We start from the raw sequence: 72,089 nt of genomic DNA on the forward strand, positions 1-72,089 counted from the left end.
CCAGCAGGAGGATGCTGCATATTGTCAGCAAAGTGGGAACACTGCCAGAGTAATATGCATGACAAGTAATACTTCAACTGATATTCTTAATGGGATAAAAATTTTGGAGGCATTATTTTCTGGTACACCCTTGTAATAAATTAATGCATTGAATGTTGCAGTATGGTTCCCTTGGCATTGACTAACATCCATTTGGAAGTCATGATACTAAATCCATATACACATCAGCCAAAACATTATAACCAACAATCTGCTATCAATATAAACTCATCCAGGCAATAGCTCCTTGCCTTGTCTGCTGGTCAGACACACGTACAGTGCATGGATTAGCAGTGAGCATGCTGTCCGTGTATAGAATGGGGAATGCACACAATCTGTTGAGTTTCGCCGAGAGCAGATTTTGATGGTCTGAAGGCTTGGCATGAGCATTTTGGAAGCTGCACAGCTTGTTGGGTGGTCGAGGAGTGCTGTGGCTGTTGTCTTCAACACTTGGCAATACAAAGCTAAAACCATGTCCAGACATTATGGGGGTGGCCAAGCACCCCTCATGACAGATGGTAGACATCATAGGCTGGGCAGAATGGTAAAATAAGACAGGCAGCAAACATCATATATTAATGCTGGGCAGATAACAAGTGTGTCTGAATGCACAATGCTCCAAACACTCCTAATGATTAGTCTGTGTAGCTGGTGACCCACGAGTGTGCCAGTGTTAACGCCATGACATTGTCAACTACAACTGAAATAGGCATGTAACTATTGGCACTGGATTTTGGCGCAATGGCAGAGCACTGCATGGTCTGATGAATCTTGATACCTTCATCATGCCTTTGGGAGGGTGCATTTCCATCACCCACAAGGGGAGCAGCTCCTTGACTCCTGTACTGGCGGGGCCTCCATTATACTCCGGGAAACATCCATGTGGCTACCCATGGGTCTAATAGAGCTTGTGCGAGGCACTATCTCATAGAAGGAGTATTGAAAACTGGTGGTAAACCACATCCACCCCTTGGGTTGTTGTGATCTTCAGTTCTCAGACTGGTTTGATGCAGCTCTCCATGCTACTCTATCCTGTGCTAGCTTCTTCAACTCTGACCATCCTCCAGAATCTGTTCCATGTCTTCATGTGTTGGTCTCCATTTACTATTTTTACCTTCCATGCTTCCCTCCAATACTAAACTGATGTTCTCTTGATGCCTCCGAACATGTACTGCCAAGTGATCCCTTCTTCTTGTCAAGTTCTGCCACAAATTTCTCTTCTCCTCTACTCTATTCTATTCAGTACCTCATGAGATACATGATCTAACCTCTAATCTTCAGCATTCTTCTATGGCATCACATTTCGAAAGCTTATGATCTCTGCTCATCTAAACTATTTATCGTCCATGTTTCACTTCCATACTCCGTACAAATACTTTCAGAAAATACTTTCTGACATTTTAAATTTATAGTTTATGTTAACAAATTTCTCTTCTTAAACACTTCCCTTGCCATTGCCAGTCCACATTTTAAATCTGCACTACTTTGACCATGATCAGTTATTTTGCTCCCCAAATAGCAAAACTCATCTACTACCTTAAGGGTCTCATTTCCTAATCTAATTCTGTCAGCATCACCTGATTTGACTACATTCCATTATCTTTGTTTGGCTTTCGGTGATGGTTATCTTACACCCCCCCCCCCCTTTTGAAGGCACTGTCCATTCTGTCCAACTGCACTTCCAGCTCCTTTGCTGTCTCTGACAGAATTACAATGTCATCAGCAAACCTCAAAGTTTTTATTTCTTCTCCCTGGATTTTAATTCCTACTCATAATTTTTCTTTTGTTTCCTTTATTGATTGCGCAATATACAGATTGAGCAACACCAGGGATAGGCTAAAACCCTGTCTCACTACCTTCCAAATCACTGCTTCCCTTTCATGCTCCTTGACTTTTATAACTGCCATCTGGTTTCTGCACAAATTGTGAATAGCCTTTCACTCCTGTATTTGACAACTGCCACACTTAGAATTTGAAAGAGAGTATTCCAGTCAACATTGTTAAAAGCATTCTGTAATTCTACAAATGCTAGAAATGTAGGTTTGCCTTTCCTTAATCCATCTTCTACAAAAAATTGTAGGGTCAGTATTGCCTCATGTGTTCCAACATTTCTACGGAATCCAAACTAATCTTTCCCAAGGTCGGCTTGTACCAGTTTTCCAATCGTCTGCAAAGAATTCATGTTGGTATTTAGCAACTGTGACTTATTAAACTGATAGTTTGGTAATTTTCACGCCTGTCAAGACTTGCTTTCTTTGGGATCACAGTTATAATATTCTTCTTGAAGTCTGAGGGTAATTTGCCTGTCTCATACATCTTGCCCGCCAGATGGTCGAGTTTTGTCAAGGCTGGCTCTCCCAAGGCTATCAGTAGTTCCAATGGATGTTGTCTGCTCGCAGGGCCTTATTTCAACTAAGGTCTTTGAGTGCTCTGTCAAACTCTTCGTGCATTATCATATCTCCCATTTCATCCTCATTTACACCATCTTCCATTTCCATTATATTGCCTGCAAGTACATCGTCCTTGTATATACCCTCTATATACTTTCACTTTTTAGCCTTCCCTTCTTTGCTTGGAACCAGTTTTCCATCTGGGCACTTGATATTCTTACAGGTGGTTCTCTTTTCTCCAAATATCTCTTCAGTTTTCCTGTAGGCAGTATCTATCTTGCCCCTAGTCACATGTGCCTCTACATCCTTAAATTTGTCCTGTAGCCATCCCTGCTTAGCCATTCAGCACTTCCTATCGATCTTGTTTGATATGTTTGTATTCCTTTTTGCCTGCTTCATTTACTGCGTTTTATATTTTTTCCTTTCAGCTATTAAATTCAATCTCTCTTCTGTTACCCAAGGATTTCTACTAGCCCTCATCTTTTTACCGACTTGATACTCTACTGCCTTCACTATTTCATCTCTCAAAGCTACCCTTTTGTCTTCTACTTCCCATGTTCTTCCCAGTGTTAACCTAATGCTCTCTGAAACACTCTGCAGCCTATGATTCTTTCAGTTTATCCAGAGCCCATCTCTTAAAATTCCTAGCTTTTTGCAGTTCCTTCAGTTTCAATATACAGTTCACAACCAATAAATTGTGGTCAGAGTCCACATCTGGCCCTGGAAGTGTCTTACAGTTTAAAACCTGGTTCCTAAATCTCTGTCTTACCATTATATAATCTATCTGAATCCTTCTAGTTTCTCTAGGCCTCTTCCACATGTACAACCTTCTGTCATGATTTTTAAACCAAGTGTTAGCTACACTGTGAGATAAAAAGTATCTGTACACCTGGCTGAAAATGACTCAAAATTCATAGCACCCTCCATCAGTGGTGCTGGAATTCGATAGGGTGTTGGCCCACCCGTAGCTTTGATGACAGCTTCCACTCTCGCAGTCATACGTTCAGTCAGGTGCTGGAAGGTTTCTTGGGGAATGGCAGCACATTTTTCACAGAGGGCTGCACTGAGGGGAAGCATCAAGTTGGCATTCCAAAACACCCCAAAGGTGTTTTATAGGCTTCAGTTCAGGACTCTGTGCAGGGAAGTCCATTTCAGGGATGTTACTGTCATGTAACCACTCCACCACATGACCTGTATCATTGAACAGGTCATGTTGAAAGGTGCAATCACCATCTCCGAATTGCTCTTCCACAATGGGAAACAAGAAGATGCTGTGATAGTGCCACACAAAACTGCAAGCGGTGCAAAAACATGACCACAACATAATTTTACTGTTGGCACTACACATACTGGCAGATAACATTCACCAGGCGTTCACTATGCCCACATTCTGCCGTCAGACTGCCACATTGTGTAACATGATTTGTCACTCCACACAGTGTTTACCACTGTTCAATTATCCAATGTTTATGCTCCTTACACTAAGCAAGGTGTCATTTGGCATTTACTGGTGTGATGTGTGGCTTGTGAGCAGCTGCTCAACCATGGAATGAAAGTTTTCTCACCTCTCACCTAACTGTTATAGTACTTGGAGTGGATCCTGATGCGGTTTGGAATTCCTGTTCAATGGTCTGGATAGATGCCCATTACACATTATGACCTCTTCAACTGTCGGCAGTATCTGCTAGTTAAGAGACGAGATAAGGTTGTATGCTTTTGTGCTGTATGTGTCCCTTCATGTTCCCACTTCACTATCATATTGGAAACAGTGTACCTAGGGGTGTTCAGGAGTGTGGAAATATTTGTACAGACGTATGACACAAGTGACCACATTCGAAGTCCATGAGTTCCACAGTGTGTCCCATTCTGCTCTCTCACGATGTGTAATGACCACTGACATCGCTGATATGGAGTACCCAGCAGTAGATGGCAGCACAGTGCACCTAGTATGAAAAACATGTTTTTGGGGGTGTCCGGATACTTTTGAACACATAGTGTATGATGATCTGCTCTGTGCAAAATTCTATCAGATGGCTTTCTTTCATTCCTTTCCCACATTCTATAATCATCTACCACTTTTCCTTCTCTTGCTTTTCCTAATATGGAATTCCACTCCCCTATGACTATTAAATTTTCGTATCCCTTCACTATCTGAACAATTTCTTGTATCTCATCATACATTTCTTCAATCTCTTTATAATCTGCGGAGCTGGTTGCCATATAAACTTGTATTACTGTGGTAGACATGGGCTGCATGTCTATCTTGGCTACAATAATGCATTCATTATGCTGTTTGTAGTAGTTCATCTCCATTCCTATTTTTTATTCATTATTAAACCTACTCCTCCATTACCCCTATTTGATTTGGTATTTATAATCCTGTATAATTCTGTCTTGTTCTTTTTGCCATCGAGCTTCACTAATTCCCACTATATCTAGTTTTAAACTATCCATATCCATTTTTAAATTTTCTAACCTCTCAACCCGATTAAGGGATCTGACACTCCATGCTCTGTAGAACGCCAGTTTTCTTTCTCCTGGTAATGTCGTCATCCTGAGTTACACCACCCAGAGATCTGAATGGGGGATTATTTTACTTCCAGAATATTTTACCCAAGAGGACGCCATCATCATTTAACTACACAGTAATGCTGCATCCCCTTGGGAAAAATTACAGTTGTAGTTTCCCCTTAACATCATCTGTTTGCAGTACCAGCACAGCAAGGCTGTTTCGGTTAATGTTACAGGGCCAGATCAGTCATTCATCCCAACGGTTGCCCCTGCAACTACTGAAAATGCTGCTGCCCCTCTTCAGGAACCACACGTTTGTCTGGCCTCTCAACAGATACCCCTCCATTGTGGTTGAATCTATGGTACGGCTATCTGTATCGCTGAGGCACGCAATCCTCCCTACCAGTGGCAAGGTCAGTGGTTTGTGGTTAGGTCCACCTTTCATGACGATTGTGTTTCCCACTGGCAGTGGCAATTTTCATCAAAATAATGCACCATTTCACAATGCCATGAGTGTGGTAGAATGGTTTGAGGAACACAGTGGTGAGCTCCAATTGATGTGATGGCCACCCAACTCAGCAGCTCTGAACCTTGTGGAACACATCTGGGGTGTGATTTAACACAACATCAGAGATCATCCCCCCTTCCAGGATTTATGGGAATGAGATGACCTGAGTGTACAGATATGGTGCCAACTTCCTCCAGTGATCTACCAAGGAATCATTGCTTCCATGCCACAATGTCTCCCTGCTGTTATCAGTACCAGAGGTGGACATACCAGCTTTTAGATGGGTGATAATTATGTTGGGGCTGATTAGAGAATGGCAGTAACCATTATTGAAAGAAGATTGTTTTACTGTAGTGATAGTGATGGTGATAATGATAATGGCATATAAAGTTCGGTCAAACACCACATGCTGCCTACTAGTCCTGTATGGCTCATCCTCCAGTCCAGCTTCAAGACACCGACTGCCCGTGAGATCCATAGCCATTCCTTGCTACCCATTGTGGCTCCACAATACCCAATGGTGCCACGAGCTCTGAGCTGTGAGAAGTGACATCTGCCAGGCACATGAGGCTGGAATTCAAAGAGGGAGCCCACCATGGCTCAACCTCCCCCACCAAACCAAAATCCCCCTTCCCCACTATTAAGGACCCCTTTACATCTGAATCTCCTTCACCTTGGTAATGTGCATGCATGACACTTTACTTGTGTGTAAATTCAAAATCAGGTGATTTGTGGGCCTACCACCCTGACAATCTCACAGGGTCCCAAGAACTGAGGAGCCAGTTTGCTAGCGAACCCTAACTCCCATAGCTCCCCTTTTTGAGCAATATTAGGGTTTTGGACTAACACTCTGTCCCCAGCCTTTGCACTGCACCATTTAGCCCCTGATACTAGCAGATGGCTAGCCTGTGATGGGCAGTTTTGGTATTATGCCTAGCCTGGCTCCAATTGTGCTGTGTTACTGCTAGGGTGACTTGTTCTAGAAGCAAATCATTGATTGACCACAGGTTGACAAGAGGAGAATTTACTGTATGTGCTACCACAAGGGATACTGGAGCAGCCTCCAGGGTTTTGGGCTGTGCAGTGTTAAAGACAAACTTGAGCCATGGTACTGACATGTCAGACTTCATCTGAGCCTTGTGAAAGATGAGCACAACCTTCAACTTGCAGTTCACCTGGTCAGCAAAGCAGAACCTCATGAATAGCTGGGAAACAAAAGCTAACAAGCATCATGGGTGGCCTATAAACAGAAAGAATTCATAATAATTGCTGGATAGCTACCAGGATGGTCACTCCTGTGCTTGGAATGAGTAAAGAAAAACGAGAAAAGTCATCCATGATAACTAATAGGTGCCCAATACCCACACACACAGTGGAAGCAGACCTATATAACCAAAAAGAAATTTATGCATCAGGCATTTCTCATGGGTAAACTCTAAAAGACCCTTGAGGGAACTTTGGTAGGGCTCAGCTCCCTTACAGCACTCCCACTCCCCCACCAACCTGTGGACATCCTTATACAGGGAGGACCAGGTGATGTGTTGTATGATTTTGACAACAGTTTTATAAATGCACAAATGACTGCCTAGGAGGGTGTTACGGAAATAACGAGCCATAACCTAAGACCTCGATTGTCACTCTCTAAACAGAATTCCCAGTGTTGAAAATAAAATCTGAATTTCACAAGGGCAAACAGAGTTGCCAAGGCTTCCCATTCATACGTAGAATGTTTCATCTCTGCAGGTGAAAGTTTCCAAGGTGCATAGGCTATAGTGCATCAACCTGCCACACACTCCCTCCCATTCTGCTCCTGCAGGAGGACAGCTGCCACTTTCTACTCCAGACGAATTAGAGGTGTCAGTCTGCAAGAACAGGAGCTCAAAATTGGGTGTGGCTAATACTAGTGGGTTACTTTCATCCCATTTGAAATTTTTTAAGGCACCCCACTAATTTAGTAAAATTGGGCACAACTTGCGAAAAAAATTTGCCATGCCTAAGAACCAGGCCACACCTTCCTTATTTCTAGGAGCTGGTAATTTTCGCAAATCACTAGTATGCTCCTGGTCAATTCTAATGCAATTGGTGGAACTAAGATGTCCCAAGAATGAAACCTGTGTGCCAGTGTGATTTTAGAGAGTTTCACAGTAAGTCCTGCCTCCCTCTGGTAAACCAGGACTGCCTCATAATGTTGCAGATGTTCAGACAGACCAGCACTGTAAACAACCTAAACAACCATGTCATCTAGGTAATTCTAGACACACTTGAACTTGAAATCACCCAAAATACAATCTAGAAGGCAAAACAGAATGGCAGCTCCCACTGACAAACCGAACCCTGTTAAAATCTTAGAAGTTCCAGTCTGTACAGAAGGCAGTAATATTGTTGGAATCCTCTGTTAACATTATGTGATAATATGCCTGATTGAGATCCAGGACAGTAAAACACTGAGCCCAACTGAAGCAAGTAAAAGAATTATGTAGATTGGCAAGTTTCACAGATTCCAAAACTACCTTCTCATTAACTGCATGATAACCCACAACTGGATGAAACAACCCACTGCTGCCCATAGATACTGAGTTATGGGAGATGCAAAGGCTGAGGTTCAGGGCCTGATTACCCTATCGAACAATGTATTAGTAATCAAAGCATGGATACATTTCATCTTTGATGGAGAAAGCCTGTAAAGGTCCTGCCTCTCTGGAATGTCATTTGTTAGATGAATCTTGTACTGGATGTTACTGATGACATCCAATTTGTTAGTTAAGATCTGCGGTAAACAATCAAGAACTTCTAGTACCTGCTTCACTTCTACTGGACCAAGGTGACTGAGCTCAAATGGCGAACATTGCAGTAACACACTATGAATTCCTGTGGCAACCTGACAGGAGAAAAACATGAATTTTTCAGCTGAGTTAAGTTTAAAATAAACAACCCTGCCCTGGCTATATAACACCAACCACTACCATTTACAAAAACACACCCCAAAATTAAATTCACTGAAAGATTTTTAATTAGTATTCATTTCACAGGCCAAGAAAATTTTCCAGTACTCAGTTACGCAAACCAGAGGCAACGTCTGCCCAGTGAGAGCTCGACGTTGCGAGGATGGATGCAAACAAGGCTATTCACAGGTATGGCAGAACTTCAACTATCACAGATAATCTAAACGAGAAACTCAACTACCAGAGTTGAGGAGGGTGCACACTGGTTCCTAGTTAAGTTGTTTCCAAAGGCAAGGCAGGAGTTTCCCTACCTTGGACTTGACACGGAGACAGCACTTGTACAGTAGAACACTACTGTGCCTCTTACGTTCCTTATGACATCAGCTGTTTGACTCTCTTTCCAAGGAACCGAACATTACCATACAGAATTCCCTTCTTTGTTACACCGGAAGCACATCCTACGCTTGTTCCTTATGGGTTGTTCACTTTTAAATTTCCTGGAACCTTGATCCCCATCTTGATAATGACACTTAAACCCCCATCACCAGTGGTCTGTGAAACTGAGGCTTAAATAGTGTACACAAAAGCCTCTAATTCAGTAAAAGATGTGCATTTATTAGCAAAGGTAATCCATGAACGGTGTTGTGGCTGCATTTTCTCTAATATATTATTGAGTATTTATATCTCTGTCACTTGGAATTCCAAGGCTAGAATGACCATACACATTCATATATGTACCTAGGAAAAGGTTCATGAGGAAACAGCACTCACCAAAAATGTTCATACTTGAGCAGCCTCTTAATACAAAGTGACACTTTCAGCACACAATTGATTTTCACAACTCCCTTGATGTTGCACTTTCATGTAAAATTCGACTTAAAGCACTGATTAACACAGTGGGTACAATGCCTGAACAACAACAATATTGGAGATAGGAAGACCATTGGCATGAAACATAAATTTGACCATAAGCCACAAGATGGATTTCACCTTTCTTAAACTCTCAATTGAAAGTTCCATTATAGCTTGAAGCAGTAATAGTATTTGGTGAGGTAATTTCCCAGATGGATTACCATGTGGTCCTTAAAGGTGTCTGTAGCATTGCTAATACTTCCAGCAGTTGTCTGTTGGTGGGAGAACCTTGTTCACAAACTATTGATCCTAATTTGTCTAAATAAGGCAGATGACACCACTTGGCAAGTCAATCACCTGCCCCTGTAACTGCAGAGGTTATGTAACATGCTCAGAATAGCGATTACATTGTGGAATACCCCACAAGCGATTATCCCAATGGATAAAAATTGTGCCTGAATTGTATGTATTTGCTTATGGTGGGGCTGACTACATTCTAAACACTCTACATTCTGAGACAAGGTTGTCATGGGTGGAGCTCAGTCAGCTAGTGCAACATATACCTTCCCAGTGCAGTTTGTACTAATCACCAAGGCATTGTCCACACCAGCATGCAGATGAGCCACAAGTTTGGCAACACTGCCCTTACGTAGAAGCTGACACACTTTTAATTCATTGATTAACTGTTGCTTCTTCAATAAGGACAAACTGTGACAGTCACGGGACCCCATGTTCAACATTGGATACCTGCAAGCACACACCTTATGGTGAATGACAGTATGAGGATACCTCCCCCCTTTACTTCCAGGAAAATAACACTCTGAACTTTTTAAAATTTAAGACATTACACACCTTAGTTTAGTGACAATTTAAATAAGGCAATATTGTGTCTGACACCAGTCGTTAGCTTTTATATTCAAAATCTCCACCTTTACAAACTGCAACTCAGAAAATGCTTCAATAAATGAACAAATAATTATTTGGAAACAGGTGGCTCTGTAAGACAACACAGTAGCAGAACTCATCTCAAAGGTTAAAACTGAATAGCGATACTGGAACACAGAGCAATTTACAGCTGCATCGAGACCACTATAAAAAGCAAATTCTTAAAATACACCTCCAAGAGCATCTAGATCATTTAATAAAGTAAATAGGTGCACTGATTTCTAGAGCTGCTTTCAGGCATACAGAGCAAGTATCTTTAAATCTTGCTCCCAATGAGCAGTTAAGTAATTAATAGAGAATTAGTGTGCACAGATTGATATAACCGGCTTCAGACACAGTGAAAATTCTATTAAGATGTACTGTAGAAGAAGCATAAATGATTTAGTAAGTGAATGTGCATGCATAGCAGCTTAGAAATGCTATTTAAAAAGGAAAACCTGTAATAAGTATTCAGAATGAACTTGTAGCAATAATGAATAAAAGGTGAGGAAAGATCACCCCATGTCAACTTCAGAAAACCAAACAGTTGAACAGTAACACTAGATGGTTTTACACACTTTTGCTTGTTCCAGCCTGTGAACCTCGAATGTGCCAGTTAGTTACCAACAGGCCATATTTGCACGAGTCTGGATGAAATCTGAATACGATATGTTGGTTCACATAGAGCTGATCAGCATGTGCTGATGCTAACAGGCCTCGACACTATGTATAAGACGAGCACTCACCCAACAAATCCCCAAACATCAAAATGTACAAAATTTTAGTACAAATTTCAAACAGTAATTTACATAACTTCAGTGAAGGCAGCCCAGGGGTAGCTGGCAGTGGTGCATTCCATGAAGCTGATGTACAGAGGCAATGTTAACACCTACAGTATAATGAGCATTCAGAGTACAGGTCCAAGACAACCAAAGTGTGCCACAGCAGTTGAAAATTGGAACGGACTAAGGGAGCATCTAAATTCCACTGTTATTCTTAATACAACCACATGACCACAGCACATGTACAGATCAATGGACTCTTCAGATGATTCTCATCAAAAACTTGGTCTAAGGCTAAACATGGTCACACTTAAAACTGTGTTCAGGATTACGAAATGATCGAATCCACTGCTAAATGTGGGAAATTGAATAGCAATAACAAGCTTGTTTGGTTGCTAGGCATAACCCTAACCCCTTCCAAGGCAACGCCACAAGGTATTAAGTCGTGCAACACAACTCAAATCGCACAGTTTTTCAGATGAGAAAGCTCCTTGCATAATTTGACTTCCATAGAGAAGAACCAACAGCAAATACAGATAGTGAAGACCCCTTCAATGTCCTGTCTTCTGGTAACACCTGTGCCTGCAACTATTAACTCGGTAGAACCTTTAAAGGGCTACCAGTAACTCCATTCTGTCAATTTTGGCTGAATGGCAAATACTTTCTACATACCCTGCGCAGCTCTGCTATGCCCGATGATGCCACAAGTTCCAAGCAAAAGAAGTGAAATACACCAGGTGTCGGCAGGATTTTAGAGAGGAGGCCTTCCATAGCTCACATAATAATAATAATAATAATAATAATAATAATAATAATAAGCAAATTTCTGGTTAAAGAAGTTCACCTCAACACATTCACATCTAACTAAATTATTTAACAGTTACATTGCAGACCCATACACATTCCCTGATACACTTACACACGGAATAACATATCTGAAACCTAAAGATCAAGCAGACACAGCGAACCCAGCTAAATATCGCCCCATAACATGCCTACCAACAATATACAAAATATTAACTTCAGTCATTAAACAGAAATTAATGACACAAACAACACAGAACAAAATTATAAATGAAGAATAAAAAGGCTGTTGCAAAGGAGCACGAGGATGTAAAGAGCAACTGATAATAGATGCAGAGGTGACATATCAAGCTAAAACTAAACAAAGGCCACTACACTATGCATACATTGATTACCAAAAAGCTTTTGATAGTGTACCCCACTCATTGTTACTACAAATATTGGAAATATACAAAGTAGATCCTAAATTGATACAGTTCCTAAACATAGTAATGAAAAATTGGAAAACCACACTTAATATCCAAACAAATTCAAATAATATCACATCACAGCCAATACAGATTAAGCGTGGAATATACCAAGGAGACTCATTAAGTCCTTTCTGGTTCTGCCTTGCTCTGAACCCACTATCCAACATGCTAAATAATACAAATTATGGATACAATATTACTGGAACATACCCACACAAAATCACACATTTGCTATACATGGATGATCTAAAACTACTGGCAGCAACAAATCAACAACTCAACCAATTACTAAAGATAACAGAAGGATTCAGCAATGATATAAGTATGGCTTTTGGAACAGACAAATGTAAGAAAAATAGCATAGTCAAGGGAAAACATACTAAACAAGAAGATTACATATTGGATAACCGCAGCGACTGCATAGAAGCGATGGAAAAAACGGATGCCTATAAATATCTAGGATACAGGCAAAAAATAGGAATAGATAATACAAATATCAAAGAAGAACTAAAAGAAAAATATAGACAAAGACTAACAAAAATACTGAAAACAGAATTGACAGCAAGAAACAAGACAAAAGCTATAAATACCTATGCCATACCAATATTGACCTACTCATTTGGAGTAGTGAAATGGAGTAACACAGACCTAGAAGCACTCAATACACTTACACGATCACAATGCCACAAACATAGAATACATCACATACATTCAGCAACAGAAAGATTCACATTAAGCAGAAAGGAAGGAGGAAGGGGATTTATCGACATAAAAAACCTACATTATGGACAGGTAGACAATTTAAGAAAATTCTTTCTAGAACGAGCAGAAACTAGCAAAATACACAAGGCAATCACTCATATAAATACATCGGCTACACCACTGCAATTTCATAACCACTTCTACAACCCTTTAGATCACATAACATCAACAGACATGAAGAAAGTAAATTGGAAAAAGAAAACACTACATGGCAAGCACCCGTATCATCTAACACAGCCACACATCGATAAAGACGCATCCAACACATGGCTAAGAAAAGGCAATATATACAGTGAGACAGAAGGATTCATGATTGCAATACAGGATCAAACAATAAACACCAGGTATTACAGCAAGCATATTATTAAAGATCCCAATATCACAACAGATAAATGCAGACTTTGTAAACAACAAATAGAAACAGTAAATCACATCACAAGCGGATGTACAATACTAGCAAATACAGAATACCCCGGAAGACATGACAATGTTGCAAAAATAATGCATCAACAGCTTGCCTTACAACATAAACTTTTAAAACAACACGTTCCTACATACAAGTATACACCACAAAATGTACTGGAGAATGATGAATACAAATGATACTGGAACAGAACCATTATAACAGATAAAACAACGCCACATAACAAACCTGACATCATACTCACCAATAAAAAGAAGAAATTAACACAACTAATCGAAATATCTATACCCAATACAACAAATATACAAAAGAAAACAGGTGAAAAAATTGAAAAGTACATCCAACTGGCTGAGGAAGTCAAAGACATGTGGCATCAGGATAAAGTTGACATCATACCAATTATACTATCAACTACAGGAGTCATACCACACAATATCCACCAGTACATCAATGCAATACAACTACATCCAAACATATATATACAGCTACAGAAATCCGTAATTATTGATACATGTTCAATTACCCGAAAGTTCCTAAATGCAATATAACACATACCGTACAGTTAAAAGGAAGTGACGCTTGATCAAGGTCCGTGTCACTCCATTTTTAACCGGACTTAACGTCTGAGAAGGTGAAGGAAATAATAATAATTAATAATAATAATAATAATAATAATAATAATAATAATAATAATATAAAATCATTATCATTATTTGTACTAGTATATTAGCATTATTGTAGGCAGGTAATTAATACAAAGATCAATTAATAATGTGCTGTATTCTTTGTCTCCTCTGCCCAGCATCTCTCTTAAAGCATTCTTTTTGCTTCATTTGCTTCATTATTTCCTTGCTACACTCTTTCTGTAAGTTCAGTGGTCTACTTTGTTTCTGTCAGTAAGGTGATTTTTAATCAACAACTGTTGTCTGGCTACTAATTACGTAACATTCTCAACAGATGCCTATACTAATTTAATAATTTTTTTTCTATGCTATGACTGTTTCATTTGTTCTCATTTCAGAACTTACTTCAACATTATGGGTTTTTCTGTCTTGATATGCTGGTTGTGCTCCATAAATAGCGTTTCCAGGACCTTTTCTCCTTTTGAGATCATAGTACAGGTCCATGGAATAGGACTGTTGTAGCCTGTAGCCTACGCTCAATTTTTGTGCTGTTAGAAATGTGCTTGTCTCACCAAAAGGAATTCATGAAGTTATAGTAGTAGTAGTAGTAGTAGGTAGTGTGCCAAGGTAGGATGTGTGTGTTTTTTAGTAACTTTTACATAAATAAGTGATCAGTGTAACAAAAGGTTTTGATGTAACTGTCATAGACATTTTATGATTCTGATCTACATCTACGTGATTACTCTGCTATTCACAATAAAGTACCTGGCAGAGGGCTCCATGAACCAGCTTCAAGCTGTCTCTCTCTCTCTCGAATGGAACGCGGGAAAAATGAGCACTTAAATTTTTCCGTGTGAGCCCCGATTTCTCTTATTTGATCGTGATAATTATTTCTCCCTTTGCATGTGGGTGCCAACAGAATGTTTTCACAATTGGAGGAGAAGACTGGTGATTGAAATTTCATGAGAAGCTCTCGTTGCAATGAAAAACACCTTTGTTTTAATGATTGCCACTCCAATTCACATATCATGCCTGTGACACTATCTCCCTTATTTCGCGATAATACAAAACGAGCTGCCCTTCTTTGTACTTTTTCGATGTCATCCATCAGTCTCACCTGATGCGGATCCCACATGCACAGAGGTACTCCAGAATAGGGCGGACAAGCGTAGTGTAACCAGTCTCTTTGGTAGACCTGTTGCACCTTCTAAGTGTTCTTCCAGTGAATTGCAGTCTTTAGTTTGCTCTACCCACAATATTATCTATGTGATCGTTCCAGTTTAGGTTATTTTTAATTGTAATCTGTAAGTATTTGCTTGAGTTTACAGCCCTCAGTTTTGTGTGACTTATCATGTAACAGAAATTTAGCTGATTTCTATTAGTACTCATGTCAATAACTTCGCACTTTTCTTTATTCAGGGTCAATTGCCACTTTTCTCGCCATACAGATATATCTTATCTAAATCATTTTGCAAGTAGTTTTGATCATCTGATGACTTTACAAGACAGTAAATGACAGCATCATCAGCAAAGAATCTAAGACAGCTACTCAGATTGTCTCCAATGTCGCTAATATAGACCAGGAACAATAGGGGGCCATGTAACACTTTCTTGAGGAATGCTGGATATTGCTTCTGTTTTACTCGATGACTTTCTGTCTATTACTATGAACTGTGACCTTTCTGACAGGAAATAATGAATCAAGTCGCACAGGCAATAATCCATAGGCATGCAGTTTGATTAGAAGATGCTTGTGAGGAACGGTGTTGAAAGTCTTCTGGAAATCTAAAAATATGGAATCAATTTGACGTCCCCTGTCGATAGCACTTATTACTTCATGAGTATAAAGAGCTAGTTGTGTTTCACAAGAACGATATTTCCTGAATCCATGCTTACTGTATGTCGATACATCATTTTCTTCGAGGTGCTTCATAATGTTCGAATACATTATATGTTCTAAAACCCTACTGCAAATCGATGTTAGTGATATAGGCCTGTGATTCAGCTTATTACTCCTACTTCCCTTTTTGAGTATTGGTGTGACTTGAGCAACTTTCCAGTCTTCAGGTACGAAACTTTCTGTGAGCATGTGGTTGTATATAATTGCTAAATATGGAGCTATTTCATCAGATTACCCTGAGAGGAACCTGACTGATATACAATATGGACCGGAGGCCTTGCCTTTATTAAGTGATTTAAGCTGCTTTGTTACACCAAGGGTATCTATTTCTATGTTTCTCATCTTGGCAGTTGTTCTTGATTGGAATTCAGGAATATTTACTTCGTCTTCTTTGGTGAAGAAGTTTCAGAAAACAATGTTTAATAACTCTACTTCAGTGGCACTGTCATCAGTGACTTCACCATTGTTATCGCGCAGTGAAGGTATTGATTGCGCCTTGCCACTGGTGTGCTTTAGGTATTACCAGAATATTGTTGCAGACATTATTAAAAGCATCTCGCATTGAAGTATGCGCCATATTTCGAACTTCTGTAAAACTTTGCCAAACTTGGTGATTTTGCGTTCTTTTAAATTTGGCATGCTTTTTTCGTTGCTTCTGCAACAACATTCTGATCCATTTTGTGTACCATGGGGGTCAGTACAATCACTTATTAATTTATGTGGTATATATATCTCAATTGCTGTTGATACTATCTCTTTGAAAACATTCCACAACTTTTCTGCACTTACATGATCAGATCGGAAGGCGTGAAGACTGTGTCTCTTAAAAAGGCGTTAAGAGCATTTTCATCAGCTTTTTAAAATAGATATACTATGCGTTTCTTTTTGATGGTTGTAGGTGTTACAGTATTCAGCCTAGCAGCAACTGCCTTGTGGTCGTTAATCCCTGTATTCGTCACAACGCTCACTATTTGTCCAGGATTATTTGTTGCTAAAAGGTAAAGTATGCTTTCACAACCATTTACGCTTTGAGTGGGCTCATGAACTAATTGTTCAAAGTAATTTTCTGAGAAAGCATTCAGTACAATTTCGGATGATGTTTTATGCCTGCCGCTGGCTTTAAACGTATAATTTTTCCAGCATATTGAGGGTAGATTGAAGTCACCACCGACTATAATTGTATGAGCGGGGTACTTATTTGAAATGAGACTCAAGTTTTCTTTGAACTGTTCAGCAACTATGTTTTCTCAGTCGGGGGGGGGGGGGAGGGGGGGGGGTCGGTGAAACGATCCAATTAATAGATTAATAGTTTAGTCCGATTGTCAGGTATAACCTCTACCCATACTATTTCACATGAACTATCTACTTCAATTTCGCTACAAGGCAAACTACCTCTGACAGTAATAAATACTCCACCACCACCTGTATTTAATCTATCCTTTCTGAACACTGTTAGATCGTTTGAAAAATTTTTGGCTGAACTTATTTCCGGCTTTTGCTAGCTCTCTGTACCTACAACTATTTGAGATTCAGTGCTTTCTGTTAGGGTTTGAAGCTCTGGTTCTTTCCCAACACAGCTATGACAATTTGCAACTACAATACCAATCGTTTCTACAACTACCTTACTGTGTTTTACCTGCCCACTTTCTGACGGATGCCCCTTCTGTGGTTCCCTGGGACCCTCTAACCTGAAAAACCGCCCAGTCACTTCCACACAGCCCCCGCAACCCTTGAAGCTGCCTCCTGTGTGTAGTGGACTCCTGACCTTTTAAGCGGAACCCGGAAACCCACCACCCAATGGCGCAAGTCAAGGAATCTGCAGCCTACATGGTCACAGAACCACCTGAGCCTCTGATTCAGACCCTAAACTCGGCTCTGCACCAAAGGACCACAGTCAGTTCTATCGACAATGCTGCAGATGGTGAGCTCCGCCTTAATCTTGGAAGCAAGACTGGCAGTCTTTGCCATTTCTGTTAGCCGGGGAGGTCACAGCAGTGAAGCGTTCAGAGGACACATAAGACGTGCTCAACGTCCCTCACATCCCCGCGTCCAATCCCCCACAGTGATGCCCTTTGGCAGCAGCCTCAAGCTGTGTGATGGAAGCCAATGCAGCCTGAAGCTGTGAGTGAAGGGTTGCCATCTCAGCTCGCATCTGTACACAATGAGAGTTCCTACACTCCTCCTGTTTGAAGCTCATAAAAATATGTAAAAAGCGAACGGTGTACTCGCCTTAGTAGTAGCAGGAACTAGCGATGCGCTCTCTGACGATCTGACACTCATAAAAGTAGTAAGAGTGATGTGGAACTTGACAGTTCAGTTCCTGCTCCCCCACACAGTTGGTGTGCACTGTATTGTCATTTGATATGAACAACATTGATTTTATGAACAACATTGATTTCCGGTAGTAGCTGTAATAGTATTTGATTACACTGCCAGTATATTGTCACATAAGCAGCTGAGTAGCATAGTTGACATAGTGGTTATATTAGACTGTTCCATGGAGGGTCCTGAGTTCAAAACTCACCTGAACTGTAAAATTTTAATTTCTGTGTTTGGTTCGAGTACAATCTAGAAGTATCCACAAATGGCAAGAATGGTTGTACTGGAATGTACTGTATGTGTTCTGGCCAGAGGCAGTTCGCTCCACGCTCCTGTATGTGCAAGTGCTGAATAAACCTTCGATAAGAGAAGTTATGGTTCATGATTCATCTACCTACACCTGTCTCTACGCGACAATATTCTGGTGGAGGTGCTGGGTATGGGAACTTGTGATACCACACATTATCAACACAGTGGCTCGCATCAGGCCACGACAGAGCCGCCGCTTACATGGTGAGAAACCCGAGTTTGAGCCATATTCAACAGATCACAATCGGTTGGAGACGGAAGAAGAAGACGACGACGACGTAGTCGACGACGACGTAGTCGACGACGACGTAGTCGACGACGACGTAGTCGACGACGACGACGTAGTCGACGACGACGACGACGTAGTCGACGACGACGACGACGTAGTCGACGACGACGACGACGTAGTCGACGACGACGACGACGTAGTCGACGACGACGACGACGTAGCCGACGACGACGACGACGTAGCCGACGACGACGACGACGTAGCCGACGACGACGACGACGTAGCCGACGACGACGACGACGTAGCCGACGACGACGACGACGTAGCCGACGACGACGACGACGTAGCCGACGACGACGACGACGTAGCCGACGACGACGACGACGACGTAGCCGACGACGACGACGACGACGTAGCCGACGACGACGACGTAGCCGACGACGACGACGACGACGTAGCCGACGACGACGACGACGACGTAGCCGACGACGACGACGACGACGACGACGTAGCCGACGACGACGACGACGACGATGTAGCCGACGACGACGACGACGACGTAGTCGACGACGACGACGACGACGTAGTCGACGACGACGACGACGACGTAGCCGACGACGACGTAGCCGACGACGACGACGACGACGTAGCCGACGACGACGACGACGACGTAGTCGACGACGACGACGACGACGTAGCCGACGACGACGACGACGACGTAGTCGACGACGACGTAGTCGACGACGACGTAGTCGACGACGACGACGACGACGTAGTCGACGACGACGACGACGACGTAGTCGACGACGACGACGACGACGTAGTCGACGACGACGACGACGACGTAGTCGACGACGACGACGACGACGTAGTCGACGACGACGACGACGTAGTCGACGACGACGACGACGACGACGACGTAGTCGACGACGACGACGACGACGACGTAGTCGACGACGACGACGACGACGACGTAGTCGACGACGACGACGACGACGACGTAGTCGACGACGACGACGACGACGACGTAGTCGACGACGACGACGACGACGTAGTCGACGACGACGACGACGACGACGTAGTCGACGACGACGACGACGACGTAGTCGACGACGACGACGACGACGTAGTCGACGACGACGACGACGACGTAGTCGACGACGACGACGACGACGTAGTCGACGACGACGTAGTCGACGACGACGTAGTCGACGACGACGTAGTCGACGTAGACGACGACGTAGTCGACGTAGTCGACGACGTAGTCGACGTAGTCGACGACGACGTAGTCGACGACGACGTAGTCGACGTAGTCGACGACGACGTAGTCGACGACGACGTAGTCGACGACGACGTAGTCGACGACGACGTAGTCGACGACGACGTAGTCGACGACGACGTAGTCGACGTAGTCGACGACGACGTAGTCGACGACGACGTAGTCGACGACGACGACGACGACGTAGTCGACGACGACGACGACGACGTAGTCGACGACGACGACGACGACGTAGTCGACGACGACGACGACGACGTAGTCGACGACGACGACGACGACGACGACGACGTAGTCGACGACGTAGTCGACGACGACGACGACGACGTAGTCGACGACGTAGTCGACGACGACGACGACGACGTAGTCGACGACGACGACGACGACGTAGTCGACGACGACGACGACGACGTAGTCGACGACGACGACGACGACGACGACGACGTAGTCGACGACGACGACGACGACGACGACGACGTAGTCGACGACGACGACGACGTAGTCGACGACGACGACGACGACGACGTAGACGACGACGACGACGACGACGACGACGACGACGACGACGTAGTCGACGACGTAGTCGACGACGACGACGTAGTCGACGACGTAGTCGACGACGACGACGTAGTCGACGACGTAGTCGACGACGACGACGTAGTCGACGACGTAGTCGACGACGACGACGTAGTCGACGACGTAGTCGACGACGTAGTCGACGACGTAGTCGACGACGTAGTCGACGACGTAGTCGACGACGTAGTCGACGACGTAGTCGACGACGACGACGTAGTCGACGACGACGCAACTGTGTGCCACCACATGAGACATCCTACCGGGTACTCTGGTGGCGATGACCAAGATCGTAACAAGTGGCTGAAGGTATATGAGCATATAGCCAAATATAACAAATGGGATGACACTGTGTGTTTGGTTAACGTATTTTTCTACTTGGAGGGCTCTACCAAGCAATGGTATGAGAACAAGTAGAAGTTCACAAGCTGGGAAGTATTCCAGGTGGAACTGCAAAAGTATTTTGGCGACACACGATGACGAAAGTGCAAGGCTGAAGATAAAGTGCAGGGCACAGTGTCCAGGAGAAACTACAGCATCCTACACTCAAGCTGTCTTGGAGCTGTGTAAAATAGTGGATCCTAGAATGAAAGGGGAAGACGAGGTTGCACATCTCATGAAGGGTGTTGCTGAGGACATGTATCAAGCCCCACCTGAATGAGCTTTCGATAGTAGACTACTTCATAAAATGGTGCCAGTATATCAAGACAGTGCATCAAAAATGAATTACACAAAAGAAGTTTGAACGGCTTCCAAACGTCGTATTGATGTCTGTGATGGAGGAAGCAACTGATTTCACAAGTGTACTTCATCAGATAGTAAGAGAGGAAGTTCAGAAGGCACTTGGATTGCACAGCAAGCAAAAAACCAAGACGCTTCAAGAGGTCATAAGGTAGGAAATGGAACAGACATTGAACCCAATCTCTCGTCCTTCATTTCCCTTTAAAACGGTGAAAAAAAAGGTAGAGACCCAGGCGAAGTTATGTTCCTACAGTGCTGCAAGAGAAACCGGTTTGGGCACCAAGGAAGACTGACGTCTGGTGGACCCAGGATAACCAACCAGTATGTTTCCACTGTGGACGACTGGGACCTGTGGTGTGCTATTGTTGGAAAAGGAGGTGGAAATTTGATGATGCTCACGCCAGAAGACAGCAGACTGATCTTAGCCGACGCCAACTCCGAGACAACGAAGATGAACAAGATGATGTGGGTGCAGGATGATGTAGGTCACAATCGCTGCAAGCTAGCTGCTGGGGAGGACACTCCCCAACACGCTGATCAAGGTCTTCATTGCTGTTCAGAAGCTACAGCTGATCACCTAGCCGCCACAACCTGGAAAACTAAAGAGTGTGACATTACTTGGAGGTGAGGCCTCCAAAAAGAGAAATCCTCCGCTGTCGATCACTACATAAGTGATGGGAAACTATGTCAAAACCCTCACGGATGGCCACCAGCCCAAGCTCTTGTGGACTCTGGAGCATCATATTCACTCATTTTGGAGAAGTACCATCGCCGGTTGCAGAAAGCCATATTCAACAACAAACATCTCTGCTGAAGGTGGCTAATGGGAAATATGTAAAACCTGCAGAAGATGTCATTTGTGTAGGTATAAGTGGCCATACACAGCTCTTAGAATTCGTCGTCTTACGAGAGTATAGTTCAGATATCATTCTTGGATGGGACTATTTAAAAGCTTCTCAGGCAATTGTAGACTGTGGTTGCATGAAGATTATGCTAGACAAGATGAGATGCTGTGGATAGGAAGATGGCCATCCGAGTGTTTGGACACTGTGTGCTGGATGACGTAATCATTACTGCAGTCAATGCTAGAAGGGTAGCTGTCATGTGTTGTGCCATGCATCAACCCATGTATCTTGCAGTGGAATGTAAGAGGAGCTTACCACTGAAGAATAACTTAGTCATACCAGCCTCTGTCGTCTCGTTTAAGAACGGATTCGGTGAATTGTGGATAGTTAACTGTCGCAAAGAACCGCAGATTCTTCCAAGATGCATGTGTGTAGCAAATGCTGGGTTATTAATTGCAGAACAGCTGAGCATCATAAAAACTTCCCATGCCGAGTCTGTGGGCGAAATTAGCGCTACCACTAAGAGACGAGATGTTCTAGCTCGACTGTCACCAGATCTCACTAAGGAACAACAGAAAATGCTACTTGCCATTCTTCAAAGAGTTCTCTGAATGCTTCAATCCACAGGTGAAGAGCAAATTAGACAATTCGACAGTGAAACACCGGATTAGCACTGAAGACCATCAACCAATAAGCCAGAGAGCATACTGTGTGTCAGCAACAGAACGTCGAATAATTCGCGACAAGGTAGAGAAAATGATTAAGAATGACATCATTCAGCCTTCGCAGAGCCCATGGTCATCACCAGTGGTTATCGTCAGGAAGGATGGCAGTTGGCGCTTTTGTGTTGATTACAGGAAGCTTAATAACTCTTCTACGAATGGACGATATGCTAGATTGTTTGAAGGGGGCTGAGTTTTCTCAACCATGGACATGTACTCAGGATACTGGCAAATCGAAGTAGATGAGGCTGATTGTGAGAGAACTGCATTCATCACCCCCCTGAGGGCCTGTATGAGTTTAAGCTAATGCCATTTGGTTTGTATAATGCACAAGCAGCTTTTGAACGAATGATGGATAATATTCTAAGGCACCCAAAGATGACTATGTGTCTTTGTTATTTGACATTATAGTGTTAAGAGACATTTGATGAACACACAAAAAGACTGAAGGCTGCTCTCAAGTGTCTCCAACAAGCTGGACTGAAACTTAATCCAAGAGAGTGTCTCTTTGGAGTAAAATAAATCAAAATACTTTGACACCTTGTGTCAAACTAAGTTGTGTGGCCAGACCCAGGAAAGGTGAGAGCTATAACGAAATTTCCTGTTCCTAAAAGTATTAGAGATGTGAGAAGCTTCCTCAGGTTGTGTTCTTATTACCATTGGTTCATCAAAGACTTTTGTATCAAAGCCAGACCACTCCAAGAGCTGTTAAAACCCGATGCTAAATTTATCTGGGGTGGTGCTTAAGAGACTTTTGATGTGCTGCAAAAATCGTTGATGACTGACCCTGTACTTGGTCTGTATGATGAGAGAGCACCTACATAACTACACACAGATGCTAGTAGGTATAGGAGTGGCGCTGTCCTGGTGCATATTTCAGATGGAAAAGAGGTTATATGCTACACTTCTTGGACACTTAACAAAAGCCAAGAAAAACTATTCAACTACAGAAAAAGAATATCTTGCTGTGACCTGAGCCATGTGAAAATTTCGCCAGTATATCTATGGAAGGCCATTCACAGCTGTTACAGACCATAATTCACTTTGTTGGTTGACAGGTTTTAAGGATCCAACATGATGACTCGCCAGGTGGGCACTACGTCTTCAAGAGCATGACATTACCATAGTGTACAAAAGTGGAAGAAAACACCAAGATGTCGACTGTCACTCATGAAACCCCGTGCAAGACCTTCAAGACTAATGAAGATAGTGACTGTCTCCCTTCACTCCAGGATCTTTGCTGAGCAGAAGGAAGACGTCAAGATATCTCAAATTATGCTTGCCTTAAATCGGTCAGAGGATGTGAAAGGACAATTAAACGTAGTTAATGGATTGCTTTGCAAGAAAAACTTTGATCTGTTTGGAAAGAAGTGGCTACCAGTGATTCCTAAACACGTGCAGTTAAATTCTGTACAGAATGTCCATGACACACGTGAGACCAGACATTTAGAATTTATTAAGACATACGATAGGATCTGCAAGAGATTTTTCTGGCCAGGTTTGTTTAGGAGTGTCCATCACTATGTGTCATGCTGTCAAGAGTGCCAGAGAAGAAAGGCAGTTCCTCAGAAACCACCTGGCCAACTCATACCAATTCCACCAGCCGAAATGCCTTTCCAGCATCATGGGATTGACCTCCTTGGACGATTTCAAATATCTACCAGTGGCAATAGATGGATTATTGTTTGCACTGATTATCTGACACACTATGCCATTACAAAAGCTGTGAAAACAGCTGAAGTTGAAGTAGTCAAATTCATAGTGGAAGTATTTTATTAAAACACGGCACCCCAAGGACGTTAATTACGGATTGAGGGAAAGTTTTTCAATCGAATCTTGTGACAGAGATAAACCGTCAGTGCACCATTACCCATCACATGACAAATGCCTACTATCTGCAAACTAATGGCCTTACTGAACACCTTAATAAGACCTTGGCTGACATGCTATCAGTGTTCATAAATGTTGAGCAGAGCAACTGGGATGAGGTGCTGCCTTCTGTGACATTTGCCTACACCACCACCAAACAAGACACCACAGGTTTACGCCATTTTTCCTTGTGCATGGGCGTGAGGCGACTACGACAATGGACTCTGTGTTTCCATTACATCCTGATGACGTGGATGATGATTACATCGGCCAGGTGTTAACTAGAGCTAAGGAGGCTCGGCAGTCGGCTTGACTCCACATGCTGCAGGCTCAAGAAAACGATCGCCGAGGGTATGATGTAAGCCACCGCCCTGTTGTCTACTGGCCTGGAGACCTCGTCTGGATCTTTACTCATTCTCTCTGAGAAGCTCCTCAGGCGCTACTTTGGACCTTATAAAGTTGTAAGACAGTTGTCTGATGTTACTTACGAAGTTGAAGATTTCGACCCTGGCATAAGACAACGAAAGATCAGAGATATGGTCCATGTCCTTTGAATAAAGCCCTATAAGGATGCTGCAACCCAGGGTAAATTCGAAGCTCCAGCAACAGGCAACAAGCGGAAAGGTGATGAAGAAAGAAGCGGCAAGCGAACTTCTAAGATCATGTCCAGGGCGAACATCGGGAGTTGGAGTATGCAAGACTGACAACTCATTCCCGGACTAGGACGACGCTGTTCTCTTAAGGAGGGAGCAATGTTGCAGAAGCATCTGAGTAGCACAGTCACCGTGGTGTAGTGGTTACAATACTAGACTGTTAGATGGAGAGTCCTGAGTTCAAAACTTACCTGAACTGCAAAATTTTAATTTCTGTGTTTGGTTAGAGTACAATCTAGAAGTATCCACAAATGGCAAGAATCATTGTACTGGGATCTGTAGCTGTATATATACTGTATGTGTTCTGGCCGGAGGTAGTCCGCTCTGTGCTCTAGTATGTACAAATGCTGAATAAACCTTCGTTAAATGATTCATCTACTTACACATTCTTCTACGTGATGACATCCATGTGAAGATAATGAAGCTAGAAAATATGATCGAAAATAATTGCTCAAGGAGAAGGCTGAAGTTGAAGATAATGAATTTTCAAAGGTGTTGTCATTAATCAGTCAATTTTTTGCTCCCACCCACTGAATTATATCATAGTGGACTCGTCACCCAGAATTTCGAACTGAAAAGGGAGCACTTAACCAGAACTACTATTTAGTTGTTGAGACGTATGACGGTTGGGCTTCATATATGTGATAAGTTTTATATAATATGGGAAGACGATAAGTGCTTAAATGCACTTATTACAGATAATTTTTACCACAGACTCAGGTTTACCCATCCAGCATGAAAGTAAGAGTTGGAGGAGGGTGCAAATAAAGAGGTAGTTTTAGAATTTATATGACTGCATGAAATTAATCATTGCTGTGTTGTGCTGAAAAAATGAGATGGTTATCGATTGTGTGTGTATTCACTTCAGCAGTCCTGTTTTTACTTTAGGGTAAGGACGACCAGACTTACAGTATTATAGTATGCCCCATGTTGGAAATGAGGAAATAGGTAAGAGATTATTTTGTTACGCTTTACCCCCATGTGGATTTAAACATCATCTTTGAGCAGGTGAAGTAGTTTAGCTTGTGAGTTTATAGAATTGCTTATTTACACTATAAGCACAGATAAGAAGTAAATGAGATTGCATTGATGAAGTTATATGAAAATTGGTACCAAGTCCGAAGACTCAAGCTGTGATTTCCTGTTTCAATGACCAGTTCCCTTAATGGTTCCGTGTATGTGAACTCCAGCATTGGATGTTTTTATTCACCATGTGATATTGCTATGACAGTTACAGAATCATTGAAGGAAAATATACACAAAGTAGTGCAGAAAAAGTAGGTGATCATAACCTACTGAGTAGAGACTAAGATGTCTGTGCATACTTCAGAAGTGGTGTAGACAGGCAGTCTTATGAAGTGCTTTTGAACAGTTTTCTGAAAGCTGTCATAAGTTGCAACTTTGACAGCCCACACAGAATTGAAATACTTCAGACCTTGTAACTATGAACAGGTGTGTCCTTACAGATGGTATTAGTGCAGAGAGGGGTTAGTGATCATGATGCCAGTACAGCAACAATGTTAAATGAAATTAATGAATCCTTAACGAAGTCTAGGAGAATAATTTGCTAGAAAGAGCAAATAAGTAGTTGTTAGCACCTCATTTAGACAATGGGTGAATGTCATTTACTTCAAATATGGTGTACATAGAGGAATATGGGCAAATGTTAGATGATCTGTAAATCACAAACTGAATAAGTGTATGGTGAGTAACTTGGTTACAGACAGAAAATACCTACTGTGGTTTAATAACAGAATTTGAAAATGCTGAGGAAACTGACTTGTGCACTCAGATCAAAAAAGTATGCATAGTGGTGACAGGCAAGAGTTATTGGAAATATATGTGTCTGTAAAAAGATCAATATGTGAAGCTTACAACTACCACCATTGTACATGAACAACAGATTTTACTGATAAAATGAGACATTTCTGGTTCTACATAAAATCACTGAGTCAAAGACTTCTATCCAGGCAGCCATTGACCAGCCTGGTATGGCTTTGGAGGAAAGCAGAAAATGATCATTAACCCCTCTCTGTACTGAGTTTTAAAGTTTGTGCAGGAGGATCATATAAACATATTGTTTCACTGTCACACAGACTCCTGTATTGGGGACATAGTAATAGGTGCTCTGGAGTAGAGAAGCAACTGGAAGAGTTGAAAACAAAATAGTTGCCATGTCCAAACGGAATCACAAATGATTTGTCCAGAGAATACTCTACAGCATTGGCCTCTTACTTAGCTTGCATTTATTGCAAATCTCTCACCTAGTGCAAAAACCCAGGTAGCTGGGAAAAAGTTCAGGTGGTTTTTGTATGTAAGAATGGTAAAAGAATGTACGTGCAAAATTGCAGACCAATATCATAACACTTACTTGCTCCAGATTTCCTAAACATATCCTCAGTTCAAATATAATTATTTTCTTTGAGACAGATAGGTTTTTCTGCAAATCTGCATGGATATTGTGCAATACTCATTTTTGTCTTCCATCATATTGTATACTGCTAACCATGGATGAAGGGCAACAGACTGGATTCCACATTCCTGCATTTCTGAAAAGCATTTGACACAGTGCTCCATTGCATACTGTTAATGGAGGCATGAGCATATGGAATAGGTTCCATGATTCGTGATTGGCATGAAGACCTCTCAAGTAACAGAGGCCAGTACTTTGACCTCAACAGTGACTGTTTCCCAAAGATGTTTTATAAGATCATTCTTACTATCTGTGTATGAAATGATCTGATGAGCAGCATTCTGTGTCTTTTTGCTGATTGCATTGTATGTGGGAAAGGGTCATCACTGACTTAAAAGGATACAAGATAATTTAGACAAACTTTTTATTTGTTGTGATGAATGGCAGGTATAGAAATATTCAAGTGAATGCAGATGAATAGGATTAACAATCCCATAATGTTATATAACACCAATATCGTTCAGATTGACATAGTCTGGTCAATGAAATGTCTAGGTATGACATAGCAAAATGATATGAAATGGAACAAGCACATAAGGATGGTAGTAGAATAGGGAATGATTAACTTTCTTTGTATTGGGAAAACTGTGGTTCATTTGCAAAGGAGACCAAATATAGCATGATAGAAATGCCTAGTAGTAGTAGTACAAGATACCATCCACCATGCACCATTTGGTGACTTGCAGAGTTTTTATGTAGACATAGATGTACAGCAGCCAAAAAGAAGCTAGTCAAGTTCAGATTCCATGTGGAATGCATTCTCATGCTTCTAAGTTTGGAAAGTCCCTTTGTAAGGCTAATAAGTTGTTAATTGGAGTATGTGACCGAGCCAGGGATCGGTCGTCTGATTGTGGCATGAAGGGAATAGATGAGAGAAAAGTAAACATAAAACTAAACTAGAGGTAAAACTGTTATCAGCCTGGATGTTTTAAACACTGCAGTTCTCTGCTACACACAGTCCTACAGACTACCATATGCTGTTGCCATCTCCACCTCCAAACTGATTTACCCAGTCAGTTACAAAGTACCTGCCGTTCAATGATCTAGATGATCTAGGACATTTGAATTTGTAGCATCAAAATTACCCATTGAGCTACAAGAAAGGGGCAGAAGCAATTGGTAGTGAAGTCCAGAGTTATTTGCATTAGGTAATAATAGCATTGGGGACGTAATACGAAAAAAAAAGAAACTGGAATAAATAGTTACATAGTCTTAGATTCCATATGGAATGCACACCAAAAGTAAATGCTGAGCAGAGGGGAGGCCACATGAATATGAAGTGCAGTTAGTAGATCCAGGCACACGAAAAACAGTACTGAACTGACCCCTCTCTGCCATCAGAATTATTCATTTATGGAACAGTGGTTTGTCACATGGATAGAAAAAAGCAAAGGCCATTCCAGTCTGTAAGAAAAGTCACAGGGAATATGTGCAAAACTGCAGACATGCCTAGTTGGTGTAAAAATCTTGTTAAATGATATTTTAATTCTGTATGAATGCTCTTCTTGAAAAAAATTAAATTCATCTGCAACAATGGAAATGGATCCCATAATTACTGGTCATGTGAAACTGTTTAGGCTGCTTATTCACAGTGCTGCCACAATGTAGTCAGCCTGTAAAATGAGGCCGTAGTTCTGAAGTTGTATATGTGGGAAAGGTAGCTAATTTGATGTGCCTTTCAATGGCTCCGCAGTTCTGCTATGCAGTTAGTTGTTACCTTACACTTTAAATTACATGCAAGCAGTAAGATTCATTTGAACTGAATGGTACAAATGGATGGGTGTGAAGTACCAGCCATTACCACATGTAAACTATACAAATACTTTCTCTTGTGATGATGTCCAACGTTCATAGCTGACACATACAACATATGGACTGAAAATGAATGTTTCCATAACTGCCTACTTATTTGTGACAAAAAGTATTTTAAGTATAATTACACATTGGCAATATATAAATATAATTGAATCTGAGAATCCTACTTTCACAAGTGTTTGATGGGTTACCACCTATAGCATGTGCTTACATTTACTGCACAAATTTCATATTCATTCTTGCCCTTCCCCTCCCCTCCCCTCCCCTCCCCTCCCCTCCCCTCCGCTCTTCTGGCTCTCCCAACCCAGTGGTGTCTCACCTGTCTCTTCAGTGTACATTCCTTGCCTTGCTCAATATTTCAAGGGTTTCTGCTTCAGGTTTCAGCCAGCTTTCAATTCCAAGAGTATTTTGATCATGACAGCTTTCCTGGAGGGCATTAAATTCAGGAACTACAAGTATATCAAGAATTTACTGTTAACATGTTGATGGTAGTATGGTCTTTACTTTGCACGCAGTGTGATTTCTGTATCTCTGCACTGACTAATGTGCATTCATCAGAGGACCTCAAACTACTGCATAGCCTAAAAAAGCTTGCTTTGTGTAGTGCTCACCTAACCCATTAAGTATTCCTACAATTCTCCACTTCATACTGCATGTTCAGCGGTCTGCAATCCAGACAGTCGAGTAATCAACAAAGCCTTTAGTTGAGACCCTCCACTCACTCCAAATCAAAGGACTCGAATCAATTCTGGGAATGCTGCTGCAAACTGTATGTGCTGCATTCACTTCATGTGTGGGTGAAGGGCTCTTTGCCATTAGCACTACTTTTCCATATAAACTTAAGATGGCCTCAGAACCCAAACTACGGGCATCATTGGTGCCACAGCTTGCAGACAGCTGCACGCTACATGTTTGACAGCCACAGGCAGGACGTTCTCCACATCTCAGATTAGGCTCTCTGACAGACATTCAGTAAACATTGGATTCATTTCCCTATGGATCTTCATAATGCATTTGACACTGGAGCTCCTGATTAACTAGAAAATGCGTCTCCATTTGTGGCTGTTTCGACCCTGATGAATGAACACCAGCCAGTCCACTCACAGGGTTAATGGGTGACGCCAGCCTCCACATTCACTCTCTTCCTCAAACAGCGCCATCAGTTACCACCCATCCCTCATCATTTGGTGAGGACAGTTCACCCACACTGGGTACACCACAAGGTATCTTGACAGCAGAGCCAGTAGGCAAAATAGGTGGCATTTTAGGCATCCCATGTGACGATCTAGATTCTTTGCCACCACTAGTACAATAGGCAGCAGTCTGAATGCTGTTGAACATGGCAAAAAGCATCTTCAGCTGTTTGTAAACTGAGGCCAGCTCCATCTGCAAATGGTGTGGACACGTTATATCCATTCTAGTACTACTGTTCAAGAAGTAACTCTAAAACACACAGAGAAAGCAGTATATCTAACTTGCTATTGCTCTGGTGTTTCGCTAATGCGGCCTGCCTGTGGCTAATGCACTATTGTGCTGTGTAGCTGTTCGTTCAAAAGAATTGAGAACTGTGCAACATACTGCAAATACGCTTTAATGTTACTAAAATATGTGATTGCACCTCAAAACATGCATCAGAAACAACACCAATTAAATTATGGTATTGTTAGCAGTTGAATAATGTACCAGCTTAATCTTTTTTTAAAAGAAAACTGTAACGTAATGTGTACATGCTAATTGGTTTTGACTGCTATGGGTATGTTGCAGCCAGAACTGGGCTGCTCAATAATGCTACATTCAAGGAGCAGAGATTTTTAAGTAAACAAGGTCATGAAAGTTAGCCCAAAGTAAAGTTACATATTTTTGCTAAATGTAAATAGGAGTCACCATAACTGCAAAATAAATTTTTATTCATATGTAATCTCTACATAGATCAAATCTGCATCAGTCGTCCATTCTTTTAGACATGTCCAAGGGGACAGACACTATTTTGATCCTGCAGTCACAGTGACTCAGGGCACAAAGGAAGTAGAGACATTAGTTGTCTGTGGGCATTAATTACATCTATGGGGAGGGTTGAAAATTTGTGCTGTACCGGGATTTGAATCAGAGTCTTGTGCTGACTAGGCAGATGCGCTGACGACTATGCCATCTGGACACAGTGGTCATCACATCTGCATGGACTACTCTAGCATTCTTCCTGTCAGACCCGGTACTGATGCAGTGCTCATGCTCATGATCCTCTTTACACATGGTGTCTCAACGGATCCTGTAAGAGTTAGTGTGATGTGCATCTACTCCGAAAGGCTCATTGGTTGACATCACCTTAATTATATATGTGGTGTCCATTCTTTCAGGCATGGCGATGTGCTCTCATCCTGTTCCAACAATCTGAACATTCGCTGCCGGGAGCTAGGTTTTCAACAGATGCTTGTCTAAGTCACATGGCAGTGACAGCTACAGCAGGGTTAAGATGAATGACAAAGTTAGTAAATGAGGGCAGGGCTCTCACATTTCCACAAATAAGGAAAAGCTAAATACAGATAGAGAAAAGCTTACAATATTGGTTTCCACACAGTAAAAGAAAATTATTAACACAAATATGTTTATACACCTACTAATACTGCTACTGCAGAAGTGCTGTATCTGTTCTGCACACATTGTATCACTGAGTTAGCTTTTTTCTTTCTTTCTTTACAGCAAATGCCATGAGAATCTTTCACTTGAGTAGCCCGAAAATTAAATTTGTTGTGCCAGTACTTTTTTAGGGATAAGTTAGTGATATTGGATATGGTGGATGCAGAGAAAGTCCACTTATCAGGTAGGAGATTCCACAAAAATCATTAAAGAACAAATATAAATGTAACAAGAGGGAAATTGCAGTAAAATTTACTTTGGTGGCACACCTAGGCATTCACTGACAGCTATAATTGTACAAAGAATGTGGCTGCATCGTTATACCATTTGACTAGGTGAAGTAGTGGATAGTAAACTGGCTGTGAATTTGTACTCTACTGCACATCAAACAAGTGGTCACTGCTATTTACATCAAAGGCCATTACTTGTGCATGTTCAATATAGTGGAAAATTTGTCTTTGGTTTTGAGGTACTAGGACAAAGACCATGGGTGCCCATATGGCATATACGTGACTTGTTTTCTGTGACTTCTAAAGGATTGCTAGTGGTGCAAGCAAAACAATAATATTTATTTGTACAGATTTAGGACAAATTCACTATTACATTCAAATGTAAAATAATTAAATTTGTAACTTATATAGCATCCTCTCCTCTGGAGAGTAGCAGAAAGTTTTCTAGGTATCTTACATGATTTATATTTTGTACAATAATGATATGGCATTGTTTTTCAGAATGAAGGAACTTTTATTTAAGGAAAAGTAGTAGAGTTCTTGGCTTCACCTGGGTATGCATTTACTCCAGTTCTAACCTCTCACCCCGTGTGCCTCTTCTCCCATCTGTGTCCACTGTGGAAAGCACAATGCTCCCTGGTTACCAGTTTACACTGTTTTCTAGAAAGTGAACAAGATACAAGAATAAAAGACGCAGGACAAACCTACTGACAAAGAGGCCAAAAAGGTAGTTCAAGTAGTTGCTCCATCATGTACAACAATGTCACATGCCACAGCTAAAAAGACATTGCCCCTCTGGCAATGGTACTCCTGTGTTTTATTCTTTTTGTAGTGAGCCCTCAGGGCCACTCAACCATCCCTCCCTCCCTGATGGTTTTGGGGCTCCCCTTTTGCTGCTTTCTCCACACCTGCTTTGGGATTGATAGCTTCCCATCCATCAAGGACATTTGTCCCCACCTCCCAGCCTGAGATGAATAAGCTTCTTCTTGCTTCTCTTCCCAGGAAGGGGTCCTCAGGGACACTTCCTTCCCTGGGTTGCACAGGTCTACAACTAGACACCAGCAAGTGGCTGAAGGAGCCACAGATTGGTTGTTGCACTGCTTCATGATCATCATCTTTACATGAAACTGATTTAGAGAAGCCCTTGCCATCATCAAAATCCTTTAAGGAGAGGAAAGACAAGAAAAATGCTTTGAGGAGGAGGAACTTCCAGCACACAACCTCCCACCTGTTCGACTCCTGTGGCCAAGGCAGAGATTAAAGCAACCCTTGAGGCCCCAGTTTGCATCACACAATGAAACCCATAATAGAGTTCAAACATACGTTCTGGATACATTGTGTAGCAAACTTCTGGCTCTTGAACATCTTTGGAGGCTTTGCCCTTACCTCCCTTCTGAAGATAAAGCATCTCATGACATATTGTTTGCATTGGTTTCTCAGCACCCTCCCCCCCCCCCCCCCCAATCTTTCCTAATCTTGGGCAATTTCAATACACACAATCCTTTGTCGGTTTTAACCATGATGACTGGTGGTTGTAAGGACCTCGTAAACTAAATGGCACAACTTGAACTTTGCCCCTTAAATTCTGATACCCCCCACACTTCAGCATGATACACAGGATTTTCTGTCATTAACATTTTCATTTACAGCCTTTGGCTTGTCCCATCCATCCACTGGGAAGTTAATCATGACTTGTGTGGTAGTGAGCATTCCATAATCTTCCTGTCCCACCCATAATCTTCCTGTCCCCCCCTCAGAATCACTACTCTGTATGTGCACTATCAGCATTGCTGACTGGAGTGCTTTTGCCCTTCATGTCGGCCTCGACTCCCCATTGCATGGAGACATCAACAAGGCTGTCCAGAATATAATTACAGCCATTCATTTGACAGCTGATTTCACAGTCCCCTCTTCCTCGGGCCTGCTCTGACACAAGAGTGTACCTTGGCGATCATCAGTGATTCCAGAGGCCATTAGCGATTGTAGGCTCGCTATCCAGCATCGTTAGTGGCACCAATCGCTGGAGCATCCTGTTGACTTTAATTGGCTTCATACCCAGCTCTACTACCTGATGAATTGACGTAAGCAAGAACTCTGTTACCAGAATGTTTCAACCATTGGCCCACTAACCTCTCCTTTGCAGGTTTGACCTAAGAAGAGACATGTCTACATATACCAAACACTAGCAGGTGTATCTGCTATTACCTTGAAATTGCACTGTCTCCACTGACACAGACACCATTGCCCAAAATTTTGCTCTGCATATGCTAGAGTCTCAGCATATGAGAATTATCAACCTGTCTTTCATATTCTCAAGCAATGGGTGGAGCAAAAGCAATTATCTTTTACTACATGCCATCTGGAGCTGTATAAATCTTCATTCATTAAGTGGAAATTCATCAGTGTCCTAGCCGTCTGCCCTGATACAGCCCCAGGTCCAGGTCACATCCACAACCAAATGATCAGGCACATATCAGTGGATTGTCAGCATCATATACTTGCCATCTGTAACTGGATCTGGATTGAGGGCCAGTTCCCATCACAACAATTAGAAAGCATCATTGTCACAGTGCTGAAACTGGGTAAGCACTTTCTAGAGATGGGCAGTTATTGCTAAGTCAGTTTCACGAATGTTCTCCATAAACTGCTTGTATGCATAATGAGCTGGCAGCTGTGTGGCTCCTTGAGTCTCGTGGTCTTCTGGCTCCATCACAAAGTGGTTTCCGCTGACTGCTTGTGCCTTTTACTATTGCTCCTCTAGTGTGGGTTTTGCTGAATGTAGACTGCAAGGTGCCATACAAAAGATGTGGTCATGGGCACTCACCCATGGCCTTTGGTTTCCAGCTTCCAAGACTCATGTTATGTATTTCTGTCGACATCGTATGGTTCATCCACAACCAGAACTTTATCTTGATGATGAACTACTAATTGTGGCAGTAACTTACCACTTTTTTCTTCGGCAGTGTAAGTGCTTGCTACACCACAATACACTTTGTCCCCTGAGTAACATCAGCATGGATGCAGAGTGCACTACCCTTCTGCAGCTTTACAAAGCCATAATACCACTCTGTCTTGGTTATGGGAGTGTGGCATATGGTTCGTCATCATTGTCATCATTGTGGGTACGGAATCTGATACACCACTGTGGGGTTTGATTTGCAACAGTGGCCTTTTGAACTAGACTTATGGACAGATTATTCATGGAGGCTGGGGTCGATTCATTGTGTATCTGGTGCCAACAACAGCTTCTCAGTTACGCTACCTATGTTTCCAACTCCCCTAAGCATCTAAACTAATGTTCCCTCTTTCCAAACACAGAAACCCATCTTTCACAATGGTGGCCCAAACAGGGATTTTGATCACAGTTCACATGCTGTCCCTCCCCTCTGAACTCCAGTTATTTCTTTCTCCACCTCTCCTCTGGGCCCACTTGTACACCTCTGTGGGGAACCCATCATTAGGTCCGAAAGACACAGTCCCTCTTGAGGCCCTCTGCTACCAATTTTTCTCCATCCTTGGTACATTGTGGAGTTAGCAGTAGTCCATACTGATTGATGGTTGCTGATCACATGGGCTTTTCTGACACAGTTGCAGGTCATGCTGAACTGCCTTCTGTGCCAGGAGCTGTAGTGTTGCTAGCACTCTCTTATTCTCTTGAGCATATCCTTTCCTCCAGTGGTGGGCCCTTCATCTGCAGCAACCTCTTGACCGGTTTTAAAGCTCTCAACCAGCATTACCCTCAGTATCCCATGATCATTGCTAATCAGTATTCACAGTATGCCTTTGAGCAATGTGGATGCTCAGTGGCAATTGTTTGCACTCCGGGTCATGTTGGGATCTTTGGGAATGAACTTGCTGATAGCTTGGCTAAACTGGCTACCAGTAAACTGGTAATCAGTATTCTGGAAACAGACCTCCGATTGGTATTATACCATCAAGTTTTAGGAACCTGAAATATGGAATGGATCAATCTGACTTCAGCCTACCAGTGATAAAGGAGATGATGAATTTGTGGAGGTCCTCCATGCATGTCTCTCACAAGGATTCTACTGTCCTCATCCAGCTCCACATCAGCTGTACCTGGCTGACATACAGTCATCTCCTCCAGTGCCACCCCACAGTCTTCATGCCCATTCAACAGTGGCAGTATCTTAATCTCCCTGACTCGCTACCCCTGGTGTTAGGAGACGATTTGTCAGTGGATGGCTTAGTTTTACATTTTATTAATGAGGAGATCTTTTACCACTCTGTTCAAGGGAGGGCAACTTAACCATATTGGCCCATTGAGGGTGTGGCAGAACACCCTATTGCCTTCTCTGCCCAGACCAAGCTGCGGCTATCTGGGCTTGGTGGACCAGCATGGTTCTCACCCTACCTGCTCTTTAACTCTTCTTCCCCCCTCTTGCATTTGATCTTTTGTCTCTGTACTTCTCTTGCCCTGTCGGTGTTGTTAGTCTTTCCTAGGCAGTTTCTGAGTAGAGTATCTCTGGTAAGTGGTGATGACTGGGGGATGTATGTCCCCTCATTGCATTCTGCTCTGCAGTGCTTCTGGCTGCTCCCTAAATGGGGCACCTTGGCTGTCTTTTGTCCTCTCTCTTCCTTTTTTCTTTTTGTCCCTTATATTGGTTTCACGGACTTTTCATAGCCATTGGGGTTTTCTTCCTCTGGTTGTGTGTGGTGGGCTCTTTTACCAGCAGTCAGGTAGGCCAGCCTGCCTGTTGGAGGAAGAAGAAGGGGTGGATGACCTAGAAGTTTGGTGCCTCCAATTATTCATTCAGCCAACGACCTCTGCCCATCTGCTACCCTCTCTCTGTCCATCTGTTCCTGCCACCTCTCTCTCTCTCTCTCTCTCTTTCTCTCTCTCTCTCTCTCTCTCTCTCTCTCTCTCTCTCTGTAGTTCTTCCCTTTCTCTCTTCACATCAACCTGCCCACCTCCATAGGAGGTTGCTGGTTCTTACCTTGTTAGTATTTTAGTCTACATAGTAAAAACAAAGATGATGTGACTTACCAAATGAAAGTGCTGGCAGGTCGACAGACACACAAACAAACACAAACATACACACAAAATTCAAGCTTTCGCAACAAACTGTTGCCTCATCAGGAAAGAGGGAAGAAGAGGGAAAGACGAAAGGAAGTGGGTTTTAAGGGAGAGGGTAAGGAGTCATTCCAATCCCGGGAGTGGAAAGACTTACCTTAGGGGGAAAAAAGGACGGATATACACTCGTACACACACACGTATCCATCCACACATATACAGACACAAGCAGACATATTTAAAGACAAAGAGTTTGGGCAGAGATGTAAGTCGAGGCAGAAGTGCAGAGGCAAAGAGTTGTTGAATGACAGGTGACGTATGAGTGGCGGCAACTTGAAATTAGCGGAGATTGAGGCCTGGTGGATAACGGGAAGAGAGGATATATTGAAGAGCAAGTTCCCATCTCCGGAGTTCGGATAGGTTGGTGTTAGTGGGAAGTATCCAGATAACCCGTACGGTGTAACACTGTGCCAAGATGTGCTGGCCGTGCACCAAGGCATGTTTAGCCACAGGGTGATCCTCATTACCAACAAACACTGTCTGCCTGTGTCCATTCATGCGAATGGACAGTTTGTTGCTGGTCATTCCCACATAGAATGCGTCACAGTGTAGGCAGGTCAGTTGGTAGATCACGTGGGTGCTTTCACACGTGGCTCTGCCTTTGATCGTGTACACCTTCCGGGTTACAGGACTGTAGTAGGTGGTGGTGGGAGGGTGCATGGGACAGGTTTTACACCGGGGGCGGTTACAAGGGTAGGAGCCAGAGGGTAGGGAAGGTGGTTTGGGGATTTCATAGGGATGAACTAAGAGGTTATGAAGGTTAGGTGGACGGCGGAAAGACACTCTTGGTGGAGTGGAGAGGATTTCATGAAGGATGGATCTCATTTCAGGGCAGGATTTGAGGAAGTCGTATCCCTGCTGGAGAGCCACATTCAGAATCTGATCCAGTCCCGGAAAGTATCCTGTCACAAGTGGGGCACTTTTGTGGTTCTTCTGTGGGAGGTTCTTGGTTTGAGAGGATGAGGAAGTGGCTCTGGTTATTTGCTTCTGTACCAGGTCGGGAGGGTAGTTGCGGGATGCGAAAGCTGTTGTCAGGTTGTTGGTGTAATGCTTCAGGGATTCCGGACTGGAGCAGATTCGTTTGCCACGAAGACCTAGGCTGTAGGGAAGGGACCGTTTGATGTGGAATGGGTGGCAGGTGTCGTAATGGAGATACTGTTGCTTGTTGGTGGGTTTGATGTGGACGGACGTGTGAAGCTGGCCATTGGACAGGTGGAGGTCAACATCAAGGAAAGTGGCATGGGATTTGTAGTAGGACCAGGTGACTCTGATGGAACCAAAGGAGTTGAGGTTGGAGAGGAAATTCTGAAGTTCTTCTTCACAGTGAGTCCAGATCATGAAGATGTCATCAATAAATCTGTACCAAACTTTGGGGAGGCAGGCCTGGGTAACCAAGAAGGCTCCCTCTAAGCGACCCATGAATAGGTTGGCGTACGAAGGGGCCATCCTGGTACCCATGGCTGTTACCTTTAATTGTTGGTATGTCTGGCCTTCAAAAGTGAAGAAGTTGTGGGTCAGGATGATGCTGGCTAAGGTAATGAGGAAAGAGATTTTAGGTAGGGTGGCCGGTGATCGGCGTGAAATGAAGTGCTCCATCGCAGCGAGGCCCTGGACGTGCGGGATATTTGTGTATAAGGAAGTGGCATCAATGGTTAAAAGGATGGTTTCTGGGGGTAACGGATTGGGTAAGGATTCCAGGCGTTCGAGAAAGTGGTTGGTGTCTTTGATGAAGGATGGGAGACTGCACGTAATGGGTTGAAGGTGTTGATCTACGTAGGCAGAGATACGTTCTGTGGGGGCTTGGTAACCAGCTACAATGGGGCGGCTGGGATGATTGGGTTTGTGAATTTTAGGAAGAAGGTAGAAGGTAGGGGTGCGGGGTGTCGGTGGGGTCAGGAGGTTGATGGAGTCAGGTGAAAGGTTTTGTAGGGGGCCTAAGGTTCTGAGGATTCCTTGAAGCTCCGCCTGGACATCAGGAATGGGATTACCTTGGCAAACTTTGTCTGTGGTGTTGCCTGAAAGCTGACGCAGTCCCTCAGCCACATACTCCCGACGATCAAGTACCACGGTCATGGAACCCTTGTCTGCTGGAAGAATGACGATGGACCGGTCAGCCTTCAGATCATGGATAGCCTGGGCTTCAGCAGTGGTGATGTTGGGAGTAGGATTAAGGTTTTTTAAGAAGGATTGAGAGGCAAGGCTGGAAATCAGAAATTCCTGGAAGGTTTGGAGAGGATGATTTTGAGGAAGAGGAGGTGGGTCCCGCTGTGACGGAGGACGGAACTGTTCCAGGCAGGGTTCAATTTGGATAGTGTTTTGGGGAGTTGGATCATTAGGGGTAGGATTAGGATCATTTTTCTTCGTGGCAAAGTGATACTTCCAGCAGAGAGTAAGAGTGTAGGACAGTAAATCCTTGACAAGGGCTGTTTGGTTGAATCTGGGAGTGGGGCTGAAGGTGAGGCCTTTGGATAGGACAGAGGTTTCGGATTGGGAGAGATTCAACAACTCTTTGCCTCTGCACTTCTGCCTCGACTTACGTCTCTGCCCAAACTCTTTGTCTTTAAATATGTCTGCTTGTGTCTGTATATGTGTGGATGGATACGTGTGTGTGTACGAGTGTATACCCGTCCTTTTTTCCCCCCTAAGGTAAGTCTTTCCGCTCCTGGGATTGGAATGATTCCTTACCCTCTCCCTTAAAACCCACTTCCTTTCGTCTTTCCCTCTCCTTCCCTCTTTCCTGATGAGGCAACAGTTTGTTGCGAAAGCTTGAATTTTGTGTGTATGTTTGTGTGTCTGTCGACCTGCCAGCACTTTCATTTGGTAAGTCACATCATCTTTGTTTTTACTACGTAGACTAAAATACTAACAAGGTAAGAACCAGCAACCTCCTATGGAGGTGGGCAGGTTGATGTGAAGAGAGAAAGGGAAGAACTACAGAGAGAGAGAGAGAGAGAGAGAGAGAGAGAGAGAGAGAGAGAGAGAGAGGTGGCAGGAACAGATGGACAGAGAGAGGGTAGCAGATGGACAGAGGTTGTTGGCTGAGGCACCAAACATCTAGGTCATCCACCCCTTCTTCTTCCTCCAACAGGCAGGCTGGCCTACCTGACTACTGGTAAAAGAGGTTGAAGTTGAACCTGTGGTTTAGGAGGTGATGTAAAATGCATCCACTTTCATAATTTGTGTGGTTACTGTGTATGCTGGTTGCTGCTTAGTATGTAAGAAATAATTTTGATTTATATTTCAGGGTCAATCACTTACTGTTGTGCCTGCCTCCAAGAATAAACAAAGCTTTAGTTCAAATATTTGAATTGGGCTCCACATTTTCTTGGTGCCTGTTTCTAATTGATGAATATATGTGATCATTAGCATTATGGCCTTTATAGTTTCTATAGATCTTTTCTCTCTCTCTCTCTCTCTCTCTCTCTCTCTCTCTCTCTCTCTCTCTCTCTCTCTCTCTCTCTCTCTGTCTGTGTGTGTGTGTGTGTGTGTGTGTGTGTGTGAGAGAGAGAGAGAGAGAGAGAGAGAGAGAGAGAGAGAGAGAGAGAGCTATGTAAAAGTAAGACACAGAAACCTTGATCACATCCCTTTTTTTTTTTTTTTTTTTTTTTTTTTTTTTTCAGTTTTTTGTAGACCCATTAAAGATGGAAGGCCCTAGTGTTTGGGTAAAGCAAGATACCGAACTGAAACTACGAACTGATGGATCTGAGCATAATGTAAGTTTTCACACAAGCCCTGTATTGTGCAGGAAGTGTAATAAGAATGTCATGACACAAATATGGGGCATTCAAGCTAAATTATCATGGATGGTGAACAGTTGAAACCTACGATACCAGCTATTTTAAAGAATTTTTTGGTCTTCTAGTTGACTCTAGTTAGATGTGTTATTTGTAGGTTACTACCAATAATATTTTAACAGCACTTGTTACAAGCATATCTTTATTAATCATTAACCTTGCATTAATTTTTTTATTATGATTCTATGTACTGAATGCCTTAAATACATATCTGGTGTCAACAGAGCAAGGAAGACTTCCTCTTGGAAGTAACTGTTAATCTTGTTACATGTCTGTGTGTCACAGTACGCTAACAGATGATGTGGAACTATGATACGTGGGGGGGGGGGGGGGAGTGTATATTCTCGAGTTCCCAGTCACTACTCTTTGTAGTGTTTACATCGTTACTGAAAACCTGCATTGGCTGTATGTAATTCCTTATGATTTTCCTCCAGTAATTACGACAAATTTACATTGTTTCCTAAAAAGCAGGCACTGAGAATACATGGTGGAAGAGCAAAAAGCTGTGTAAATTGTATTAAATTTGCTTAACTCTGCTGATAATGTGTGGAATGCCAAATTCATTTGATTAATGACCAAAGAGTCATTTTCTTTATGGTTTTACAGCTGGAAGATTATTGGCATCCCTATATTATCTGAATTTAATTTTGAAATGTTGCCGGACAGGTTTTTATATGTTAGTGTGACCACCCGATAGAGCAGGTCATAGTGCCTCTAAAATCACAGTGGGTTATGTGACAGGAATAGAAAGTGAAAGTACGCCAAATAAATACTAGACAATGGCTGATAGCAAAATCAGAGGCATTAGAACTGATTTGGATGCATTCTGACATTCACTCTTCTCAAGCAGTAAGAATCTCTGCAAAGTTGTATGACATTCATAACAAAGGAATATTAAGAGCTGTGTCATACACACAGACGTTAGCAAGCAGTTATAATTCACAGATTGTTTTCTTCTTTCAGTCTGTTAAAAATCCATTGGGAATATCTCCATCCACTGATTTTATAAAGGAGGATCCTGAATTAAATTTGGAAATGAATGTAACTGAGAATATTATAAGTATTTACATCTCTGATGTATTGCATGTATTCAAGTAATAAGTCTTTCGTTAAGTGCGTAGAGTAAAAGATGCATTATTGTGGAATTGTCACAGATTGTCAGTTTTCTGGAACTATTTGCTGTTGATGATTGTATTGTTTTACTTGTCCACTTGACTATATTACCTGCTATGTACTGACTGTTTTAAATAGAAGTGGAAGGGGGCTGGTTGCTGGGATAATCCTGTTTTCCATAGCCCTTGTTGATATCAACAATACTGTATAATGGCTGTGTGTGATGGATACAGTAAATTAACGTTTAGATGAAGTGTAAGTTCTAATAGTGTAGGTCATTTGAGAAGTATTCCTCCTTTCAGTAACTTATGATAAATACAATTCAAAAGAACATTGGCTGTTCTTACCTTTTGTGTGAATCATAGTTTTTCTTGAGATTGACCTAAAAAGTTTTTTGTTTTGAAAAGGAGATAAAATTTGTGTGTTGTAAATCAGCCCTGATACTTTGCCCACAACCTGTACATATTGTGGCAGCTTCTGTGGTACTTGTAGTATTAGTTATGAGCTTTTCAGCTGTAGAAAAACTCCATATATGGCTTTTGGTGAATGATTGTGTACAGATGAAGCCATGTATGAGCTCACCATTTGAGTCCTGGTAGATCTAACAAAGGAAGATTAATCTTTTAGACATGCTTCATAACCTTGCTAAGGAAAAGAGATGCTCACATTGATAAACATGTCACAGGAATAAAATTAGACAAAGACTGGGAAACATTCAACACACAGTTGCACAGTCTTGATGTCATCATTCGTAAACAAACTTCCTGTGGTTATTAAGGATTCTGCAGGCACTGAAATGTTGGCTTCTTGAGACACTGAAATGTGTGATGATTATACAAGCGTACAGGTCAAGGAACCAAACTATCATGCTATGGATAGCTCAGAGAGTATGTAAAGGATTGTAGCTGATTCACAGCTAACAGGCCAACACTTAATGCCACAGAGACTCATATTATGCAGTTTTAAGCATATGTGAAAGGGATGCACTGGCATCACAAGTAAACGGGACAGTAAGTGCAACAGTAATAGTGTTGTTCCACAAGAAGGGTTTTACAGAAATGAGAACGCCACACATAGTACTCAAGGATGTGCAAATAAGGAGCTTAGCCAAAAGAACGAACTGTAGGGTTTCCTAGGGCATAGCTGTAGTTGCCAAAGTGGCTGGATTGTAATTAGTGACCATTTACCACAAAAATACTAACGGCCATACTGGCCTTCATATGCAGCCCGAGAGATCACAGGTCATACAAACTGCCTCCATGGCACCAGGGCCAGCAGTGCGGAGATACTGTCCACTGTATGGAGTGATGCTCCCAATGCAAGTGTGCTGAACAGAGTGTTCCTGGTTGTGTGGTCTGGAAAACCATGTCGTGTGGTTGGCACTGAAATCACTGACGTGTACCCTCACTTGTTACTTTGAAAATACATAACCTAGATTAAATAGTGGTAGACACCTGAGCAAATCTACGAATAGGATGTGTGACCATAACAGTGTTCCTGAGTAGCACATGCAGTTGTGCAGTGAACATGTTAGCTCTGTCAGCTAGAATGACATACAGTCTTTGTGGTCTCAGGAGGATAAAATATTAGGATTTAATAATGATGCAAAAAAATAGGGCAGATCATTTTGTTACTGGCACATGGCCAGCAAGATTCTGTATTAATAGTGGATTTGGGAATTTTATTAGGTAATTGAATGAGAAGCTAGATCAAGCTTTGTTACTGTACTCCTACGTATCTTATTTATTTAGAATCCCTATTATGAAACTTCTCTGAAAACCTGTACGAACTGGTTCCTACATCAGACATTTGTTTGTCAGGCTTGATTTTGATGTGCATTCATTGCATATTATTGTTTCCCTGGGTTTAATGATTTTTGTGATTGTAATTTCCATCATATGTGAAGATAGTGTTAGTCAGAAAGATTATTGTAAGAAACTCATCACCTAGAGAATGAAGTCATGAGATTGGATGTTGGGATCAAGAAGTTGCATTGATTTTTTATCACTTGATTGTTGTTGAACAGTAATTATCAGTTGTTTGAATTTTTATGAAGGTTTGGTGTTCTTGAACAATAATATATATGTGCTACCAATTGTAAGCCCATGTCCTGCATTAAGTTTCCAACAGCTAAATATCATGAAGTGCTAATGAGGCAGTGCTTGAGAAATTGTATGTCGAGGTTGGTTTGTAATGGCACATGGTTTTAGAAATTTAAGATATAGTCTCAGAAATACTGTTTTTTTGAAATGCTGGTTGTGTCTGTGTCATCCACATGTTGCATGGTATAGTTAAGGAACTAGACTGCTGATGGTTGATTTTTCTCATGTAGAGAAATTTGTCCAGCTGTAGTGAAGATATGGAAAATTGAGATTCAGAGATGGGGAGAATCATCTTTCTGAACCATGAAGTATTGTAATGGAAAGTGGATGGCACAAATGCAGTTCACATAATTAGCAGTGTGAGTAGATTAGCACTTGTCACAAACAGCTGGTTGTCAGTATACTTCAGAGGTAAATTTCCTGTGGGAGCTTCTACCCTCAGATTTGCAGCCTGGCTCATCCCACTTCCATCCACATCTTCATTTATGGAATGCAATGTGTAAGTAAAGAAATGAACAAATGAATAACATTCACACCCTATCTCTAGCCAGAGCAGAGGTCACAGTGTTGAAAGTAAATTTAATTTTATGAAAAAAATTCTGAAATGTTCAATAATAGATGCAACCCATCAAGACAAATTATCATATTTTACTGAGAGAAGTTATACCTGTATAAGCAATTCTTCAGGATGTTTAAAATCATCAGATTTCAAAAGGCTACAACTTTGTAATAAATAAAGGTTCTGAATTGGGGTCAGAGTTTTCCTGCTATACATGCCTGCAAAGCCTTTATTTACAAAGGAACCATATGATTTTACCCTTGTGTACAATTTATATGTGTGCACATACAACATTAAGGTGCTTTTCACAGCTGTGTTTAGGATCAGATTCGTCATTTACTGATCACAAATATCAAAATTCTTTTCACAACATTTAAACATCCAGGCAATAGACTTGATCCATGCATTTGCAAGCATGTCAATTTAGGAAACTAACTACTGTTCCCATGTTGCATCATAGTCTATCCAAAGGTGTTGGAAGAGTATGCACATAGGTGGAGCTTGTCACAAACTCCCACCAATAAAAAAGATATTATACTGTGTGATGAAGCAACTTACAAGGTCAGATCTGCAGCTTCTTATAGCTGATCAATCTGTCAGGCAGCTTACTGTTCAGAAGTGCTTTCGTGCAGGTTCCAATGCACTGGTACACCATCCAGATGAAAAATTATAATTCTGATCATTTTTAATGCCTTCTGTTTTTCGTCCATCTATGTGAGTCCTAATATTGTCAACTCTCTTCAGTTTGTTACAGAATTACCTGCTCTTCAGATTCAGTTCAGTGTTAATCTCACTTAACTGTTAATCACAGTTCATAAGTTGAATAATAAATCATGATCACTACCAACAAACTTCTTCCCCCATATTGCATGGCACATTACCATTATTAATGTTGCAGCTACCAGTTCAAGTCTTATCCCTAGAGGACTCATTTTTTAAGGTGTAAAGCGATCAGAAATGACCTGCTGCTGGAAGTAGTAGACATTACTGGTCACCCAGTAAGTGAAACATACTGCATACAGTTCATTGGTGTCTGCTTTGATTTCAATTGAAGTGGGGTCAACAAATTGGTAAACTTGTCAAGTTGATCCCCTCAGTTACTCACATAGAGGCAATTATGATGGCTTCTTTTGGATTTTCACTTTTTTTTGGAATTATCTTCTGGGACAGCCAACTAGAAATATATAAAATATTTGTGTTGTTTAATGTAAAAACCAATAGAGAGTTCCATAGTGACATGTAGGTGCAAGATTCCGTAGGTCAATGAAGAGGTTTATGCAAGGTTTTCCCATCACTATCCTACTACAAGGTTGTATAAGTTAAGTACTAATTTTTTCATAGATGCAATGCCCTGTAAGGTTATCATATAGGATAGTACTGAGTGAAAGAAAGTTAGGAAGCATTTCTGCAAGTTGACACTCTGGAGGAACATTTATAATTGCAAGGCAGAGAGATAGGAGCTTTTTGGTTAACTCATTCTCATGCAGGTGCCTCCTTAATCTATTTCTGATCCGAATGCCCAAGAACTTCTCATGGATCCTCATCCAGGGTGTCATTGATATCTCTAAGACATTCGGATTTCTTTGGAATTGCATGATGTGTGTTTTTGCAAGTATAAAGGTTGAATTTTTGTTCTGTTCCCTGTAAACCAGTTGCAAGCCTGTTCCATTATTCTCCTGGCAGTTTCTAGTATGAATTTATTTGCCAGTTATCAGTGCACTTGCCATCAGCAAACATTGCAGATTTTGAAGGCCTCTCAAACAGTTTTAGCACAACAATTATGTAGGTCAGGATAAATCAAATGCTGAATCTTGTGGGACATCCTCTGTATTGTTTCCCCATTTTTATTCAGTTTTCCTCCCAAATATAATTGATTACTATGATCCAATGTTTTGTTCCTAAGCTAAGATTCATGAAGGGTGTAATGGGATGGCAATAAGTTTTCTCCACTTCCACTGCATATTTCAGTCATGCTGTAAGGTCAGCACAATATTTTAGTAATTAGATTGTTACAATCATAAAAAAAGAGTTCCTGCTTCTGTCACCAGATGATTCTTGTGATTGATTTTACCATTCATCTGATGAAACTGATGTCTGGTCAAGTATACACTTCCTGACCCAGTATGATGGATCTAATTTCAATGGCCACTTTTTCTCCCCAGTGTTTTCAGCTACTGTTAAGAAATTATTGTTTTTATTTCCTGATATTTTCAGTTTTTTTTTCTAAATGTTAGGCTGGTGCATAAGTTGATAGTACTTTCGTTTTCATGTTCATATTCCAGTTGCTGAGGGTTTATTTATCAATTGTCATTTTTATTTGTAGTTTGCTGTTTGCTCATTCAGTTCACATATATTTGAGTTTACATATTGTCATTTTGTCATTTGGAGATACTGAGTAGAACAGTAGACACTAGAAAGTGGAGTGCAAAATGGAGAAACAGGAGAACTTTTGACATACTCACCTGTTTGGGTTCTATAGTGGGGTAACAGCAGTGGAGGCAGCTAGAAACATTTGCACCATGTTTGTCTTTAAAGCCATTGGACAGAGTGTGGCAAGAAAATGGTTTTGTCATTCTAAGGATAATTGTTGTGCCATTACTGACTGATGTTTGGGGTTTGATGATCATTTAAGTATATTAATTCACAATTATCCATGTCATTGTACCGGAGAACTAGCAAATTCAATGAACTGTGTTCATGTCATGACCTGAAATTTGCATGCAATGGGGATGACTCAAAAATAGGGCCTATGGATACCACATGCACTAAAACAAAATCACAAAAACAGGTGGCCATATGTGGATCCTTGCTAGCCTGTCATCAGATGCTTCTGAAGAACACTAATCATTTGTGCCCTGTATCATTACGCTGATCAGAAATGATGGCTTTGGGCTAAAATAAGGAAAAGAAAGGAATGGTCGAGCGCAAACAAAACAGCAAGAAGTAGTATCCACAAAAAGCATCCACAAAAGATAATGTTTTACATCCTTTGTGGTTTACTATGAATTGCTTCCTTGAGGTGTAACCACTGATTACTGCTGACATTTGTCAACAACTGCAATGTGTTGTAAACAAAGTTTCTTGAACAATGACCAGGAAGACACTACTCCAGGATAACGCCCGCCTGCAATCTGCTGGACTGACAAAAAGCAGTACACAGGAGTTGGGTTTTGACGTCATTGCACACCCACCTTATTCACCTGATGTAGCACCCTCTGATTTTCTTCTTTCTTGCTCTCTATTGAAAAACCTTCAAGGAACTTCCTTTCCAGATGAAAATGCATTCTGAGCCATGCTCAATGAGTTCTTTGCCTTAAAACCACGTGACTTCCACAGTTACAGAGTGAAAAATTCGTCCCACAATTGGGAGACTGCCGTAAATAGTGAAGAACATTTTGTTGATTATTAAAGGCTCTCTTGCTTGTATCCATTGTGTCCATTAAACTTACGGAAAAATGCCATGAACCATATACCAACCAAATACTTGCTGCAAATGGGTACATATGCATAACTTTTTTTCATTTTGCTGGTAAACTGTGTTTCCTTTCATCTCTAACCAGTATGTATAATGTTCAAAATAACACTTGGTCGGTTAAGCCGAGTGTCCAAGTGCAGACATTGCAAACATGGATTGGTATTGTATGTATCTTTTGCAATGCAATTAACTCGGTTCATGCTAAGTGTTTGATGATGAATCATATTGTCTTTAGTTGTCAAGTTTATAAAGAATTTCATATTTTCTCAAAATAATTCTGATCCCCAAGTGAGGTTATGGCTGAGTAAATGTCAGAGGATTGTTAATTTCTTATCATAAAAGGATTAGATTAGATTAGATCTACTTTCATTCCAATTAATCCATAGTGAGGAGGTCCTCCAGGATGCAAAACATGTCAGAAAAACAATAATATGTGACAAATATTTACAACTGAAATAAATAAGCTAATGTACCTTCCACAGGTCCCAGGTGGAATAATTGCGTTTTTTTTAAATGAACACTATATGAAAGAATCATTTTACAAACACTAATGCACTGAATTTAAAATAAAAATGTTTTTTTATTTATGAGATAATAAACATGTAATAGAACTACTGTAATACTTATTTACAATGAGCACATTACTGCACTGAAATGGTGCAGAAGTTACACAAAGTTAGATTGTACTTATTTTTCACACACACACACACACACACACACACACACACACACACACACACACACACACACAATCAGTTGGTTCTACTCTGAGAAATTAGACGGAATAGAAGGAGCTGGCCACCAATAAATCTTTTAGGCTTCTCTTAAACTGAATTTCATTGCTTGTTAAGCTTTTTGTGGCTGTAGGCAAGTTATTGAAAATGTATGTTCCTGAATAATGCACACCTTTTTGTACAAGAGTAAGTGACTTTAAATACTTGTGGAGATTATTCTTATTTCTAGTATTGAGTCCATGAATTGAGCTGTTGGTTTGAAAAAGTGATATATTTTTAATGACAAATTTCATTAAGGAATAAATATATTGGGAAGCAGTAGTTAGTATCCCTAGTTCCCTAAACAGGCTTCTGCAAGATGTTCTTGAGTTCACACCACATGTAACTCTTAGTGCACATTTCTGTGCCCAGAAAACTTTAGCTTGGCTTGATGAATTACCCCGAAAAATAATCCCATATCACATTATGGAATGTAAGCAATCATAGCAACCAGCTTTTTTATTTTTATATCTCCTATGTCTGACACAATTCGCATTGCAAATAGAGATTTGTTAAGACGCTTAAGCAGTTCTGTAGTGTGCTCCTCCCAGTTGAATTCATTATCAAGCTGTAATCCCAAGAATTTAACACTGTCCACATCTTCTATCTGCTTGTCATCGTATGTTAGGCATATACTTGTGGTACACCCCTTGCAAGTTCTGAACTACATGTAGTGTGTTTTTTCGAAGTTTAGTGACAAAGAATTGGCTAGAAACCAGTGATTAATGTCCACAAATATTTTATTAGCTGATGTTTCTAAGACTACACTTGATTTGCTATTTATTGCAATATTTGTATCATCAGCAAACAGAACGAACCTGACATCTGGTAATGTTACCGATGAAAGGTCATTGATGTACACAAGAAAAGTAAGGGCCCTAAAATGGAACTTTGTGGGACCCCACATGTAATTAGTTCCCAGTTGGATGATGCCTGATAGCTTAATACATGTCTCTTTCCTAATAACACCCTTTGTTTCCTGCAAGATATGTAAGATTTGAACCATTTTGCAACATTTCCTGTTACACCATAATATTCTAATTTACTTAAAAGGATATTGTGATTTACACAGTCGAATGCCTTTGACAGATCACAAAATATACCAGTTGCCTGCAATTTTTTGTCTTATGAATTAAGCACATTTTCACTGTAGGTGTAGATAGCCTTCTCAATATCAGAACCCTTTAGAAATCCAAACTGTGACTTTGACAGTATGTTACTTCAGATAAAATGGTTATAAAGCCAATTGTACATTACTTTTTCTAAAATTTTTAAGAATGCTGGCAAAAGAGAAATTGGACGGAAATTTGATGCTATTTCTTTACATCTCTTCTTAAACAGTGGCTTAACTTCAGCATATTTCAAACATCCAGGAAATATTCCACCATTAACAACTGGTTACACAGATAGTTCGATGTGTTACTTAACTCAGAATTACATTCTTTAATTAACTTTGTTTATATTTCATCATACCCACTAGATGTTTTTGATTTTAAAGAGTTTATGATGGAAATTATTTCTGCTGGGGTATTGAGGGTCAAATTCATATTATGGAAGTTACTTGAAATGTCTGGTTTGAGGTATTCCATAGCAGCATCTACAGAACCTGACAACGCCATCTTTTCAGTAACAGTTACAAAATGTTTGTTAAAAAGTTCTGCAACTCTCTACACATCTGTAACCAATGTATCATTTACTCTTAATGCTATTTGTTCCTCTTCATGTCTGATTCTGCCAGTCTCCTCCTTCACTATATCCCATATTGTCTTTATTTTGTTATCTGATATGACTGTCTTTTCCTCATAATATATTTGTTTTGATGTCCATATAACAGTCTTTAATATTTTGCAGTATTTCTTGTAATGTGCTATAGCATCAACATCAGAACTGTTTCAGATCGACAGATAGCTTTCTTTTTGTTTGAAAATATATCTTTATTCCTTGAGTAATCCATTGCTTCTTTGTAGACTTTGCTCTAACCTTGGTTAGTTTTGGGGGAAAAATAGTGTTCAAATAAGGTAAGCACTTTATTAGCAAAAGTGTTATATTTTTCATTCATTCCATGAGCACTGTAAACATCATTCCAGTGAATGTCTCTGAGGAGTGTCCTAAAAGGATCAGTTTTTGGCTTATTGATTACCCTCTTTAGCTCAGATTTAACAGATTTTATATCCTGTTCAGTATTAACAGTTAACAGAAATAACTGCATGTCATATTCCAAGAGGCCATTAACTATTGGTTTTGTAATATAATTTTGTTCAAATATATTATCAATGGCTGGCTGTGAGCAATGGGCTACCCTAGTGGGAACTTTACAGTGGGAATTAAGTTGAATGATAGTGTTACTAACTCAAATAAGTTCTTATTGGGAGACTCTTTAAGGAAATCTATATTGAAATCACCAGCAACCACTATTTCTTTGTTTTTGGTTGTTAAATGTGCCAGTACTGCTTCAAGGTGGTTTATGAACAGGTTAAAGTTACCTGCAGGTGCTTGATATACACTTAATATTATGAAGGACTTTTTGTGAAATTCTACTTCTGTTGCACATTCTTCCATATGCTGTTCTTGGCAAAATTTATGAATGTCTGTGTTCTTAAATTTGACAGTTTCTTACGAATGTGGCAACTCCTCCTTTCCCCATTTCTGATCTACAAAAGTGAGATGCTAACATAAACCCTGTAACACTTAAAAGTTCTACACCAGTGGTCACATGGTGTTCAGAGAGGCAGATTATGTCAGCTGGGTTTGAAAACTCTAATTCATCTATGCAAATAATTAATTTATTAATTTTATTTATCAGTCCTCAAATATTTTGATGCAATAAAGATAGCTGACATTTCACATTGACTGAGTTAAAATTGGGTAGAGTTGAAATATCTGCTAACTGTTGAAAATCTTAACCAATAGCTGTTTATGCTGATGTAATAAGCTAGAATCCTGTTTTTTTTTTCTTTCTCAAATTGAATGTTTGTCTCAGTCTTAACCTCTCTTAAAATTTAGTTTCTCTCTGTCCTCCCTAACCTAAAAATGAGTCTTTTCTGAACCCTATAATCACTGGTATTTTATCAGTCATGACAGTGCCTCCTCCCTTTAACTTTCCCGCTATTTTCCCAGCCAGTTTACCCTTCCCTTTCCTGTTGAGGTGAAGGCCATGCCTAATATAATCCCACCTATTGAGAGAATCAACAGGATTCACACCAATGTGTGACCCTGCACCTGACATAAGCAGCCGTTCCAACTCCAAGTTAACTCTCTTGACAGAAGAGTTCAAATGAGGTTGGTGATGGCACCCAGGACAGATACAAACTCAAAACTAGTATGCTTTGATGCTGATGCAATCTTTGCCAGGTCACACTTTATACTGTACCCAGGATCTTTGTCAGTACTATTATCTACCCCACCCACTATAACCACAATGTCTTCCTTAGTGAAATCTTTGCAAAATGATCCTAAGCCCTGTCACCTGCTCCAACCCAGCACTAGGTTTAAAAAAATTGGTGACCTGGTATTCTGATCCTAGTTCATCCTGCAAAAGCTGGCCAACATCTCTTGGGTGGGAACTACCTAACAACAACACTTTCTTTCTCTTTAGTGATTTCCCTCCATTCCTACTTTTCAATTTGCTGCTGAAAGTTTGTTGTGCCCTGTCTGCTCCTGCAATTGCTTGAGGCTCACCAGCTTCTAACTGAAGCAACAGTCAAATCTATTTTCTACATTCACCATGAAACTGTCAAAGTTCTAGGCCTGTGCCTCCTGTTGCCACTTCCCACCTATCTTTATCCTTCTCCCTCCTTAACCTGCCAAGATCTCCCCTGGCCTTGTCTAACTCAGCCTGAAGGGTGTCAATTTTCCCCTCCTGTTCTAGTATCTTCCTGTCTCTACTACATATCCTACAAAACCACTGATGAGTCTCATTTACTTCCCCTTTTCCCACACCACTACAGTCACCCACATGGAGAAAACTACAGCACTTGTCACACCAAAGCCCCAACCTAACAATTCTACAGCAAGTCAATCACTTTTAACTCATGATAATCGTAATAGTTTATTGAGAGTAAGTCAGTTAAATTACAGATAAACGCGAAAATATGGTTCTATAAATTTGTGGCTCTGTTGAGAGGTCAATGTAATCTGTGCACTGTTGAGTCTTAGAACATTTGGATAGTAGTGTGTGGGTCAGCTGTGTTGTGGCAGTTATCCAACATAAAAGCTAATTACTCTTGATTTGAGCTATCGGTTTGGATAATTTTAATGAACAACACAAAAGGTGGATTGAAATATTTTGTTGGTTATCAACAAATGAGCATAGCTTCTAAAAGAAATTTTGTATGAAGAAAATGCAATGAAGAACTGTTAGAACCTATAAATTAGTTAGTAAATTTGTTTACTTCATTGTGGAAATGACTGAAGCACTAAATATCCACCAATTGATGTTGGAAATAATTTGAATTTGTTTGCATGGTCAGTATACCTGGGAGTTGCAGTGGATGGGGATATAATTCTGTCTTAATGGAATACAACAGTATACCTACTCATTAACTGTCAGTTGAATTTAAAGTACAATCCAGCTGAGGAAATAGTGATTCCAAGTTTCCTCTTGGGCAATCACATATATGAAATCTGAGTTTCATTAATTGTTATACTAACATTTCCTTTTCTATTTGATAATGTGTTCACACAGTGGGCTGTGTGGAATTAAAGGTAGCTCCTGAAAGAATTTTTTCAAATTATGTTTAAATCATAAATTATTTGAATTACACCCTTCCTTTAAAATACAAATACATAAAGAATGAGTTACTTTAGCCATGCAATAATTGTATCTAAAACTTGAAGATAGATGTCAAAAACTAATAGCATTTGGGATACCATGGATTCTGTACACGACTTGCACAAGTAGTGTCATTCTTAATGCAATTTTTGATACTCTAAAAAACTAAAACTCTACATAAATCATACAGTTTAAATACATAAGTCTTTCAATTTTTTATTATATTACATTTTCTTACTAAAAAAAAATCATCTTGCAACACAGTCATAGGTCCCAATTCTAAAGACATAATATATATTGCTCTTTTGAACAGTCATTGGTCATTTTATTAATGTTCAAATTGGTTTAGTTCTAACAAAAAGTGCTATCACTTTTGTATTGTGTGAATAAATTGTAGCCTTTGAAATGGGTTTCAGAAACATTACAGTGGCTTCTTTGTCTTCAAAGATGCCATAGAAATTGTTTTATTCTAGATGTGACCTGAGGTGTGAACAATCATCCAAGGTGGGTGTGCCCCCTTGTGAAGGGGGGCCCCCAGTTGGATGGAGCACTGCATTGGAGCCACTGGCAACAATGGGGGATTTCCTCATGATGAGTCAATCATCTTCCCACCCAACTTCTACAAAATGTTAACGCAGTGAGGCTAATGATTCAAAGACACTGCCTGCTGCACCATGGTTCCTCATGGTCTCACATTCTGAAGATGGTCAGTCCTTTGCTACGGTAACTCAGTTTATTGTTCTGAAAGGTGTAGATGCAATTTCTGGTCCTGTGAAATCCTGCTCTCATTTATGGAATGGCACTTTGCTTTGAGAGACCAGTTATGATTCTCAAGCACAACAGCTTGCTGACTTGCTTCTCCATGGTTACCCTGTTGTGTCGAGGCCCACAGAATCTTGAATTCTTTTTGTGGTGTGATTTATGCCAGGCTGCTTGATGGTCTAACAAAGGCTGAAATACAATCTTACCTCTCTGATCAGGTTGTCATTGCCGTTCATAGTGTAATGAAGAAGGTAATTCCTCCTTAGTGCCCACACGCACTCTTTCTCACATTTGATAGTGGTGCTTCCATCCAAGCTCAAAGCAGGCTATGAAATTATCACCATCCGGCCATACATTCCGAATCCAATGCATTTCTACCAGTGTCATCACTTTAACCACACTAGAACAGTTCACACCTAGCCACATATGTCACCTGTGGTACGGATGCGCTGTATCAACTTCAATGGTGGCCATGCCTCTGCCTCTCGGGAGTCTCCTGTGTAACTAGATGAGTGGGCTGTTCAAGATATCCAGATAAAGGAAAAGGTACCTTATCCAATTGCTCACATGTTACTGACTAGTCGCAAACCCTGTGTTCTCCCATCTGGTACCTATAGTTCTGTTCTTCTTACCTCTCGCTCCATGAAGGACATGGCCACACAGACATGTGACCTCAAATTTGGCTTGAGGTTGTGAAATCGCTCAGTGTCAAGGTAGCATTGCTGTCCCTCCGTCCCACTGTGCAACAAACTGTCAAACTCTGCCCTAAAGGGGCGAAGCCACCTACTACACAACCAGCAGGCAGGAAAGGACAGGAGTAGTATTCCTGTGAAGACTTTCTCCATCCCTCCAGCCAAACAACACCCTAGTCTTCATCTAACTGGAAAGACTTGAAGTAGTCCACCAAAGACAGTCTTCTCCTTCGCCACCTCGAGGATCGTCTTTGATGGTGTTGGCATGTGGTTCCTTAGCCTAGACAGCTTCTGTGTCACCGGTGCATGCCAACAACTATTTTTTGTAGTTAGACTCCACAGACCGACCGCACAAGGAAGCTGATGCTTCCATGAATCCCTTGGATCAGGATCCTCCTGCTTCTGTGCCCCATAGCAGCGCCTCTTCCCCAGCTGCCACTCGGCAGCCACCAAGGTGACACCCCCACGTCTCTTCATCATGACACTCTTCCAATGAAACATTCGCAGCCTTTGGTCCTACAGAGAGGATTTACGGCTGCTTCATTCATCGCAATGTCCCCTTGTACTTTGCCTTCAGGCAACAAAATTGTGCCCTCATGACCGCTTTGAGCTTCCACGTTTCTTATTGATTCGTTTTGACCTTCCCCCCTGAGGTTGACATTCCATCTCATGGGGGCGTAATGGTGCTTATATGGGATGACATTCATAGTCAATCCATCTTGCTGACTGCCAATCTTCAAGCTGTAGCAGTTTCCATTTCTTTCAATACCTGACTTTCTCCCTCCATTTATGTACCTCTGTCATTTGATGTCACCAAGGCAGACTTCCTTCAACTTATTGGGCAGCTACGTCCCCCGTTTTTGCTACTCGGTGACTTCAGTGCACAGAATCCCCTTTGGGGTTCTCTCAGGACCTGTTATCCTTACTGCTCCAGAACATTCCATCCCCTGCACTTCCTCTCTACCACATCGTGTCCCAGCCCCTTGGTGGACTGAGGCATGCTGCAATGGAACTTTTCATGGAGACATGCCACTCTAGGCTAGAAAACTGCATTCATTATAAACAGATACATGCAAAGTGTCATCGGGTTCTTAGGGGTAGCAAAAGAGCTAGCTGGATTTCATTCACTAGGTCTTTTAACAGTTCCACCTTCCTCTGTTGTGTCGGCAACCTCCAATGACTCTCGAAAACCAAGATCCATTCCCCTATTTTCAGCCTGGTAGTACCTGACGATGTTGTCGTGGATCCTATTGCTATCTCCAACACCTTGGGCCGCCGTTTTTTGGAAGTGTCGAGCTCTTCACACTATCACCCAGCCTTCCTCCATCAGAAGCAAGCAGAGGAGGCTTGGACGATACCCTTCTCTTCGCTGAATCTTGGGTGCTATAATGCCATACTATGAGGAAGCAAGACCATGCTCTCAGTTCATCCTGATCCTCCACCCCAGGGCCAGATGCCATCCACATTCAGAAGTTGCAGCTCCTTTCTCTTGTGGGCAATCACTTTCTGCTTAACACGTACAACCCCATTTGGGCAGAGGGCAAATTTGTGTCTCGCAATTTACTGACAAATGCACAGTATGGATTTTGAGCATGGCGTTCTGCATTTGACCATCTCGTTACTTTGTCCACGCATATCATGAATGGTTTTCTGCGGAAATCCTGGATTGTGGCCATGTTTTTCAATTTGGAGAAGGCCTACGACACCTGCTGGAGAACTGGTATCCTCCGTACTCTTTACGGGTGTCTGTCCTGTTTTCTTCAGATATTTTCACAAGACAGTTTTCAAGGTGCATGTGGGTTCTGCCTTATCGGACACCTTTATCCAGTAAAACGGTGTGCCTCAGGGTTCCATCCTGAGCATTGTCCTATTTGCTATCGCCATTAACCCTATAATGGCCTGTCTCCCACTGGGCATCTCTGGCTCTTTTTGTTGACGATTGTGCCATCTATTGCAGTTCTCCATGCACCTGCCTCGCTGAACGGCATCTTCAGAGCTGTCTTGATCGTCTTTACTCGTGGAGCATCGATTATGGCTTTCGCCTATCCCCTGACAGAACAGTGTGTATGAATTTCTGGCTTTGCAAATGGTTTCCCCCACCATCTCTCAATCTTTGGCATGTTGCCTCTCTGTTCATTGAAACTACGAAATTTCCTGGGCTCAGGCTCAATAGGAAACACTCTGGGTGCCTTACCTGGCTGCCCACTCTATGCGATCCCTCAATATCCTACATGTCCTCAATGGTACATCCTGGGGTGTCGATTGAACCATCCTCCTCCATTTGTACCAGTCTCTTATGCCATCTCAACACTATTCACCATAATGGCATCCATTTGGCCATGGCCACCTTTTACACCAGCCCAGTTTGAGAGTCTGTATGTTGAAGCTGCTGAACAACCACTGTACTTCTGTGTTCGTGTTCTACAGTTTTGACTGGGGCACGTATGACCCCACTTCTGTTTCGCATCCTAAAACAAAACAAAACATCTTTGATGGGTTGCATCCTCAGTTATGAGATGATGTTTGGTTTTCTCAAACTTCAGGGTTGTTGTTACAAGAATATTATGATAGCTCAAGGTAGAAAAGAATAATAGTTTTGAATATGAGCAAAAAGTTTGACCTGAATGTAAGTTATGATCACACAGTTCTCCAGAAACCATCTTCCATTACCATACAAGATGGTTCTTGCTTCAATCTGAATTTGTGCGGATTCATAAAACTCTGTAGCTCAGCCAGCATACCATTTTCTGTGTTTCATCTGGTTCCACACTCCTCACCTCTTTGTACCACCAGTTGCATCCATCAAAACTTTACTATGACATGCAGCAAAGAATAGCAGTCCATTTCCACTTCAAATACTTTCAAACAAAAACTGGATAATGTGTACTTGTTTTAAAATAGCGAAGTACAGCCATCTCAACAGATTGTCAACTTGTTTGAAACATGAGATGTTCTTTTTTACATCAGCTATAATTTGTACAAGAACACAGCAACAAGTGTTAGATCTCATTAGTGATTATGGCATGATAAAATGTTTCCACAGAACATGATAAAATGTTTCCACAGAATCCAGGGATGACCTGTGAAGCCTGTACTTGTTCATGTGATGAATGAGCACTTCGAATATTGTCTTCATTAATCTGTAGATCTCCAGATTTGAGAGATCCATTTTGCACATATCCCCAATTCAGCGGACTGTGAGTTTTTAATGAAGCAGTGAAATATAAAATTTGCTTATCAATTTCTGACTCTACGTCAGCAACGGTACCATTAACTTCTGCATATTTTAGTTGCCTGTCGACATCAATCCATTTTTTCCATTTTAGTTCTTTGTCAGTCAACTTCATTATTTAATGTGGAGTGAAATTTAGGAGTTACATTTTTTACACTTTATACATGAGTTCATAGTACACATTCATTTACAGTAGACTACACATTCCAGTAACTCCTTACCTCATAAAAAAATGCTCTTTTCAGTGTCATTTTTCAGTGCATTCACCAGATAATCAGAGTTGGCATGATACCTTCATACATACATTGAGGTGTATTTCCCCCCTGCGGGTCCGGGGATTAGAATCGGCCCGCGGTATTCCTGCCTGTCGTAAGAGGCGACTAAAAGGAGTCCATCCCCCTCACGGGGGTAGTTCGCGCCTGCGTCCGGAGACGGACGGTTCCACGACCTATCATCGTGGTCCTTTTGGTTTTTTCACTTCTCGTTTCTTCCTTCCTTTTGTTGGTTCCTTTCTTTGCTCTTCTCCACCTCACTGTCTTCCTTACTCTTTCCCTTGCCTTCTCCTTGCCTTCTCATTGCCTTTTTCTCCTTGCCTTCTCATTGCCTTTTTCTCCTTGCCTTCTCATTGCCTTTTTCTCCTTGCCTTCTCATTGCCTTCTTCTCCTTGCCTTCTCATTGCCTTCTTCTCCTTGCCTTCTTATTGCCTTCTTCCCCTTGCTTTCTCATTGCCTTCTTCTCCTTGCCTTCTCTGGTCTCCGCCTCGGCGTTTGAGACAGTCTGTCCTCTTTCTCCCTCTCTCTCTTCTTTTTCCTCTTCTTCCTTCCTCCCTGTGCGTGCCTGAAGGCCGACCCACGCGTTCGCACGCGTAGCCGGTGACGGGGTAACGGGTAAGTCCCCGCCCTGGGTAGACATGTAAGGCACGCGCGTACCCCCTGGTAAAGGCCAGGCCCGGGGAGGGGTGATTGCCTGAGCTGATACCTTCTGACCATGCCGATTGGTCCCTCCGTCTGTTTCTCGGGAGGTGTGACCTGAGGTGTAAACATTCACCTAAGGCGGGAGTGCCCTCTGAGAGGGTCCCCACAAGGAAGGAGCGCGCCATCGGAGACGCTGGCAATCATGGGGGATTCCTCCGCAATGGATTCTACTCCATCTCTTTCGACTTCGACCCAAAAACGGAAACGTGACCAGCCAACAGTGACAAAAGTACTACCGCCTGCCCCACAGTTCCTCGTAGTTTCTCGAACTGAGGACGGAAAGGATTTTTCCTCTGTCAACCCTTTCGTTATTCAGAAGGGTGTAGATGCCATAGCCGGATCTGTCAAATCCTGTACCAGGTTGCGTAACGGCACCTTATTACTAGAAACTGAGAATGCCTTTCAGGCACAAAAACTGCTTCGGGCCACCCTCCTGTACACGTTCCCTGTCCGGGTGGAGGCCCACCGAACTTTGAATTCGTCTCGTGGTGTGGTCTATACTGGCTCCCTCGACGGATTGACTGACGAGGAGCTTCAATCATTCCTCGCTGAGCAGGGCGTGACGGCTGTCCATAGGGTCATGAAAAAGGTCAACAATGACCTTGTACCGACCCGGACAATTTTCTTGACCTTCGATAGTGTTAAGCTGCCATCGCGCATCAAGGCGGGCTACGAGGTTATTTCTGTTCGCCCCTATATCCCGACACCTACGCGCTGCTACCAGTGTCAGCATTTCAATCACACTCGACAGTCTTGTTCCAATGCGGCTAAATGTGTCACCTGTGGCAGGGATGCCCATGAGGGTGACTGTCCACCTCCGTCTCCTCGTTGTGTGAACTGTCAGGGTGACCATGCCGCATCCTCCCGCGACTGTCCTGTCTATAAGGAAGAACGCTGTATCCAGGAAATTCGGGTCAAAGAGAAAGTGTCCACCTCGGCTGCTCGCAAGCTATTGGCTAGTAGGAAGCCCACGCTGCTCCCAGCGGGGAAATACAGTACTGTCCTCGCCTCTCCTCGGACTACCCGGGAGGTAGCAACCCAGACATGCGATCTGACCTTCAGCACCACGGTCGTCCGTTCGGCCAGTGCTAAGATCGCGCGGTCGACGTCTCCTCTTCCTCCCATCACCCCGCAGACACGAGCACCTTCTTCAGCTTCTGCTAAGACGAAGACACCGAAGTCAGATGCACGGGCCTTCAAGAAGGAACCATCCCGTGCAGACTTCCTCCGTACCTCGACCTCACAGCCTTCGACCGGTACTTCCACTACACGTCCTTCCAAAAAGGCGCATAGGAAGCACAGTTCTCCTTCCCCGCCACGGCGCATTTCTTCCCTTGCGCCACCCAGCGGCTGCCGCCCCAGGCCGTCATCCGTTTCGCCTGGCCGCACCGCTGGTCGCCGTACATCTGGCCGTTCACTGGCGGAGGAAGCTCCCCCTCCCGGCCATCCTCCCGAGATGGCCGATGACCCTATAGACCCAATGGACGCTGACTGTCCGCCTACTGATAGCGGCGGCAGTGCTCGCTCGAAGCCAGGCCCTAAGCAGCCTTCGAGGTGACCACTTCTCTCATCTTTCTTTTCTTACGATGGCACTTATTCACTGGAATATTCGCAGCATTCGCTCCAACCAAGAGGACTTGAAGTTGCTGCTCCGCTTGCACCGTCCGCTTGTCGTAGCCCTCCAGGAAACGAAGCTACGCCCATGCGATCAAATTGCCTTGGCACACTACACCTCTGTGCGTTTTGACCTACCCCCTGTGGTAGGTATCCCAGCTCATGGAGGGGTTATGTTGCTGGTCCGGGATGATATTTACTACGATCCCATCACGTTGCACACTGGCCTGCAGGCAGTTGCCATCCGCATTACTCTCCCCACTTTTACGTTTTCCTTTTGTACCGTTTACACTCCATCGTCATCTGACGTTACCAGGGCAGACGTGATGCAACTTATTGCTCAGCTACCTGCACCATTTTTGTTAACTGGAGACTTCAATGCCCACCATCCCCTTTGGGGCTCTCCAGCATCCTGCCCGAGGGGCTCCTTGTTAGCAGACCTCTTCAACCAGCTCGATCTTGTCTGCCTCAATACTGGCGCCCCTACTTTTCTTTCGGACACATCTCACACCTATTCCCATTTAGACCTCTCTATATGTACTCCCCAACTTGCACGCCGGTTTGAGTGGTATGCACTTTCTGATACATATTCGAGCGACCACTTCCCGTGTGTTATCCATCTCCTGCAGCATACTCCCTCTCCGTGCTCATCTAGTTGGACCATCTCCAAAGCAGACTGGGGGCTCTTCTCTTCCAGGGCGACCTTTCAGGATCAAACCTTTACAAGCTGCGATCGTCAGGTCGCACACCTCACGGAAGTCATTCTCGCTGCTGCTGCATATTCCATCCCTCACCCTCCTTCTTCTCCACTTCGCGTACCGGTCCCCTGGTGGACCGCAGCATGTAGAGACGCTTTACGTGCTCGTCGACGTGCTTTACGCACTTTTAAACGCCACCCTACAGTTGCGAATTGTATCAATTATAAACGATTACGTGCTCAGTGTCGTCGTATTATCAAAGAAAGCAAGAAAGCCAGCTGGGCTGCTTTCACAAGCACCTTCAACAGTTTTACTCCTTCTTCTGTTGTCTGGGGTAGCCTGCGCCGGCTATCTGGCACTAAGGTCCACTCACCAGTTTCTGGCTTGAAGGTCGCGAATGACGTCCTTGTGGCCCCTGAGGCTGTCTCCAATGCCTTCGGCCGCTTTTTCGCAGAGGTTTCGAGCTCCGCTCATTACCACCCTGCCTTCCTCCCCCGCAAACAGGCAGAGGAGGCTAGGCCACTTACCTTCCGCTCCTCGAATTGTGAAAGTTATAATGCCCCATTCACCATGCGGGAACTCGAAAACGCACTTGGCCGATCACGGTCCTCTGCTCCAGGGCCAGATTCTATTCATATTCAGATGCTGAAGAACCTTTCTCCTGCGGGTAAAGGTTTTCTTCTTCGTACATACAATCGCATCTGGATTGAGGGACATGTTCCCGCATGCTGGCGCGAGTCTATTGTTGTCCCGATTCCTAAGCCGGGGAAGGACAAGCACTTGCCTTCCAGTTATCGACCTATCTCGCTTACCAGCTGTGTCTGTAAAGTGATGGAGCGAATGGTTAACTCTCGATTGGTTTGGCTGCTCGAGTCTCGACGCCTACTTACCAATGTACAATGTGGATTTCGTCGGCGCCGCTCTGCTGTTGACCATTTGGTTACCTTCATTATGAATAACTTCTTGCGGAAGCGCCCGACCGCGGCTGTGTTCTTTGATTTGGAGAAGGCTTACGACACCTGTTGGAAGGCGGGCATCCTCTGCACCATGCATACATGGGGCCTTCGCGGTCGCCTCCCTCTTTTTATTCGTTCCTTTTTAATGGATCGACAGTTCAGGGTACGTGTGGGTTCTGTCCTGTCCGACACCTTTCGCCAGGAGAATGGGGTGCCACAGGGCTCAGTTTTGAGCGTCGCTCTCTTCGCCATCGCGATCAATCCAATAATGGATTGCCTCCCAGCTGATGTATCAGGCTCCCTTTTTGTGGACGATTTTACCATCTATTGCAGCGTGCAGTGTACACGTGTCCTGGAGCTCTGTCTTCAGCGTTCTCTTGACCGTCTTTACTCCTGGAGTGTCGCCAATGGCTTCCGTTTTTCTGCCGAGAAGACGGTCTGTATTAACTTCTGGCGATACACGGAGTTTCTCCCACCGTCCTTAAGACTCGGTCCCGTTGCTCTCCCAATCGTGGAGACAACCAAATTTTTAGGCCTTACATTTGACAGGAAACTTAGCTGGTCTCCACATGTGTCATATTTGGCCGCCCGTTGTACCCGTTCTTTAAATGTCCTCCGTGTTCTCAGTGGTCTGTCGTGGGGAGCGGATCGAACCGTCCTACTTCATCTATATCGGTCGATCGTCCGCTCCAAGCTGGATTATGGGAGCTTCGTATACTCCTCTGCACGGCCATCCATCTTACGCCGCCTCAACTCCATACAACATCGGGGTTTACGACTTGCGATCGGAGCATTTTATACCAGTCCCGTAGAGAGTCTTCATGCTGATGCTGGCGAATTGCCACTCACCTACCGGCGCGATATACTGCTTTGCCGGTATGCCTGTCGGCTACTGTCAATGCCCGACCATCCATCTTATCGTTCCTTTTTTGACGACTCTCTTGACCTTCAATACGGGTTGTATGTCTCTGCCTTGCTACCCCCTGGAGTTCGCTTTCGTCGCCTCCTTCAACACCTTAATATTTCACTCCCTGCATCCTTTCGAGTGGGCGAAAGCCGCACGCCTCCTTGGCTCCAGGCTCAGGTCCGCGTTCACCTCGACCTCAGCTCGCTCCCAAAAGAGGTCACCCCCGGTTCGGTCTACCACTCCCGTTTTTTGGAACTTCGTTCGAAGTTCAACAATATGACTTTCATTTATACAGATGGCTCTAAGACCAATGACGGGGTCGGGTGTTCCTTTATTGTCGGGGCACAAAGTTTCCAATACCGGCTCCATGGCCATTGTTCGGTCTTCACAGCTGAGCTCTTTGCCCTCTACCAGGCTGTTCTTTACATTTGCCGCCACCGACATTCTGCTTATGTCATCTGCTCAGATTCCCTGAGCGCCATCCAGAGCCTCAGTGATCCGTACCCGGTTCACCCTTTCGTACACCGGATCCAACGCTCTCTTCAGCAGCTGGTGGACGTCGGTACGCCGGTTAGCTTTATGTGGGTTCCTGGCCATGTCGGTATCCCTGGGAACGAAGCTGCAGATGCCGCGGCCAAGGCTGCGGTCCTCCAGCCTCGGACAGCTTCTTGTTGTGTCCCTTCGTCCGATTTTAGCAGGGTCATTTGTCGGCGCGTTGTGTCGTGGCATGCCGACTGGGCTGCACTTACCGACAACAAGCTTCGGGCCTTAAAACCACTTCCCGTGGCTTGGACGTCCTCCTCACGCCCTTCTCGGCGGGAGGAGGTCGTTTTAGCAAGGTTAAGAATTGGACACTGCCGGTTCAGCCATCGCCATCTGCTGACGGCTGCGCCGGCGCCGTTCTGCCCATGTGGGCACTTGCTGACAGTTAGACATATTTTAATGTCCTGTCCAGATCTTACCACACTGCGCCTCGATCTTAACCTGCCTAATAGTTTAGATGCCATTTTAGCGGATGACCCACGAGCAGCTGCTCGTGTTCTTTGTTTTATCAATTTGACGAACCTCGCTAAGGACATTTGATGATGTTGTTTTAATCTTACGCCTGTCAGTCTGTCTTTTATTGTGTTTTCCCTTTTAGTTGTTGTTGTCAACTTGTGCCTCGCGGTGCATTCTTAGAGTAGTCAGGGCGCTAATGACCATTGACGTTGTGCGCCCGAAAACCACAAAAAAAAAAAAAAAAAAAAAAAAAAATTGAGGTGTATTCAAAACCAACAAAAAGTGTTATGAATGCAAGAATTTTTTATTTGCCCCATTTCTGTGTCTGCATAAATTTGCTTTTAAGCTCCCTGAGCTGAAAATAATATGTAGTGTTTTTTGCAAAACTCTGTGCTGCTTAGTCTTGGGATCTTAAAATAACTTAGTATCCCATCTGTCAGGTGCTTGACAGATTGTCATCTCTGTTGTAAAAAAATTCAACTGGTTGCTTTTCTTCTTCTGAAACCTTGTTATTCAGTTTGTGTTGCTACTGTTCACTTAAACATGATGGAAGTTGTTGCACTGGAACAATTAATTTGTTTGTTACTGCGTATTTCTAAGTTGGTCTGTCAGGATGTAACTATTCTGATCATTCCACTGGTTTTCCTTACATTTATGGGATTAGCATGAACCTAAATAGGGTTCTGAAGATTACACTCCAGTGACAAGAGTGGTTTTGCATTTACTTTTTTTGTACACACTCTTCACACCTCTTTCTTCCTCTTTACCTTTATTTTAAATCTAGACATTTGAGAAGTTGTTCTCTTCCCTTTCTTCTGAAGTCTTGTGATATTTTCTTCTTTTTCTCTACATTGAACCAATTGTAATTGATTTGCTTATAATTTTGCTATATTTCTCCTCTCTCTCTCTCTCTCTCTCTCTCTCTCTCTCTCTCTCTCTCTCTCTCTCTAATTTGCTATCCATTATCCTTAGCAGAAACCTAGTATTAATATTGTGTAACAATCTCCAGTCTTCATATACAGATGTATTACTATGTAAAGTATTCAGCGAATGAAACTTTCATTGTTCCATCCACAGAATAATTCCCCTATAAAATCATTGCTTTACAGCACCATTAACAAATTGTTTGAAGTTAACTAACAAAAAATGTAAACTTTCTTCCTGACCTACCTTCTGTGTACTAACAATCCTTGATGTTAAATTCTTCTTTGGATATCACAACTTAATCAGTATTTTTTTTAGTTCCATATCTGACATCAAACATTATGACTTTAAACTTAAAATGCCTCTAACACTGTAGCCAAACAAAATGTATTTTGTAACATTGTCTATGCAGCTCAAATCAGCACACAGGAAGTGTCATACAGATGTGTGTAATGTGAAGACAAACATTTTTCATATTCTCTCTCTACCTGGCAACACTGGATTCAACTGCTGGCAGCAGTGCACTTGTGTAACAAACATTACTAGTAGGGCTTCACAAGCTTGCTAACACTGTAACCTCTACTTGTAACTTTAAAAAGATGTATGTGGGAAATGATTACATTTTTCCTCCTCACACAGGAAAATAGGTACTACAGATGAAGCCTGAGGCAGAAACAAAAGTAAAGCTTCGAAAATTATAAAATTATATTTTACTCTCAAGCTTACATTCTGGAATGGCCTAAAACTACAAATTTGTCAGACAAAATGGCTGCCCTTCACTTAATTTCAGGAGGTTAAATCACTAGTACTGACAATAAATAAACACTAAAGTACAAGGAACTTCCTAGCTTTTGGAATTATAATTCCTTCATATGGAAAGAGTTACTAATATGTACAGGAAGGTTAGAAAAGGAGGGCAGGTCACTGAGTCCCAGAGTGTTACTCACAAGGAAACAACATCAATTTGACCTTATATTTTAGAAATAACAAAAGCATACCATTTTTGTGGAGTATGACACTTTTTTCTTCAAAAAATTCCCCATGACATTCAGGTGTCTTATACTCAAAATTATTGTAAAGATGCCGACTGTTTGATTTAAAATTCCTGCCAGGCTTAAAACAGTCCATATATTCAATACTGTGGGGAAAACTCTCTCTACCTGGCAACACTGGATTCAACTGCTGGCAGCAGTGCACTTGTGCAACAAACATTACTAGTAGGGCTTCACAATCTTGCTAACACTGTCCTGCTCCTGCCCTGCCAACACAAACCCAGATCCATGTCTAGCCTATGATGTGTCACTGCAGTCTATAGTGCCTATGAACTCGAACTGAAAGAGATTTGTGTTATCGGTAACAGAATAGCATTTTCTTTAATAGTTTCATAGTGGAAAAAAATAAAGTGGTTTCATCTGATGTAGACTATAAATTGAAGAAAATAGCATATGCAAAACAATATGGAAACAGAGCATCTGAGTGGCATTTTTTTCCTCCTCCATCAAAAAGAGCAATTCATGATTGGCTTGCTAGTAAGGAAGAACTGAAAAAATGAAGAAGACTACATGCACAAATTGAAGACTGAATGCAAGCTGGCAAAAACTATATTGGTATTCAAAATTGAAGCAACAAATGACAACTCCCTTGTCCTGTGTTTAACTCACAAGACACTGATACAAACTGACAACCAGATGTCCCTAAGATCATGTTCTGCATGGAAGATGGCATTCTGGTCAAGTCACAACTATGCCAATGATGTCAGGGCACACATGAAATCAGGTAGTGTTTGTTGGGTATCCCCACATCCACAAGCACTGTGTACACAGATACAGACAGTGCAGTATGACACAGAAAAAATGCCTACCAGACTCAGCAGTGGAGGGCTGTCAGAAGAAAAGAAGCAGCACAGTAAAAAATTAATGTGGGCTGATGGCTTAGTTTGAATTGTTCCATTGTTCCTTGGATGTGGTGACAGTTCATAGAGATGGAAACTATATCCCAAAGTCCAGGGCAGGGTTGCCCAAGTGTGAATTCAAAAGAGAGGACCATTCTTTTGCTGTAAGGTCACAACAGACCGCCTTAGTACTGCACGTCAACTGGCATGTGAGGTTGCACCATCCACTGGACATGTTGTATCAATGTAAACTGTGGGCAGATGGCTTTGGTAGAGTGGCCTTTATTGTCGGAGACCTGCTGTACGTCTACCTCTGACACATCTTCACAGAAGGCAATGTCTAGAGTTAGCAGACAGCTTACTTGTGACTCAGGGCAGGCGTGTGGTGCAGGCTGTGATAGTGGGACAAGAATCAGGTAGTATACGAAGTCCTGAGTACTTCTACATTCCAGACTATGTTTAGGGTTTAAGGCATGTAATATAAATACTTCTCTGGCGACAAGTGAGGAAAAGCTTCTGTCTTTCCACTAGCTTGTTACAGCAGTGGCCGTTGTTATACTATGGTGAGCTGAGCTGGCTCTGCTTTGCAAAGGAAGTTGGCCATGTTTTGCTTTGCAATGCATAACACTCTCACCTGTCTGCAGCTGGCTCTGTATCAACTCACTTTTTCTCTGGCATATTCTTTATACCAATTATGGTTGATACACTACATTGACCTATTTATCAAGACTCTGTCCCTCATTGTGACCAAGCTATACTACCCATTACAGGAGAGTTAGTGGTGACCAGTATTTCCGGCCTTATTTCACCTCTTAATTATGATTCTAACAAATACACTACTGGCCATTAAGATTGCTACACCATGAAGATGACGTGCTACAGACACGAAATTTTAGTGACAGGAAGATGATGCTGTGATATGCAAATGATGAGCTTTTCAGATCATTCACACAGGGTTGGCGCCGGTGGTGACACCTACAACTTTCTGACATGAGGAAAGTTTCCAACTGATTTCTCATACACAAACAGCAGTTGACTGGCGTTGCCTGGTGAAACGTTGCTGTGATGCCTAGTGTAAGGAGGAGAAATGCATACCTTCACGTTTCCAACTTTGATAAAGGTTGGATTGTAGCCTATCATGATTGCAGTTTATTGTATCATGACATTGCTGCTCGCGTTGGTTGAGATCCAATGACTGTTAGCAGAATATGGAATCGGTGGGTTCAGGAGGATAATAGGGAATGCTGTGCTGGATCGCAACGGCCTCGTATCACTAGCAGTCGAGATGAAAGGCATCTTATCCACATGACTGTAACGGATCGTGCAGCCACGTCTCCATCCCTGAGCCAACAGATGGGGATGTTTGCAAGACAACAACCATCTGCACGAACAGTTTGACAATGTTTGCAGCAGCATGGACTATCAGCTCAGAGACCATGGCTGCTGTTACCCTTGACACTGGATCACAGAGAGGAATGCCTGCGATGGTGTACTCAATGACAAACCTGGGTTCACAAATAGCAAAATGTCATTTTTTCGGATGACTACAGGTTCTGTTTACAGCATTATGATTGTCGCATCCGTGTTTGGTGACACCGCAGTGAACACACATTGGAAGCGTGTATTCCTCATCGCCATACTGGTGTATCACACGGTGTGATGGTATGGGGTGCCATTGGTTACACGTCTCTGTCACCTCTTGTTCGCATTGACGGCACTTTGAACAGTGGATGTTACATTTCAGATGTGTTATGACCCTTGGCTCTACCCTTCATTCGATCCCTGTGAAACTCTACATTTCAGCAGGATAATGCACAACCGCATGTTACAGGTCCTGTAGGGGCATTTCTAGGTACAGAAAATGTTCTACTGCTGCCCTGGCCAGCACATTCTCCAGATCTCTCGCCAATTGAAAAGTCTGGTCAATGGTGGTTGAGCAACTGGCTCATCGCAATACGCCAGTCACTACTCTTGATGAACTGTGGTATCACGTTGAAGCTGCATGGACAGCTGTACCTGTGCATGCCATCCAAGCTCTGTTTGACTCAATGCCCAGGCATATCAAGGCTGTTATTACGGCCAGACGTGGTTGTTGTGGGTACTGATTTCTCAGGATGTATGCACGCAAATTGCGTGAAAATGTAATCACATGTCAGTTATAGTATAATATATTAGTCCCATGAATACCTGTTTATCATCTGCATTTCTTCTTGGTGCAGCAATTTTAATGGCCAGTAGTTTAGTTACCTTAACCCCTTCACTGAATCTTACATATTTCCATAGAGCCTCTTGCCCTGCACCTTAACTCATACACTATGGAATTAATTTCATTACCATGCTTCGTGCACAGTCATTTCTAACTCTCTAATCCCAAGTTGAAAGCGATTATTCTTCATACCGTATCACTGTGCATTTGGCTTCATTCTGCTGCTTTTATGCTCAGGTTATCCAGCCCAGTGGAAATCTGAACTATGGCTGGCTCCGAAGTCCGTCGTGTTCTTTGTCTTTTATGTACCAAAAGAACACCAGGCTCAGCAGAACAAGTGTCGCGGCAGTGGTTGCTATGACAATAGTTGGTATCGTCTCTTTCTGGTGCCAATTTTCACAATATGAATTTGCATGCTGCTATAATGTTTCCAGGGAGACAGGTCCTTCCTGTTGGTTCAGAAGTGTATTTATAGACTGCATTAGTTCTGGCCGTAGAGTTTGATTTAAACTGGATAGAGTTGTGTGAGGTGGTACTTTCATGGGTTCCTCTGTCCAGTACAAATGCAGCTGGGAAGTACTCGAGTGACTTTTCCCTGAAAATGAGGTGCGCAGACAGAAAGTAGACCCAATTATGTAGCACACTGTTCCATTTAATAAGAAAGCATTCACCTTTCATTCTAGCCTCTTTGCTGGTATACCTCTCTGCTTCTGGAAACAACTAGCTGCTACCATCATCTTGTCAAAGCTAGAGTACAACCAATGTGCCTCGACCTGCTGAAAGTACAATACTGGCTAGACCACTTCTTCATTGCATTCTCTTACCTCCTTTGTCTCATTAGAAATTTCACTGCACAGGAGTCGTGCCCTACTTTGATTAGCATATATGGACAGACTGATTTTCTCTGTGGCATTTTTGTAACTTTACTTCCTCTATTTCTACATATCTTCCTGTGTGTTTTGCAGTTAATAACAGTCACTGAGTTTTTACTCTCACAAATTTCTTCAGTATTCCGTACGAATTATGTAGCATTCATGATGCACTTATTTCCTTGCTACTGTTACAGAAAGGGAAATGTAAACTTTTCTTCCCTCTGTTGTCACTGATGCTGTGGCTACTCCAAATTAAAGGGCAAGTCTTTGAGCTCAAGTTCCGAAACCTACCTCAACTTTGGTGATAGTTCCTTTTGTACTTTCTTTAGACCCTTTAAATACTGCTCTTCTTGCAACAAATTTATGCCTATCTGAAAGACTGTCTTCTATGGATGGCAACCATTTTATCATTACTACTTCCTTATGTAAGACTTCTTCTTGGGTTTGTAGTTCCCTGATATTTTGTGTAATATGTAATAATGCTGCTTTTCTACTTCAGCTATGTGCATTTCCTTGCTTATTCCCACGTTTATGCATAAGTTGAATATAAAATTCCTTGTCTTACTGCCCATTGTGTAAACCTATTGGGAAAGATTCTTTAACCACAACAACCATTTTAATGCCACATGATCTGTTATTACTGTAAATGTTTTAGGGTACAGATGAAATTTGAAATATGTGGTCCCATAAACAAGATTAACATATCACTCATCATTGTGGAATAATTTCATTCTGCAGATTTCAGCTGCGTGGAGTATGCAGGCACAGTTATGACAACACAAATTAATTATCCTTCTTTTAACAATTGTCAACCTTCTGGCAATATCTGCACGTCCTTTTATGAACTGGTGGTAATAGTACAAAAGTCCAGAATGATTGCAACTCTTTTACACATTATGGTACAGGAAATTCACATACACTCAGATTAACCTTGGGTCTGTCTTAACTCCATCTTGTGATATGTCCTTTGTATGCTATCTATTCCATCACAAAATTACACTTTTCTGTACTCAGAGTTAACTGCTTTTAACCATTCCCTTAATCACTGTATATTCTGTTTG

At 42.3% G+C, this 72,089-nt stretch overlaps 1 protein-coding gene across 1 annotated transcript; it reads right to left on the reverse strand.

The window, feature by feature from the left end:
- Window positions 1-5,897: 5,897 nt before the first annotated feature.
- On the reverse strand, window positions 5,898-20,888 carry LOC124770939 (uncharacterized serine-rich protein C215.13-like). Its single transcript, XM_047249239.1, has 3 exons — window positions 19,396-20,888; window positions 18,816-19,354; window positions 5,898-6,121 (listed from the first exon to the last, which is right to left on the reverse strand). Exons 1-3 carry the CDS (start codon window positions 20,886-20,888, stop codon window positions 5,898-5,900), a joined length of 2,256 nt encoding a protein of 751 aa, XP_047105195.1.
- Between the last annotated feature and the right edge of the window lie 51,201 nt (window positions 20,889-72,089).

This window comes from Schistocerca piceifrons, unplaced genomic scaffold (assembly GCF_021461385.2).
Source record: "Schistocerca piceifrons isolate TAMUIC-IGC-003096 unplaced genomic scaffold, iqSchPice1.1 HiC_scaffold_845, whole genome shotgun sequence".
Taxonomy (NCBI): domain Eukaryota; kingdom Metazoa; phylum Arthropoda; class Insecta; order Orthoptera; family Acrididae; genus Schistocerca; species Schistocerca piceifrons.

Bases quoted from the DNA above. Each gene is read 5' to 3' on its own strand.
- LOC124770939 (XM_047249239.1), bottom strand. From the start codon at position 20,888: ATGTGGTGGCACACAGTTGCGTCGTCGTCGACTACGTCGTCGTCGTCG. The intron at 19,355-19,395 runs GTCGTCGTCGTC...CGTCGTCGTCGT, and splicing joins GCTACGTCGTCGTCGGCTAC to CGACTACGTCGTCGTCGTCG. The intron at 6,122-18,815 runs GTCTCCAACCGA...CACATTACCAAG, and splicing joins CGTCGTCGTCTTCTTCTTCC to GTGAAGGAGATTCAGATGTA.